The 72,089-nt window shown below is 39.4% G+C and overlaps 1 protein-coding gene and 2 long non-coding RNA genes across 5 annotated transcripts in view; all 3 read right to left on the reverse strand.

Annotated features, from left to right (window-relative positions):
* Nucleotides 1-19,558: 19,558 nt before the first annotated feature.
* Nucleotides 19,559-20,065, reverse strand: LOC110869765. Its single transcript, XM_022118987.1, has one exon. It carries the CDS (start codon nt 20,063-20,065, stop codon nt 19,559-19,561), a length of 507 nt encoding a protein of 168 aa, XP_021974679.1.
* A 1,228-nt stretch (nt 20,066-21,293) lies between these two features.
* Nucleotides 21,294-22,860, reverse strand: LOC110870966. 3 transcript variants are annotated; one of them, XR_004864867.1, is made up of 4 exons: nt 22,463-22,860; nt 21,981-22,367; nt 21,836-21,905; nt 21,294-21,487 (listed from the first exon to the last, which is right to left on the reverse strand). It is a non-coding gene; the product is annotated as an uncharacterized LOC110870966 (long non-coding RNA). The 3 variants fall into 3 exon arrangements; XR_004864866.1 differs by having other exon boundaries at nt 21,294-21,716; XR_002553387.2 differs by lacking the exon at nt 21,294-21,487 and having other exon boundaries at nt 21,886-21,905; nt 21,981-22,088; nt 22,167-22,367.
* Nucleotides 22,861-70,214: 47,354 nt separating this feature from the next.
* The window catches only part of LOC110870967, a 6,756-nt gene continuing 4,881 nt past the window's right edge, over nt 70,215-72,089 (reverse strand). The window contains exons 2-3 of the long non-coding RNA XR_002553388.2: nt 70,820-70,987; nt 70,215-70,694 (exon numbers count right to left, since the gene is read on the reverse strand). This is a non-coding gene — a long non-coding RNA (uncharacterized LOC110870967). The remainder of the gene's footprint in view (nt 70,695-70,819; nt 70,988-72,089) is intronic.

Here is a 72,089-nt window from a genome sequence, read left to right on the forward strand (position 1 = left end):
GTTCAGATTTACAGGAAAATATACTACAACTGATATCTGTATATAAATTAGGGAATATGCGAGGGCTGAGGGATCTCAGATCGATACTTCCGTATGCGCAGAGAGATATCAGCTTCGACTTTACGGTGTGTCTCCTTTAGGAGATCTTTTAGCTACAACAACTGATTATCAATTTTATTGTCTAATCAGCTGAGAGCTTAATGATGTGTTTCAAGCATTTTGCAGCAAGTATTATCCGGGGACTAGGTCAGAACTTCCATTCAGCAGAAGTCCCGGGATAATACCCCAGATATCACAGAGTATACAAACCTAGTATATCAGAAAAAGAAACCTTTCAAACGAGATTTCAGGGGTTACCTATATATTCAAGAATAGTTACCCACGAGTCAAACAAATTTGGTTTAAGTTTATATCTCGTTTCAATTTACTAAATGTGCGAAAATTTACTGACTCATCCGCAGTAAGATTATTTAACACTTTTAAACTTTTCAATTCTTTAGCGTGCCGTGATAATCCACTGATGTACTATCATTTCCTCTTTTTCGCAACAAAACTCATTTTTGGATTTTATCATGTTTTTGGCTTTTTCAAATTTTCAAATGTTTTTGGATTTTCTGAAATAAATTTCCCTACTCCCCCTAAAATGCAAACACATTTTAAAGGAAATTTGAAAACTTCTAAACTCTTGACCCATTAAGAACATGAAAAGTAAAACAAACTGTACAGAAACTTGACAACTGACACTGAATCACATCAAATCACCATTCACTCAGCATAAACAATCAGAACTCCCCCTATCACAAACCATTTTCTCATTTAGATTTCAAAACACTTAAGTTTGTTTTAATCAAAATGATTTTTCAGGAAAATGAATTTGTGTTGATAAAAACCATTTGTAGGTTTATCTTTTAAAAACGGGGATGCGGTTCATCATCTTGTCTATCTTTTGCCATGAATAGTAAATCAAGTACAATTTAATGTCCATGAATTACTATTTTCGGTTCAGAAACACTGTACCACTTGTAAAAAATACAAACACCTCAAAATATAACCACAAATATCACTTGTAAAATCAAGATTACCACTTGTAGGAATGTTACGTCTACATCACCATTTTACCAATCAGAATGCCGATTCCTGCTTCGCACTTACCAACCTGGAAGCTCCGGCGTAGTCCTTCAACCTGCAAACATTAAACACATTTCAAAATCTTACAAACAAACTTTTCAAATAATAGAAAGATGCTGATTCCTGATCCACGATATAAACTTGGGATCTCCGGCATAGTCCTTCGACTACTATGGGAAACAAACTTCCCTCCAAGTCTTCTCAGACTTGAGGGCTTTCAGCTCTTGAGCTGTAGGGTTGTATGTCGCCTTTTTAGTTGCGTAAAAATCTTTTACCCCTTTAGCTCTCCCACTCAACATTTTCCCAAATATCTTCTTAACATTCCCGTTGAATGTTTTCTCGACATCAAATTCTTTTTCTTCATTATAAATTGGTTTGAAATTTCAGTTTTACCAATTTTCTTTTTAACTTCCTCAAACTTCAGTGATGGAAGAACATCATCATTCACTAAAATTTTCTTCACAACTTGTGGCTCTTCTGGCTTTATGGAACCAGAGTCATCGCCGACTTTCATTTCTACCTGTTTTGCAACCCACACTTGGTTGTCTTTTCCTTTCCTTTTGTAAAAATGTTTCTTCGAACATTCCCCAACTTCATTTTTCGAATTTTCAAAAATTTCATATTTTTCAACAACTTTTTCTTTCAACTTCTGAGAAACTCCCTGTTTTGCTTTGATATCTTTCGGACAATCAGATGCAATGTGACCAGTTTCATTGCATTTAAAACAGGTTCCAGTATTTCTCGGATGAAATACTCCAGTTCCATTCCTTCTCCTCTCAGCAAGAAAATCTTTGTTAGACTGTCTCCAAAATGGTTTCTGCTGTTCATCTTCCGAGCTTCCACCTGATACAAATTCAGTGTTTGATTTAGAATTTTTCTCATTTTTATGATTTTCTGGTGGAACAAAACCTAAACCTTTCTTTTTGTAGCTAAGATTTTGTTTGGGTTTCTTTTGAAAACCAGAACCAGAATTGTAACCCTTTTTCTTGTTTAAACGTTGTTGAACTCTAGAAGTATATTTTTTAGGTTTTTCAAAATTTTTCAAAACTTCTAATTCAGGAATATTAACCTCTATTAGTTTAAAAGTTTTGTTGATTAATTCTGTTTTAATACTCATTATCGGAAATTCTTTGTTGTAATATAATTTGTCAGAACCATTCAAAGTATAAACAACTTCGAATGTTTCATCATTCAAATTTGCCTTTGTCAATAAAAATTCTTTACTATAAGATCGTTAATCCGACGAATTTTGACTGTTGACTGACGACTTTGGCTTTCCCGACTCAGACTTTGACTCTGATTCCTCATCAGTATCCAACACCTGATCGACCACCTTTTTGATTAATTCAGACTCATGATCAGTATCGGATGAGGTAAACGTCACATCAATGTTTTCTGGTAAGACGTCAGTTGTGTCGGTTTTAAGCTTTATATTGACTGCTTTTGCAAGTTGCTCCTCATTTGGTTTCCTAGGTGAATACCCATCCCAAATTGGAGGCGGACACTTGTTATAGCTAACAGTTATTTTCTTACCACAGTCTTTCTTTTCTTTCGGCTTCTCATCTTGAAAAGCTTCCATACCTGCAACAGTTGGGTAAACACGATCAATAAGATAATCAGAGGTAGAATAGCTCAACAATAACCTCCTAATTCTCTCATTTTCAATCTTTTCAGTTTCCAACTCTTGCTTCCATTTGGCACTCTCTTCAATATAAAAATTAATTGCTTTTTGTTTTGTCATCAAAGTTGCATTCATCATTGTCAATGCCTGTTCTCTTTCAGTGTTTGTCTTTTGAAGACCAGTTACTGGTTTGTTCAAGACATCGTACGATTCTTTCACGTAGTTGAGATTGAACAATAACTGCTCTTTCTTCTTTTCGTACTCAGCAATAATTTCATCTTTTGCTGCGCATTCCTTACAAGCTTCCAAACATTTCTCGCAAGGTTTGATGACTTCAACGATCTTTTCAACCTCAATTGTTTTCACAACTTCAATCACCTTTTCTACTTCGACCACCTTTTCTTCTTCTTTCACAACCTCGGTAATCTTCTCAGGTACATTTTCAGCATTCTGAACATCACTTTCAGATTCAGATTGTTGTTCTTTAACAGCTTGTTTCTCCTTCAATTTCTTCATTCTTTCTGCAAAATAAAAATGAAAACTTTCAGGAGAAAGATGAGTTTTAGCAATATTAATTTGATTTTCTTCCTCATCATCACTACTACTTTGATTCGGTGATTGATCAAATTGAACAGATTTTTCAGACTCAATATCAGATACACCAGAATCAGATGGCGTTTTGTCAAAAACAACTTCTGTTTCTGGAACATTTTCATTTTGTATATTTTCATCTAAACTCTATATACTTTCATCTGAACCATCCGAAACTTCTCCAGACCTATCTGAAATTTCATCAGTACTGTCTGAACTTTCATCAGATGACACAGACTCTTCATTTTCACTATTCGCATTCTCTCCGATAGATCTCATCCAAGTAGCAAACAAATCTGGCTCTCGGACGATTTTGGAAATGAAAGCTTTGAACTCTCCCTTCTTATCCACAAACATATCCCAACTAAAACCTTCAGGTAGTTTCTCATCATCTTGATCAATAACACGTGTTGCTGTAGCTTCAGATGATATGTAATCACTCTAGATGAAATCTACCAAACATGCTCTTTTCGGATCTTCAATCTTTCTTCCGTGAGCTGTCTGAGGTTCTTGGGATTGACCAACTTGCTGATAGATAGCTTTGCGATAGTAGTCATCTTTCCCGAATGGATTCTGTGCTCCGCTGGCTTCTCTTCCTTTGCATTCCCGTTTGAAATGTCCTTTCTCCCTGCATCGAAAACAAGTAACTATAGATTTATCAAAACCTAAAGTAGAAACATGAGCATCTAGAAAGTCATTTCTCCCGGTAATGGTTTTGAATTTCTCAGCTCGACGAAGAACACTTGCGAGACACCATTTGATATCCATGAGTTCCATTTCCTCGGCGTCTATTTGATCGTAATCCTCTTTGGTGAGCATAGGATTTCCGATACGACCAGCAACAAGACCTTCATAGGATAACAAAACTGAACCCAGAAGTGCCATGTGGTCTTTCGCAATGTCTTCAGAGAAACTTTGGCCTTCTGGAAGGTTAAGAGCTATGTTGCACTGAATCACATATCCGTTTCCGGTTTTTGTACTCTGAGACTGAAAACCAGTATTAGTCTCTTTCGGATTCACACTCGGAAATGATGAAAACCCGCTGCTATTATTGTTTGAACCCTGATCAACTTTCTCAGATGAATCACCAGCACTGAAAGCGGTTTGAATTTTCGGACTTCTTTCAGACTCAGTTGCTGGAATGCTACCCCGATAATACATCTTCACATCCTGTTGACCACTCGGACTATTCATTCTCACGATCTTTTGCTGTTCAAGATCCTGGCTCTCAATTTTCTCAATAAACTGTGAAATAGTTAGCCCATCGTACACACCCGTATTCTTCAAGATCATCAAATACGTTCCCCACTCTTTCTGAGGTAACGCATCAGCTAACTTATCCACCCATTCCTCACGACCTTTTTCAACTCCTAACATTGATAACGATCGCACTAGGTGACAATATCTTTCAATTAGCTTTTTAGTATCCTCTCCTGGCAAACTGCTAACCAGATCGAACTCTTTCTTTAACAAAGCTTTCTTGCTTTTAATCATGTTTTCACTTCCCTCAAACTTTACTTTTAATGCATCCCAAATCGACTTAGCAGTTTTGTCGTGTTGTAACAAAATGAATATATCTTCTTTAATCGCCTGCTGCAACAAACTGATCATCATTTTCTCGGCTCTATACATTGCCCGTTCTTGCTCAGTAAACTCGGATATCTCTTTAATAACTTGCAACTCTGTTCGAGGTAATGTATACTTCTTCAATATGCACTCCCATGATCTGAGATGATTTGCTTGAACCCAGTTTTCAAACCTATCTTTCCACCCATAGTACTCCTCAATGCTCATCAATCTAGGGGGCTTTTGAGTCGTTCCCGTCTCATTTTCTAAATTCATTGCTTGACCTATTGCGGCTGGAGTGGTCGATGTAGCAAAAGCGTTGTAAAACTCGGAATTCATGTTGACTTAACACGTTTTTCAATGCAGATGACACAAGAGCGATCCAACACTAAACAAATCAGCGAACCAGAAGATAAACTAACGAGCGGTCCAAACTGATCCAAAAGAGCGATCCACAAATGAGTCTATGGAGTGATCCAGAAATTGACTTTCGAGCGGTCCAGGAACTGAATTACGAGCGGTCCAGAAACTGAATTATGAGCGGTCCAAAATTGAATTACGAGCGGTTCAGAAATTAATATTTGGAGCGGTTCAGAACTGTAAATTCGAGCGGTCCAGATTCTGTCTTACGGGCGGTCCAAGATTGTACTACGAGCGGTTCAAACTATCAATTTTGAGCGGTGCACAATGACGTCACTTCGAGCGGTTCACATACCGAACATATTTTGACCTGTTTTTAAGCTGCATTTCGGCCTGAAACTTCCAAGGGTTTGTCTAAGTATGATTATGCACAGTCAGTGAGATTTTGAACAAAATTCAACCGTGAAATCTTCCCGAAATGAGAAAAGAAGGTGTAGAAGTGAGAAGAAACAGTGAAAAACAGCTACAATCTGCAGAAAACCTCCTCCCAAGCTCTGATACCACTTGTAGGATCGTTTATTGACCCGAAGGAGTCGTTCAGAGGTTATCTCTTGCGTTTCAGATGCGGAATAATAAGAAATGCAAGTTGATATAGCTTGTTCTTCCTTCTAACTTCTTGTTTTACTGATTTGAAACGATTTACAGATCAATCTTCACACCGGCAGAGCTTCGACATGGAATACAAGGAAGTTCTCGTGAGGATCGCTCAGACAACAACTATATATAGGCTACTGGGTCCGCTCATATGTCACATGTTCATATGAGCGGTCCAGTTATGTCCACATAAGCGGCCCCCATGTGTCAAATAAGCGATCCAAGCACCTCATGACCCTATGAGCGATCCTAGCATATAAAACCTATACAGACTCCCGTTTTCTCATATTTCGTGCCCTATGCTATACAATACAATGTAAGACCTGATCCTAGACACCTAGACGGAATCAACAGATGTAGTGCACCAACATGAACAAGGTCCCGGAAAAATTGACGGATCCGGGCCTTTTTACCATTCCATGCTTGTTTGGGAGTGATACCGAGTGTAGGGCCCTAGCCGATTTAGGAGCGAGTATAAACCTCATGCCATATTCCATGTATGAGAGGTTAGGTCTAGGAGAGTTATCCCCTACACGTATGTCTTTATCCCTAGCTGATAGATCAGTGAAGTATCCACGTGGCATAATCGAAAACCTTCTAGTTAAAGTGGATAAATTCGTTTTTCCCGTTGACTTTGTCGTTCTTGATATGGAAGTCAATGAGAAGGTTCCTATCATTCTAGGAGGCCCATTCTTGTGTATCGCCAAGGCTATCATCGATGTATTCGACGGTAAAATCACACTCCAAGTCGGTGAGGAGAGAGTCACTTTCGAGATAGCACGTTCCATGGAACACCCTAGTGGTTCCGATGATCTTAGTAGTTCTTGTCATTCGGTCTATTTCATAGAGTCTTTCTTATCATGTGTTTACCATTGCTTTGACTATATTAGTGGAGCCGATTTAGTGGAGGGTAAGTTGGATGAGGTAGTTGAGAAAGTAGAGGAAGTTGTGAGTGAGAGTGAGGAAGGAGAAGAGATCGAGTGGGTCCCCGAAGTGCTAGAGTTGAGTGAAGTAAAAAGTGAGATTGAGAGTACACCTATAGAGAAACCCGCCCCATTAGAGCTTAAGGTTCTCCTATCGCACTTAGAGTACGCTTTCTTAGGTTAGGGGTCCGATTTTCCCGTCATTATTTCGTCTAAGTTAGAGGAGGGGGAGAAGGGTAGGTTGTTAGAGGTGTTGAGAAAGAATAGGGAAGCCATTGCATGGCGACTTTCGGATATTAAGGGCATAAGCCCCGCCTATTGCACCCACCGGATACTCATGGAAGATGACTATAAGCCGGTGGTGCAACCTCAACGGCGCCTAAATCCGAACATGCAAGAGGTTGTTAAGAAGGAAGTGCTCAAGTTGTTAGATGCCGGGGTGATATACCCTATTTCCGATTCACCATGGGTTAGCCCGACCCAAGTTGTTCCAAAGAAAGGTGGGATGACGGTGATCATGAACGAAAAGAACGAATTAATCCCTTCTCGTACCGTTACCGGTTGGCGTGTGTGCATAGACTACCGGAAGTTGAATGACACCACCCGGAAAGACCATTTCCCCTTGCCATTCATTGACCAAATGTTGGAGCGTCTAGCGGGTCAACAATTCTATTGTTTTCTCGATGGATTTTCGGGTTATTTTTAGATCCCAATCTCCCCGGAGGATCAAGATAAAACGGCGTTCACATGCCCTTACGGCACTTATGCGTATCGCCGCATGCCTTTCGGGTTATGCAACGCTCCGGCTACTTTCCAAAGATGCATGGTTGCTATATTCCAAGACATGCTTGAGACTTCTATGGAGGTTTTCATGGATGACTTCTCGGTTTATGGTATCACTTTCGATCAATGTCTTCTCAATCTTGATAGGATGCTTAAGAGATGTATAGAGACAAACTTTATGCTAAATTGGGAGAAATGTCACTTTATGGTGACGCATGGGATAGTTTTAGGTCATAAGGTGTCTAGAGAGGGGTAGAGGTGGATAGGGCCAAGATAGATACCATAAGTAGATTGCCTCCACCTACTAGTGTTAAGTCTATTCGTAGCTTCCTAGGTCATGCAGGTTTTTATAGGCGTTTCATTAAGGATTTTTCTAGGATTACGCGCCCCATGACCCAACTTCTAGAGAAAGATGTACCTTTCATCTTTGACGAATAGTGCATCAAGGCTTTTGATTTTTTGAAGGAAAAACTCATTAGCGCCCCTATCCTTGTTTCACCCGATTGGAGTTTGCCTTTCGAGCTCATGTGCGATGCAAGTGATTATGCCGTAGGTGCGGTTTTTGGTCAAAGAGTTGATAAACATTTTCATCCAATCTACTATGCGAGTAAAACTTTAAATGATGCTCAGGAGAACTACACTACCACGGAAAAAGAGCTCTTAGCCGTAGTGTTTGCGTTTGATAAATTTCGCTCATATCTTGTGCTTTCCAAAACCACCGTGTTCACCGACCACGCCGCTTTGCATTTTCTTTTCCAAAAGAAAGACGCAAAGCCACGCCTCATTAGATGGATTCTTTTGCTCTCCGGGTTCTGTATCGAAATTAAGGATAAAAAGGGAGCGGAAAACGTAGCCGCTGACCATTTGTCACGCTTAGAGGATCCTAAGAGAGAGGAGGTTCGTAAGGATTCAGTAGGAGACACTTTTCCTCATGAAACCATAGACTTTGTTAGTGCTGAGGTAGAGGGTTTGCCATGGTTTTCGGATTTGGAAATTATTTAGCGACCAACGATATTGTGAAGGGTATGTCCTACCAACAAAAGAACAAGCTTCTTAGCGATGCTAGGAAGTACATTTGGGATGACCCGTACCTTTTCAGGATAGGTGGTGATAGAGTGCTTAGGAGATGTGTTTCAAAAGAGGATGTGATGGACATCCTTAGACATGTGCACGAGGGTTTAACGGGAGGCCATCACGGGCCAAATGTGACTGCACAAAAGGTTTTTGATAGTGGCTTCTATTGGCAAACGGTAGTTAGAGATGCCATAGAGTTCGTTAGGACATGTGACCGTTGCCAACATACCGGAAACATCTCATCCAAGGATGAAATGCCCCCAAATCCCATCCAAGTTCTTGAAGTCTTTGACGTTTGGGGTACTGATTTCATGGGACCTTTCCCTCATTGAGTGGGAATAGGTACATCCTCGTGGCCATTGACTATGTCTCAAAGTGGGTGGAAGCTCAACTTTGCCTACTAATGATGCCCGAGTGGTGGTGAGATTTCTTAGGAAGTTATTCACACGTTTCAGAGTTCCTAAAGCTATCATAAGTGACCGTGGTACGCACTTTTGCAATTCCGCCATGGAAAAGGCACTTGCGCGCTACGGTGTCACTCACCGTCTTTCTACCGCATACCACCTGCAAACTAGTGGCCAAGTAGAGAATGCAAACCAAGGGGTGAAGAGAATCCTAGAAAAAATGGTAGGAAAAAGTAGAAAGGATTGGTCGGAAAAGCTCGACGACGCATTATGGGCATTCCGCCCCGCTTACAAAACACCGCCAGGAACCACACCCTTCATAATTGTGTATGGAAAAGCGTGCCATCTTCCGGTGGAGTTAGAACATAGAGCTTTGTGGGCATTGAAAACTGTTAACTTCGACTTTACCGAAGCTGCAAGAAGGAGGTTCTTCCAAATCCATGAATTAGAGGCTCTAAAGGATGCCGCCTATGAACGATCTTGGAGTATCAAGGAAAAGACTAAGGCGTTGCATGATAGGAGGTTGCGAAGGTTGAAGGAGTTTAAGGTAGGTGATAAATTGCTCTTATTCAATTCAAGATTGAAATTGATAGCGGGGAAGTTGAAATCGAGATGGACCGGAGCGTATGTGGTAAAGGTTGTGTTTCCATACGGTACCGTCGAGTTAAATAACGAAGTTGATAAAGGTGCGTGGAATGTAAATGGTCATCGATTGAAACACTACTTGGGAGGTCCCATTGATACTACCGAGGAGGAAGAAATTCCTCTAGAGGACACACCCACCTTCACCGAACAATGGGTTGAGAAAAGCTTCATTTGTAGAGTATGTACCGTTTGTACATTTCGTTAATTTTTAGTATATTTCGTGGTTTTTTGTGTGTTTGTTTTGTGTGTTTGAGTAATTTTGCAGGAATCATACCGTTAAGGAGCTGAATTTGCAAGGAAAACGACACTCCAGGTAAGTCTCGACACTTAGAAAAATTTTGGGATGGTTTTGGGAAGGAATGGTAAGACTTAGAAATTTTTCTAAGTCATGAAACTTAAAAAATTGCGCAATCTACTGTCAAAAAAACACCGTCGCGTCGCGCCACCACAAAATATCATCATTGTGGCGCTACGCGACCCCTAGGGTCATGAAACCGTTTGAACCCCCATAACCTGAACCCCCCCCCTTATCTGAACCATGCTGTGGCGTTACGCCACAGCCTACCTCTTTCATCGTGGCGCCGCGCGACGGGCTCAAATCGTTTAAAACCCTTTTTCTTTTCCACCAGCTCTATTCCCAAAACATAACACCCTTATCTCCTTCACCCACCCTCCGATATCCCTTATTCCACCATCTCCATCGCCGGTTTCCACCATAGTTCCATCGATTTCTTCCATTCTCACTGCCAAACACCTTACCATCTCACATATAACAATCTCAAACCCGATTCCAACCATTAAATCCACATACTTCACCCTCACATCGAAGACCACCTGGGGATTACTGTTCAACCGAGATTTTTCCTAGTTTTTCGTGTTTCCTTCAGTTCTCAGGTATGTTTCTCTGGTATTCTTTGTACTTTGAGTCTTATATTCTAGTTTTTAGCTAGATTAATGTTGATTTTAGGGTTAGTTTTTTGTTGAGCTTAAGGTTTGGGTCATATTAGTGATAAAATTAGGTTGTGGTTTGGGTATGATTTGTGTATTTTAGCAGAGAATCAGTTGCGGATGATTCGGTTTGGGGTTTGATTACAATACTCATCATATCGTTGGTTAGGGTTTACTAACATTAAGTGTGGGGATGCGTTTGGGTAATTTTTGAACATAAATTCAGATTTACAACATCCGTTTTGACCCATTTCATTAAGGCGACACTAAAGTTTTCAACTTTCATGTGGTTCACACTCAATTTTGGTATTGGTTTGTGGTTTGGTTTCGGGGTGGATATGTTTGTCGGGTTAGTTATGGAACTTGTTTTGCTTGATGATTGAATGGTTTAGGGATATTGACACATAAAGTTCCAAGCTTGCGCATTGAAACGGAATTTTTGCAAAGATCAAAACCTCCTTTAACTAGGCGGAATTTTTCAATGCTAAATTTGTTTTCAAACTAATAAATCGCTGATTTTTAAGCAAGTTTGGACGTCAATGACAGATTGATAGGCACTCATTTTAATTGCGGACAATTAAAGTGCCGGGGGGGGGGGGGGGGTAGTGTACATTGAGTCCAAGTTAGTGTCTTTATGTCGTGTTAGCCTAGTTTGAGTCGTAGTTAGTTGTGTTTGGGTTTACTTGCACGTATAAGTGATTTAAGCTCGCCCGTACTCAATCTCCATTCGGGTGAGTTTAACTATCACTTAGCAATTGTAAAAGGTAACCCGTTTGTTTCAGAATTAGCCGCGAATGAAATGCTATACGGCTATTCTATTTTTTCGAAAAAAAAATTATAAAAATCCAAAAAAATATAAAATTTCAAAAAAAATTATAAAAATGAAAAATACCAAAAATAGTTTGTTATTACTGATTGTCTGCTTGTTTTGTCTTGATTATATCTGTTTTGTAGACATGGCGAGCAGTTCGCAAAGGTAGGGTGCGAAAGACAGGTGCGGGTCAGTCAGCACCGCAACAGGATCCACCCCAGCAAGACCCGGTCCCACAAGAAACACCGATCATTCAGATAGCTGCCGATGATCCTAAGTTGAGAAAGATCGAGTATCAATCGTCCTGTAATGTTATTCCGGATAGGAAATGTAGTAGAGCCGATCACCCGATACTGAAATTTGAGCCGAGTACACCATAGTGGAACAAATATGATAAATTTAAGACTACTGATCTACTTCAGCATAGGGTGATAGACTGGATCTGGTTAGAGAAGATAGGCTCGAGACAGGAGTGTTGGACTTTTTGGGTCCAAAGTTGACAGATGCGTTGGAGTGTACACAGCCTCAGCATGAGGAGTTAGTGCTAGAGTTTCATAGCACATGGGTGCACAAAGAGGGAAAGTTTGATAAGTGCACAAAGAGGGAAAGTTTGATAACAGCTTAGGTAGGCAGGTTTATGAGACGAATATGGTGTGAGGTTTGCCATAGTGTCGGGGTTTTATACTGAGGAGGAAGTGAAGCGGCCGGAGTTTATTACTAGTTTGAGGGGTGCTTATTCGACTGTGAGGGATTACAGTGTTGGTGCGACTAAGTTGTGGAATTTTTGGAAGACGATTTCCGACCACCCGTTCTTTACTACGAACCTGATCACTTCGGTTCGTAACCCAATTTACAGGTATGCGTTGAAGATTTTGTCTACTACACTGGTGGGTTGGAAATCTGGGGAGAACAAGGCCAATTAGATAGAGCTATTCATTCTCATGTGTCGGGTAGAGAATAGGGAGATGAACTTGGCTACAGTATTAGCAGATTCGTTTAGTAGAGGTCGTAGAGGTGGTCCTCGTGCTGGTTTAGATATGGTCCCTATATTACTCGGATTGCACGAAATTTGGGGGTGTTTACCAAGTATATCCCCGAATTTCTACACGAGGGGCCCAAGACGGTGACATTTGGATTGAGAGAGTTGCAGCAGGCGGGTGTAGTGTCATGGACGGAGCGCTACGGCTGGGAGCCGATCAGGCAGGGCCCACAGGTGCAGCCGCCAGAGGGACATCCGGCTGAGGATGTGATGCTTCAGATTGACCCCACACACCGACAGTGGCCACTACGCAGACACGAGCTATCAGCACACCAATATCCGAGGAGGCAGCCTCCACCTGAGCCTCTAACGTTGCAGTCACTCTCCGGCTATTTCGAGTATAGATTTGACAGGTTGGAGCATTTGATTGAGGCGATTCAGTTGGGTCAGGAGAGGCAGGATTATGCTCTTCATTACATGATGGCTACACACAGTATGAGGATCCCAGACTTCTTTCAGCCAAGGCAGCAGGAGGGCCCGGCTGGTGCTGGTGCGAGGTTTGATCCGGATCCTCCATTCAGTGTGTTTGGTGAGAGCAATGCTGGTGCAGCTGTGCAGGAGGAGGACAGTGACGAGGACTAGTGTGGGGATAGCGAGGATGCAGAAGCAGCACCTGACTATATCTTTTGTTTGATTTTTTACTTTTATGTTGTTTTTGATCCTCGTTAGTTGGTCTGTACTAATATTGATACACTTTAAACAAGTTGGTTGGGAAGGTTGGGTTGGTATGTGGTTGAACTGCTGATATTTTGATGATATATATATATATGATATGTTTTGCTAGTTTGTGATGTTGATTGATAGGTTGATGTTTAGCCGCTTTCGTTCGCGTGTCTAAGGTTAGGAGTTGTTTGCTGAGCGCGTTTCGAATTGGAGGGCTTATGTGGAAATGACTGGCACTTTGACAGTCTCACATATCAGCTAAGTCGTTTCCCTTGTATTCTTTTGTATTTTATTTATTTATTTCGTCTTTAGTTATCGTTTTTAGTGTTTAGGTAGTTTTGAGTCGTATTTCCGCTCTTGCATTAGGGACAATGCAATCCTTAAGTATGGGGATGGGATACATGTAAATAATCGAGTCATTAAATATGAAAAATACAAAAAAAAAAAAAACTAAAATTGAAAAAATCCAAAAAAAATGAAAAATCAGAAAAATGTCCTTTGAAATGAGAAGTCTGCATATTAAAACGGAAAATGATAGAAAAGTTGAATTTTTGCTTGGGCTCGAATAATAATAATAATATGAGTTAAAATAAATCGATCTTGCGTCTAGTTAGGGGTATGTGGATAGGCCCGGGTTTGGTTTTAAGTTCCTTTGAGTTAATACACCTTAATTGTCGGTCTATTAGTAGGTTTTCGCCTGGGAGATATGGGATATTGAAACTGCTGATAATAGTATAAGGGACACCTTTATAAGTTACAACCGTTAGAGTTTGTGATCATGCAAAAATAGAAAAAATAATGAGCTAGAAACTGAATGAAAGTAGCGCATTTCTATGTAGTCTGGGTTAGGGATAGTGACTTTACAACCGGATTACCGCTAGGATGTGTGAAATCGACCTTGCAAAGAAAAGTAAAAAGTACTGAAGCCTAAGTAATCCAAGTTGGGGATAGCGACTCTACAGCCGGATTGCCTCTTGGTTAGGGAAAGCAATGTCTACGCTCATTGAAAGAAAGAAAAAAAAAAGAAGAAAGAAAAGCGAAAAAATGGAAAAAGAAAAAAATTTTGATTGTAAATTCTCTTGGTTTTGATATAAGACGGTTGGGAATTGGTCAAGTGATTGTTCCTGTAACACCCCATGTTTTCCAAATATCAAAGTCAAAGTCAAATGTTGACTGTTATTGGAATTATTCTATTTTAATTTTTGTATTATGTGGAGTAAGTGTTGTATAATCAAAATGAATCGAATGTTAAGCGAATGCGAATCGATAATCGACTTTGAATAATAGGAAGTAACAATGCGATAAAGTTAATCAATCAATAATCAAGCTAATCATCCAATCCGCAAACTCAAATCTCGAGTTATGCAAATTTTGGTACTTTTATATGTGTGTGTGTGTGCCTTATGTGTTACTTGTGCATGTTTACCCTACGTTGTTATGTGTGGTGAATCAGTCGAATCAAATCAAAAGTCGAAGGGTAATCGAACTCAATCGAAATCGAACCAAAATGGGAAGTAAGGATGCTTATGTGTTAGATATAGTAGTTGGGATTAAAAGTAATTTGATTAGGAACTCTATCATACTCAAATCATCGCTCGTCGAAATCGAAATATCAAAAATCGTCGCAAAACCCTCAAAAAGAGGCTTCCTGATCGAACAGGATCACTGATCGAACAGGCTAGCCGATTGAACATGCCGTTCGATCGAGCAGCCCATTCGACCAGGAGCCTGGCCGATCGGTTGCACCTTTCCTCTTTTGGAAAGCCTATAAATAGGGCTGTCCTTGTCTTCATTTCCACTTTTGAAAAGTTCTGACCGACCAACTCCTATTCTTCATCTTTTCTCAGATTTCTCCCCAATCCAGTAAGTTTTCACTCTAAATCTTGTACGATCTTGTTCATTTAATGATTCTACACCTTTCTATCTTTCAAAACTTGGATTCTAACCGTGAAATCACCAAGATCTAGGTGTTCTTGGGTGATGTCATCATGGTGTTCTTCAAGAACATCATGTTTTGGCATCATTCAACCATGATTAGCTTAGATCTAGCCGATTTCCACATAAACGAACTAAAATCTATCAAAGATCTTAACATTTCACGGTGGAAAAGATTGAAAGACGGATTTTCCAACCATCTTTCAACTCTTTTACACTCAACACTCCAGAACCGGTAGAAACGGAGCTTGAACCAACTCACAAATCATTCTAAACTATCACATGGTTCAAGGTACGGATTCTAACTACGAGGTTCACCGATTTCGGGTCAAACGTTGAACTACCGTTCCGAACAGTTTACTGACCGGACTTGGGTGATTCCTGCCCGAACCAGTAAAACAAGTAAGAACCTAAGTTTTATGGTTTAACTCGTTGTCAAAAATACCTCAAAATCATACCAAAAGTAATCAAAACAGCCAAGTGTTAGATGATAGGCCAACCAGGTCAGGAACGCTGGCCGAACGGTTAGGCTGTTCGAACGAACAGCCCAACCGAACGGACTTCCCAGCCGACCGACCGGGTCAACCGATCGGCTGACACATGGCCCACAACTACTCACATATTCATGGATTATGGTATTGACGAGGTGATGTTCGATCGAACCTACCACTCGATTTGTAACATTACTCTTCGGATCATGAGATACTATGCTTCAACACTTAACCATTTTCAAAGCATTGGAGTGCCACTCGATCGAGCATGCCACCCGATCGAGTGACACCTTGCCAAGGGACTATATTGAGTGACTAACCGATCGGTTGGGCTAACCGATCGAACGGACCGTTCGATCGACCGACTTGAAAGGTAAGGATACTTCAATGTGTCCTGATAATGCTGCAAAAACTTCAAAAGTTCAAACCATCATACACAAACACATCCTTTCCTAAAGGAAGAAACAATCCACTCGAAAGGACCAGCCGATCGAGCCTACCGGCCGATCGAACTGGACTGTTCAAACGGACTTTCAAACCGAACGAACGGCCCGTCCGATCGAACCTGTTGTCCGATCGACCGGACCAATCGATCCAATATCACTTGTTTTGTACTTCCGAGTTACTCATCGTTATGCTATCGAACTATTCAGGCTAACCTACTCTTAGCGCTCCCTTCAATCCATAACCAAATCACTGTGAGTATACTCGATCCCTTTTTGCTTTTAGCACTTTTGGGGTGTTACATACGTTATCTATCAAATCACACTCAAACACAAACTATTTGAACGCTAACTGAATTGCATGTGCTACTTGACTATATGATTGTTGTTTATTATGTTTACACGTGGAGTGCTATCTACCTGCCTTAGCAACATAGTACTATACTTTGGACTCAGCACCCGTTCACACGGGGTTGTTAAGGACAATCTACTTGCATGGATTACAGTGGTAATCATGTATTGCGAACTGTCTCGGACAGTCAACCCGCAGTCGTTGGTACCGATGGTCCCATGCCGATAATTAACATGCATCGTTTTCCTCTGTGTACGTGCTTGGTTATGCGAAAACTATTCCAAGTGTATATGCTATTATCAAACTTGTGTGCTCACCTTTACATTTTATGTATTGACTTTATTTTAACGTATGTGACAGGTGTTTAAGGTGTTAGCTTGCTAGGAAAGCGAGGCAATAATAAAGCTTTAGAGCCCATCTAGCAGTTGTAGGTCGTAGCCTACCTAGGGGTCTCTAGAAGCGAATAAACTATAGCCATGGAGCCGTTGGAGTTGTCTGATCAAGCATCTATGGCATTAGTTGTCTGTAGATCTTGTCCAGATGAGTCTTAATGACTCTGGGCAGTACTTTTAAACATTTGGTTTGTAATAAATTGAATCTGAGTTGTCGGAACAGTGTTATTTGTTTAGTTGTATCTATGATAACTTGTTTATTTATTCGGGATACGGTATGGGACGTATCATATAACTGGGTTTGTAATAATAGTTGTTGTGGAAACTTCTGAACAATCTGTTTCGCTCAGTGCCGCGCCCCGATGATTCCGCTATCGGTTGTGTTGTGACAGTTCCTTTAGTTCTATAAGCTTGAGGTGGGAGTAGGTGGACTGTAGATTCTAGCGTGAGACCCTAGGTAGACTGACGACACTTAAATTAAATTCACATGATAAGGGCTTGAGATTGGATTCGGGTTTAAAGGGACAAGTATATTCGCAATTGCGGCTAACGCAAGTTTTAGTTTTACAAAAATATACATATGCTTTTGACCCTAGTGATTATTCATCTATGATTCCGTTGCATAATTCTTTTTCGAGGACGAAAAAAAGTAAGTGTGGGGATATTTGATGTATTGCAAAATACATCCTTTATTCGTGTATAGTTTGTACAATTTCCCGTTAATTTTAGTTCCGTTTTAGTTAGAATGTGCGTACTATTCATAAATTTGAGTTTTGCAGGTCTTGGTACTTAATATTGCTGGAAATTGAGCAAAAACGAGCTACAATGCTGAAACACCAAGTCTCGAAGCAAGTTTTAAAAGAGTTAGAATTATTTTGGAGAATTTGGAGAGCTGAAGCTGGAGAAAAACACAAAAGTCTGTGAATTTTTTGCCGTCGCGTCGCGCCACCAAGAATCCATACACCCATGGCGTAGCGCCACCACTTAAATAACAATTTCTGGATTTTGTATTGTCGCGGCACGCCACAGCAAAGACTTTTACCCGTCGCGCGACACGACGTGGTGTTTGTTCGAGTTTTATTTGTTAATTGCTAGGGTTAAGTATAAAATCCCAAGAAACTTAATCATTAACCCTAGTTACGAACTCAAGAACCCATAGGCGATTTTCAGAGCAGATTTCGAGGTTTCCGGAGTACTTTGGCTTGCAAGAATCATCCGGTCGAAGCTCGGAGCATAGGAAAGAAGATTGTTCGGGTCTTATCTCCCGGTTTTCATTATTTTCTTGTTTCGATACTTTAATGATGAATTCTTGTTTTGAACTTATTTTGTTGATTTTAGATATCATGTTTTCAGGCTTAAACCTTTGTTACTACCTAGGTTAGATGATAGTTTAATAAAGTTTGGATTTTTAACGATTTTCTATTGTTTGGTTATGGATTGATCTTTGAAAGTAAATGATTCTAGAACCTTTAATTTGGTGCGTATGCGTATTTAGATTTGATTGTTGATTATTTGCTGTTTCACATAAATTTTGGTGGATGTCTTTCACATAATGAATTTGTGTTGATTATTCGTATCTTTGCGGGTTCGGGTGATCTTTGGGTAAATCGGCCGATAGCCTTAGAAACAGTAATTAAAATACAATTAGACCTAAGTATTCTGCTTAACTTGTCGCTTAGAGGCTCGAGTTAGTTAGTAGGTCTTGGTGCGATATAAAGCTAAGATAGGTTTTGAGAGAAGTCGGTCTTAGTTCCCTAATCGTACATGTGTCTATTAAACCAAGTTAGAATCTAGGATTGTCTTAGACTTTCGAGCTGAGAGGTAGATTGTCATATTAGGGCACCTCTAGAGACATTAGAGGACTGAGAGGAAGTCTAACAACCGGTGTTCATGACAACCTTGTAGGGTTTCCTAGGTTTCTTCCTGAGAAGGGTCGGGAGGTCTTAGCATGAGATACCATAGGGTTTTGTACTTTACGATCCCGGTCCCATACCACAATAGTCCCGTTAGAATTCCATTCCTAGTTAAACTGGATTCAAGCCTATGTAGTCGTTAATCTCTAGTGAATTAAACCTTAGTTCTTGTTCGTGTCACAGTCTAGTTTTATTTTAATTTAAATTCTAGGTTTTTAGTAACCCCCCCCCCCTCAAAACACAAAAATAGTTAAGTTGTGTCAGTGTCAGTCTAAATAAAGTCGTTAACGCAGTTAATTAGAGTCTTTGTGGGTTTGACATCCGGACTTGCTTTTCTTTACTAGAGTCGATCGGTTCACTTGCCGGTGAGTAGTTTAGTCAAGTTAGAGAGTCTAGATTATTATTAGTTGAGTCTAAATTTAGGTTTATTTTAGTTTATTTGTTTAAACTACTTCAAGCACATCGACCAGACCCCTGATATACAGCTCGATTCTTCGAATCACCGTGCTCAACTGCTTCTCCATGCTTTGGTTCCTTCAAAACACCTTTGTCTCGCCGATTTGTATCACGCTGATTAGGCGCATAAGCTTTTAGGTCAATGGTTTTAGGTCCCGATCTTTTTTTTTTTTTGCAGAGATCATTCTTTGGCGCTCATCTTCGGCCACGAGTTGATAGGCGGCGACCAGGTTCGGTGTAGGTTTTAGGGCAAGGATTTGAGTTTTGATGACTGAAAACTCACTATCCAAACCCATTAGGAAGTGGTATAATTTTTCCTTTTCAATGTGTACACTTAATTTCTTTCCCTCTTCACACGTACACCCGCTACAGGTGCATGGGGGTTCGCAACACGGAATGAATTTCATCCCACAGGCTGCGTAGTCGTGTGTAATACAAAGAAATAGAGGAACCGTCTTTCCTCATAGTGGCAAGGGATTGTTTTAATCCATTGGCCCTAGGGGCGCTTTGCTTACAAAATCTTTTGAGAAGATCATTCCAGATACTGGTGCTAACATATTTAACACTACTTCTGTTGTCCTTTTCCATTGCGGTAATTAACCAACCTTTCACCATGGCATCTGCATGCATCCATGCCATGAAATCAATGGCAGTCTTGTAGGGTTTCTTGAGGGTTCCATCAATTAGCCCAACTTTGTTCTTTGCAAACAGAAAGTTAAGTATCTCCTGTGACCAATCAACATAGCTGCTATCTGTAAGATTATCATTGACGTGAAGTTGTTTCGGGTAGTCAGACGGATGGATGTAGAGTGGTGAACTCGCATCCAAAACGCCTTCAGTTTTCGTGTTGATTTCATTCTTGTCGCCGGCCATGTTCGAAGAACAGTGGACACTGGTAGCGTTTGGTTTTCTGGTTATGACCGCTCGTATACCATCATAAAATCTCGTATACCATCATAAAATCGATGATATCAAGCATGCTCAGTTTTGTGTGTTTTCTCTATGGTTTACAATACCAAGGAAAAAACATAAATAGGCAAAAATTAGAACCTATACAAGGGAGTTCTAAATCTATGGTGTAAACATAAGGGGTAAATTGAGAGGAGAATCAGGGATGAATATGGAGAATATGATGCACAAAATATTTCTTTTCCAGTAAGATCATTACTCATTAGGGTTGGGTAAATTAAAATCCTAATTTATTTCCAAACAAAAAACTGTGTGAGCTCACCCAAGGCTAGGGACACTTGCCCTTCCTTGGTGGAGCCTCCACGCCAAATCGCCTAACAAATTTTAGTAAGTAGTCTTGAAATGTACAACATTATGTGGAAGTCAAAAGCTAAGAAAAGTTCAAGTAATCGTGTACATCATAGTAATGTTGAATACATCATTTATTTTATGCAGTCATGCAGTCAGGTGGATTAGTACAAAACAGCACAAGTATTAGTCAAAAAAATTGTAAATTTAAAACTATACAGTTAAGTTGTAGTTTTCGAGTTGAGTTTTAGCTCAACCTGGATCTCTTGTATCCCTCGTGTCTCCAGCAAGACATGCATACAACAATAATGATATGGCTTATTGTCACATAAACACAACGATAACGTACAGGCACTACTAGAAAAAACACCTTTCTTGACATGCATTGCGTGTCATAAAAAGGTCTTTATGACACGCAAATGCGAGTCGTTGATTGAGGAGTCATAAAATTAACATGACATGCATTTGTGTGTCATGTTTTTATGACACACATTTAATGACACACATTTAATGACACGCATTCTTGACACACATTTAATGACATGCAATAATGACACACATTCATGACACACATTCATGGCACTCATTTTATGACACTCATTTTATCACACATTTTAATGACACTCATTTTATGACACTTTTTAATGACACACATTCATGACAAGCATTTATGACACATACGTATGACATTCATTTACGCGTGTCATGCTTTTAATTGTATAATTTTTTTATAAAATTACTAATTTGCCCTGGATACATGTATAATAACAAAAAACAATAAATCTTTTTCATAAAACAAATACACACACACACACACATATATATATATATATATACCAAAACAATCCTTTACATAATCATTTGTCAAGTATACTACAAATATTTTAAGGTTAACAAAAAAAGAATTGTTTATCAATACATTATCAACACCTAAAATACGATTTATAACTTAAAAATAGAGTTAACCGCATAAGTCGACCAATCTACACGAATGTCATCCATATCCGCAGCCGAGTATTCCTCTACTCCTTTCCCAACCTGAGACAACAATTAAATAAAATAAATCTTAAAAATCAGATTTTAATCATAATATATGAATTTAAGCATTTGTTTGGATATATAAGTACATATTTCTCTAATATACAGACTAAAATATGCCTAAACTTATATTATCATTGTCAAGTATTTCAACTCCTTCGTAAGCTATCTCCTTCATTAACTTCATCACATAGTAGCCGCATTCAGTACCTCCTAGCTGACGTGGACACTACCACAATTAAAAATATCAAGAAATGTGAAACCATTGCGATTTAAGTTCAAACTAAACGGTGTCAATGTTTACAATATCATTACAATCACAATTTACATAAGGGATTAAGTGCTTACCCTAGTGTTAATCCATACGAGTTTAACCCTTATGTTGATACCACTTTCTAAAGCATAGACGGCCATTGCCCTATAAAAAATCAAAATTATATCAAAGTATATTCCAACTCTTTAATCGTCCATTATGATAATTTGTATTACTTACGTATCAATAATTTGCCTCAACTGCTCATCGACACTTCTAGGCCGTAAGGAATCAAGATAATAGCAGGTAGTTGTTTTCAGGTTTAGTACTTCCAACACCCAATGGTTTCTTCAAAATCCAAAATTCAATCAAAATAAATTAAGATAATAGGTCTTTACGAATATTTATTTAAAAGGAAAATCAAACCAAGGATTGTAGATTTGTAGGGCAATAGGATGATGTCATTGCCCTTTCTTTTATACAATCGATCTGCAACCGCTCTACTTGCATCCTCGATGTGTTTGGGTTTGCGTTGATCAGCCCGCGAAATTGCAGACGGGTTCATAAAACATATTCCACGATCCGTGTACACAATCTAACCTCCATCCATCATACCTAGTCTGTTTCCTTCAAAAATATAAAAAAAATAAATTTTAAAATGCATAAAACAAAACAAGTACGAGTAAGGTAATATGACTAACTTGAGCCAGCATAAACATTACCAAATATCTTCTCTGATGAACTCTTGTGAATGATCATTATTTGGGGCAACATGGAAATTATCTCCACTATTTTTATTTCCCCGGCCCTACAATGAAAAAAAAAGAAACTTCAAGAATATTTTGCAACACCATCATCTTAAAAAATGAAAGCTTTCTAAAATCAACACCTGGAAATACGGACCGTCCCCAACAGCTACGCTATCATCCCAGTTTAACTATAATGAGTTTCAAAACAGAATAAGAATGAAAAAGGCAGACCAGTGAGAAAAAATAACCAACCACATCAACTTCACTAAGGTGGGTTCTAGCCAGCACGGTGTGGCTGTAAGTCGAGTATCAAGGAACTTCAGCAGTGATCTGTAAAAGACAACTTATCATTTTTATATGCATGTCTACCCATCTTAACCTTTCATTTTTCAAATAAATAATTAAGATGAAAATGTAGGTAAAAAGAGGAGCACTGGTGTGTGTGTGTGTGGGTGGGTGTGTGTGTGTGGGGGGGGGGGGCTTGGGTTGGGGGTATTGCTCGATACGTGGCGGGTATGGGCTACACCAGACCACCCCAAAAAAGTAGGGTGTGGAAGCAGTGTGGCCATATATTTTTTTTATATATTTTTATATAGTGGCCATATGCCACCGGCCAATCCAAGCTAGCCACCCACCTCAAACACCCCCCCCCCCTCGGCCCACGCCAAGCTTCAAATCTACGCTAGAGGGGCAACGCCATAGCCAATGCTTGGCAAGGTGTGGGTTAGCCAGCGTTGCTTGGCATCCCCGCCCCAACCAAAGCCCCACACCCACTAGTCTAATGTATCTTTGGAAAATCCAATTTTTTGACATTTTCCTCTTCACATGCGCCTCACATGCATATTCCACCCCTATTTTTTAAAACGTTCATAACTTTTTTATACGGCATTATTTTTTTTTATAAAAAATTCGCTATAAAATCGAATGTCTTTTTTTTTTTTAATTTAAGTACCATATTGCTGTATAAAATATGACAAATAAAAAAACCCACAAAAATGTGTTGCACTTCTATGGGGGGTGTTTGGTGTTGCGTTTTCAAAATAGATTATACATTTTCAAAATAGATTTGGCGTTTCCAAAACTGTATTTGAAAAAACATGTATGTACATGCTTATCCAAAACTGCGTTTTGAAGGCAGGTAATCACTTTTTCATTCAAACATTTTTTAGATTATTTGTGTTTAAAAACGCAATAATCAAATAATTATTTCAAAAAGTAATCCTAAACACCCTCTATATAGCATTTTTGTGCTGATTTTTGTACTACATTTTTGTGTTGAAATTTTGTACTACATTTTTTTGCTTAATTTTTTTTGTCTTAATTTTTTTACTGAACTTTTTGTGTTAAATTTTTTTGTATTATACTTTTCTGAATTCGATTTTTTTCTATATTTTTTGTACTGAATTTTTTGTATTAGATTTTATTTTATTTTTAAGAAAACAAAATGGGTGTCACATGTCATTTTTACACCCTTACTTGTAAGCACCAAAATGTTTTAGCATCAAAATAACCATAATCACAATCCTTCCAAGATCTAGTTACCCAAAACCCATCTTAGAGGATCTTCCCCTCTCTTAAAGCCACCTGGGCGGTGGCATATTTGTCTGTGATGAACATTTTCAACGCGTGGAAGAGTGGAACAAACCACCGCCACCCCATAAGTTTAACGCGTGGACATTAAATCGCGTTAACATTTTGACGCGTGATGATTTGAGTGTTGTGAGGGAAATTGTTGGTTGGGGGGAAATTGTTGGGTGTGGTGGTGAATGATGAGAATTTCACTAAAAAATGTGGTAAGTGATGGAGTAATGGTTGATGACATGACAGAACTTGATTGGATGTTTGTAAGTGAATAAGTGATAAATGGGTGATGAGTGATAACCGTCCCTACCCCTAAATATCTATTAGTGATTTGTCTTTGCTAGGAGTTTATTAATTATTTTTCTTTGCTTGGAGTTTGTTGGTTAAAGCCTTGTTAATAGGGTGGCTTCACGACCCATTCCTTGGGCTTCAAGTGCGAGTGAACGAGTATAATTCGAGGCATTTGTTTTCTTAGCAGCCTTCATCGTGATTCACCAGCCTCCAATCCATCGCTCTTTAATCAATCGGTGCATGGATGATCATTCTTCGATTTTTGAAAGATTTTTCCATTCTTTGATTTTGTATGTTTGACTAATTGTGGTTCTCCATCTCTTCACTCATTAAACTTTTTAATTTTGTTTTCGAATTTGGTTCTTCATTCTTATATTCTGATTGGTGTAGTTTGCATTGAACTGTAACACTGTGTTCCCGAGTTAAAAATCCCTCCCCTTCCCTCCCCTCCCCTCCCCTCCCCTCCATGTCTTTCCAAATTGGAAAGACTATTTTCAGGCAAAAAAAACCCCATTTTCCCTCCCCTCCCCCTGTTAAGTGGATCTCTGGAACACCATTTTCCCTCCCCTCCCCTCCCCTCCCCCTGTTAAGTAGATCTCTGGAACACAGCGTAAAGCTAGTTTCAGTATTCTTAATTTGAGATATAGCTGTATATCATGGGTTGCTTTTGCTTGAAACGACTTTTGGTTAACCAACCAAACAAGTCACCAAGGCGTGAAATTGGTGACAATGGTGCTGCTGCTGTTGTACTGCTGAGAGCCCTTGAGAGGTTTGAAGCGAAGCCCAAATCTGAACAGGAGGACATATTGATATATCTGTCCATTAGCTGGAAGGATCTCCAACGAGACTCTTCGGTCATTGAAGCACTAAAGGAGACCGGTTTCGTGACAAGTGCTGACGGAGACCTGTATAAACCCAAAGACCTGTTTGATCCTGGCGATGCCCTATTAACATCACTTTTCTCTGGCCAGCCTCATAAGTTTCCTGGTGAGAGGTTTGTTTCAGATGCATGGCTTAGTATACTAAGGAATACAGGTCTCCGGAACACGCACGAGGCTGATACTGTGCTCCACTGTGCCAGAAGAATAGAGTTTCTTGGAGCCGAAAGTATGATGAAGCATGTAGGGGAAAACTTTCCAAACCAAGTATCTTTGGAAATTTGGTCCATGGCTGAAACTCTTATCGAAACTGTACTTGAAAATTCTGCTCTTCTGCATGACCACAACTTCTGCGGTGTGTTTGCCAAGATTGCATGCGTTCCTGCAGAAAAAGGCTTCCCTTTAGAAACTGGAAAGAGAGGAGTTACAAGAGTTCTTTGTTCATACAGCGACGCTATTTTGTTGAAAGATTGGCCACTTGCATGGACCGTTGCTCCCATCCTTTTCAAAGTTCCACCAGACTACTCTTGGGGAGCTCTTCAACTCAGGAGCCCTCCTCCTTTTACTATGGTGCTAAAGCACCTTCAGGTAATGTATGAACTATATATACACACACACTATATACACAGTGTATGCGATCTTTCTTCGGTATATGCTTATCATGCCAATGCACATTTCAGGCTGGGACGTGCTTTACTGGGTCGAGCGTATACACCATTGAGACAGTTTCTTTTGAGGTACTCAAGTATCTCGACAAAATTTGGGAAACATTATCTTCCACAGGTAATTTCTAATTTTTGTTGGTATCAAAACGTGAGTGTATTCACAGATAAAATACGTATAAGAATGAATTTGAGAATAAGATAGACAAACAAGATGATTTATATACAAATCACAGGGAATGTGATTCCTACATTCTTTACACACACGCGCGCTAATCCTATTTATACACAAGCACTCAGTGTGTTCATACACTAACCGGTGTAATAACTGCTAACTACCATAACCGCTTAGACGCCATCCAAAACCAACTGTTTAACACATGCTTAATGTACCGACTACTTTAACTTCCACATATGTGACCCTTACATTCATGTTTGTGTGTGTGTGTGTATATATTAGTTCGTTAAATGAAATTAGGCACAATCTGTGCTTCCATGTTTTCGAACTTCCACAGGTTCAGAAATAAAATGTGAAAACATTATATTTGTTTTACCTTTGGCAGTTATTATGTTCTTTTTTCCCTTCATGTCAGATATATTGGAGTTGCAACAATTGGCCTTCATTGTAGCTGATAATGGAACACGGATAGCTGCTCCCGGTTCTCTTTTTGCCCGTCTGAGCATAAACCTGTCTCCACTTGCATCCGAACTTCCTTCACACTACCTGCCTTTTGTGAAGATTTTAAAAGAACTTGGGGTTGAGGACATGCTATCTATTTCTTGTGCAACGAATATTCTTTCAAATCTTCATAAATCTTGTGGTTGCCATCGCCTTAATCCAAATGAACTCCACGCAGTAATTGAACTTCTGCAGTTTCTCTGTGATGAGACCATAGAGCCGCAAACATCAGAAAGACACGGTTGGGAATCAGAATTGGTTGTCCCTGATGATGGTTGCAGGCTTGTTCGGCCAAATACCTGTGTATATATAGATCCCCATGGCTCCCAATATGTGAATTATATTGATTCTTTAAAGCTAAGGTTTGTTCATCGTGATGTTTCAGAGAGATTATGTTTGGCCTTTGGCATAAGAAAGCTTTCTAATGTTGTTGTGGAGGTACTAAACCTAATCAAACCATGCATAATCACTCTCTCTATATTTTTTGTTGTGCTTGAAGTCTTATTCTATGTAATAAGCAATTGAAAAAAACTACTCTTCTTTAGTTTATTTATTTTCTCAAAGCCTAAATTCTTTTCCAGGAGCTTGATTATGTTGAACACCTTGAGACTCTTGAAGAGGCTGGGTCTGTTTCATTGGCAGCCATCAGATTGAAGTTGTTAAGTAGGTCATTTCAGGTTGCTGTATCAAGTGTTGTCAACAATTTCTCTAGATTTACGTCTGGATTTCAAAATCCAGATTTCCTGACACTACAAAGATCACTTAAATCCGTTGCTAAAAGACTAAAGTTTGTGAAGCGCATCTATACCCGGTTTAGGCTTCTCCCAAAGTTTGTAGACATCACTTGTTCATCAAACGAGTCCTTTATCCCAGAATCGAAAAGTGGGTCTAGTCATCGAACCCTCTACTATGTTGACCGGTCATATACTTGTATGTTAATTGCTAAACAACCAAATTACACATCAGTTGTTGATCTTGTTGCAATTGTTGTGAGCCATGTTTTGGGTTCCCCAATCCCATTACCCATTGGTTCACTATTTCTCTGCCCACAAGACTCTGAAACTGCACTTGTTAATATCCTCAAACTTTCTTCTGATGAAAGAGTGATAGAAGGTGTGGGTCATGGTACTGGTTTTCTTGGAGGACACTTACTTCCTAGAGATGAAAAGAAAGTGCATTGTAATCGAGCACGATTTTGTAAAGGAGAGATAGTGGCCTGGCAAAGTCAAGATGGAGAGAAACTGAAGTATGGTAGAATTCCTGAGGATGTAAGACTAAAACTATCAGGGCGATCGTCCTATAGACTTAAAGTTGAAATTTTTCCAGGGATGACTAATAGTCTTATTAATTCACGTGTTTTTCACTTTGGATATCTCACAATTAAAGAAGATTCTTCCACACTTGGCATGCCGGTAGAGAGTGATAACATACTTAGCGGTATCCAGCAACCAGAAGCATCTGTAGGAGTGAATTTGAGAAATCAGGTTTTCATGCTTGCTTATTTTATCTTTATGTACAACCTCCTTCCAATACCACCATTTAATTCAGTCAAGCACCGCATTTCATGTTCTTAGTATGCATTTCCAACCCATGCGGCCTATGATGCTTTTTATAGATTCGTACCTCTAAAGAAGTTAAAAGTTCTTAATATCCTTTTTTTTTCTAATGATTTTAGATTTTAGAACTAAATGAATATTAGAAGAAGATGAACGACTTTGGCCCCTATTAATTTCACTTGGTATTTTGGTAATATTTGAAGCCTGATAAGGCATTATTCTCTTTTGGCAGATACATGCAATTACAGAACATAAACTTGGTCATGTACCAGCTGATGTATTTGATCAATCAGTTGAAGAGATGTGCTCCGTTTCTGGAATCAATATGGACCCAGAGAAGCAGTGCCTCCTCCAAACAACTCTGTCACTGCACCAATGGTTAAATACTCAGGCAGCACTTGTGCTCCAGCAGGTCTACATTTTTATTACTAATTAATATACTCGAGTCTGCGTCAGCATAAGTACCCAGTATGACCTTTTCATACATCTTCATGAGTTAACTTGTTTAAATCTTGTTAATAGACTGCAGTCATACCAAGTGCTGCTCAAGTACTTGAACTACCGTATGTGTTGCAAGATGATATAATTTTCAATCGCTATTGATTATACATACATATATGTATATATATACACATACACACACGTATCATATACATATATAAAGTTGTTTCATATAGAGAAGCCCAGAGGTTTAAGATATTTAAGTGCTGATTTGTTCATATCTTGTGGCATATTTCTAGGAAAAGTCAGAGATGGCAACAAAAGAAGCTAACACAACTAAAAGAGCATTGCAATGCCGGATCTGTTTGAGCAGTGAAATAGATATTACGTTAGTTCCATGTGGTCATGTGCTATGCCGTGCATGCACATCTGATATCACCTGCTGTCCAATCTGTGGAGTTGAGCTTTCCAAACCAATGAGATCTATGTTTGTCGGGGACAAATGATTAGAACTACCGTTTCTTTTATTAAAGTTGATTCATTTCCTAAGATAAACTGGAATGTTTGATTGCTGTGTAGCAATGTACTTCCCTAATTTTGTAATCATGTTTCTCTAGAATAAAGATCTATTACCACATGAAGTTTTCATAAATCCCTAGTAGAAGACACATCTGGATTGATTGCACGCTAGTAAATACATGTCATACAAATAACTCAAAACGGTTCCTTCTTACATATACTTTAAATTCTTTGTATGCTAGTAAAATACAATCATAGTCATTATCATGCATCTAAATATGTAAGATCTAATTAATTTAAGTGGAATGAAATGAAACCGATTAATCTCTTAACACCATGGTTAGTTAGATAGATAGTTTAGAAATAATATTAGATATGGCGGTTATGAAGTTGAAGGACCAAACTTGACAAAGTGAAAGATGGAAACTACCTAATAACCGAAAAGGTGTGTCTCCTCCACACACACCCATTCGGAATCGACACCAAGGAAAGGAACAAGGGACGCGACTGTTGATCATGCGGACGAGAATCAACACACCTTTTCAAGATTAAATCTCAACCACATATCCAAGAGACATGACTTTTCACGAAGAGACGCGTCTATTCACTCGTACCCGTAGGAAACTATAAATAGGGATAGTTAGATTCATTTGTACTTGTTCATTACATTCGAAATCAATTGTATATATTTTCAATTCGATATTGTATACATTCGGTTATTATCAAGTTATTCAAGTTATTGTTATTCTAGTTATTCACGCTCATTAGAGATCAAGATCCAAGTTCGGGCCAACAAATTGGTATCAGAGCATCAGGCTCTAGGCATGGGAATCACAAGGCATCGCAGGGTATTCGCGATCAGGTTTCAATTTCGTTTAAATTCGCAAAAGTTTCATTTCAGAATTTTTTTATTTTCGGTTCTAGGAAAGTCGGTCGAACCGAACGGTTAGGAATCTAGGGTTCGTTTGTTTTGATTCCGGGGTTATAGTGCGAATTAGATTGATTTGGTTGTTTTGGTTATTACACGATTCGGGTAATCGGGGCTGTTAAGTTTTATTGAAACCAAGGAAAGTTTATTAGAAGTGAAGATTATACGGCAGGAAGAAATGTCAGGAGCAACCGGACAAAGTCCGATAAATGGAAATTCTCTTTCCCAGTTTCAGTGTCCGATTCTGAAACCAACAAACTATACGGTTTGGGCTATTCGTATCAAGACGATTCTTGAAGCGAATGGTTTGTGGGAAACGATTGAACCGGCAGAAAATGCAACGGTAGACGCTAAGAAAGATAAGTCTACAATTGCATATCTGTTTCAAGCAATACCAGAAGACGTTGTATTGCAAGTTGCAAGTTGTAAAACTGCAAAGGAGATTTGGGATAATCTAAAGATTAGACATGTTGGCGTAGATCGGGTACAAAAGGCGCGTATGCACACGCTAATGTCAGAATTTGAAATGTTGCAAATGAGGGATGACGACACTATTGATTCGTTTACCGCAAAGATCAATAGTATCGTTACCCGAGCAACAGAAGTAGGAACGACCATGAGTCAACCGACTCTAGTACGCAAACTCTTAAATGGCGTACCGGATAGGTTTACTCAAATCGTTGCCTCTATGGAACAATACTCCGATATAGAAACCATGACGCTACAAGAAGCAGTCGGAAGACTAAAGACGTATGAAGAACGTCTCAAGATAAAGAAAGGAAATCAAGGAGAAAGCCAAGATAGGCTTATGTTCACACATCAGGATAACAATAGAGGAAGGCAATTTGGAAATCGCGGTCGTGGTAGGTTTAACCAGACGCGTGGAAGTTGGCGAAACAACGGAAATAGACAAAGTTCCAGAAACGAAGGATCTACATCAAGGCCCAGGAATGGAAACTCTAGAAATTGGAGGAAGTTTGCAAGAACCGACCTAAGTAAAATCCAATGTTTTAAGTGTCAGAAGTTTGGACACTACAAGAAGGACTGTTCTGAGAAAGACGATGTGCAAGAACATTCAAACCTCGTCGAGGAAGACGAAGCACCCGTATTGCTGATGACAATACAAGAAGAAAATGTTCAAGAGAAGGCTCTGCTAAACGAGGAACATATAAAACCGACAAGTTACGCCTCAGGAGATGAAAATCTATGGTACTTAGACAACGGGGCAAGCAACCACATGACAGGAGTGCGAAGTCACTTCAAGGAATTAGATGAAACGGTGACAGGACAAGTACGATTTGGTGATGGGTCACACGTAGAAATTAAAGGCAAAGGTTCAATACTACTGGAATGTCTGAATCAAGAACAAAAGATTGTTTCACAAGTATACTACATTCCAAGTCTGAAAACCAATATATTGAGCCTCGGACAACTTACAGAAATTGGTTGCAAAGTGGTTATGGACGGAGATTTACTTACTATCCGAGATCGAAATAGAAAGCTACTAATGCGAGTCAAGAGAATGAAGAACAGGCTGTACAAGGTCAAACTGAAGACGGGAAAACCAATCTGCTTACTATCAAAGACCGAAGACACAACATGGTTATGGCACGCGAGGTTAGGCCATTTACACTTTGATGCTATCAAGGAAATGACTCGTAAGAACTTGGTACATGGAGTTCCCAAAATAAATCATGCTAGTCAAGTCTGTGACGCATGCTTATTAGGAAAGCATAGTAGGGCACCATTTCCAAATCAGGCAAAGTTCAGATCTTTAAAACCTCTGGACTTAGTCTATGGAGATTTGTGTGGTCCTATAACTCCACCAACACACGCTGGGAAGAAGTATATATTCTTACTTGTAGACGATTGTACACGCTACATGTGGGCATATTTAGTAACTTCCAAGGATCAAGCATTCGAAACATTTAAGGAGTTCAAAGAAAAGGTGGAAAAGGAAACGCAGACCAAGTTAAAAATGCTAAGGACGGATAGAGGAGGAGAATTCACATCGGCTGAATTCAACAAGTATTGCAAGACCAACGGCATAGCAAGACAGCTTACAGCACCATATTCCCCACAGCAAAATGGAGTAGTTGAAAGGCGAAACAGGACGATGTTATCCACTACTCGTAGTATGCTAAAGGCAATGAACATGCCACAGAACTTTTGGGGTGAAGCAATACGACACGCGATATACGTACTAAACAGGGTTCCAACAAAAGCCCTGGTGAACAAGACACCATATGAAGCACTAAAAGAAAGGAAGCCAAATTTAGAACACTTGAAGGTCTTTGGCTGCACTGCTTATGCTAAGGTACTACCACTTCAACAAAAGAAGTTAGATGACAGAAGTGCACCTATGGTTTACCTTGGAATAGAAGAAGGATCAAAGGCGTACAGATTATATGATCCAGCAAAGAACAAGATATGTGTCAGTAGAAATGTAAAGTTCATGGAAGGTCAACCATGGAACTGGAATAGTTATATGGAAACGGTAGATTCAGGGAATCCCGAATGGACAAACTTTGTCATCCAAGAAGATCACATACCACCAGAATTAGAAGAAAATGAGCCAAGTAGTCCAGGCAGCAGCGGGCCACATCATGACGATTCAGGAGTAGATCAGACAGAAGAACAAGACTCCTATGTAACCCCGCCAGCATATTCATACAATCAGAACTCAGCAGGAAATTCAAGCAATTTATCAAGTGGAAGTCCATCCACCTCTGAAAGTACAACAGGAAATATTAGCAACACTCCAGTAAGATTAAAAAGTCTCGAAGAATTGTATGAAGAAACAGAAGAAATTCAGTTGGATCCACATGAATTATTACTCGCTGAAGAAGAACCAAGGAATTACAAAAAGCATCTAGTGACAAGAAATGGATTGAAGCAATGAAGGCTGAGTTAGATTCAATAAACAAGAATAAAACTTGGAGTTTGACGGAATTGCCAAGAGATCACAAGGCAATAGGCTTAAAGTGGGTATTCAAAACTAAGAAAGATGCAAACGGAAATATTGTCAGACACAAAGCAAGGCTAGTTGCGAAAGGATATGTTCAGCAGCACGGAATAGACTTTGACGAAGTCTTTGCACCAGTAGCACGTATGGAAACAGCACGACTAATGTTGGCTTTAGCAGCATATCAAGGTTGGGAGGTACATCATTTAGATGTGAAATCTGCATTCTTACACGGAGACCTCAAGGAGGAAGTCTATGTATCACAACCAGAAGGATTTATAAAGCCAGGAAATGAAGGAAAGGTTTACAGACTATCAAAAGCACTGTATGGATTAAGACAAGCACCAAGAGCTTGGAATACGAAGTTAGATCAAACCCTAAAGTCACTTAACTTCAAGAAGTGCACTTTAGAGAACGCAATCTATACAAGGACGAGTGAAGCCTCTACACTAATAGTTGGAGTCTACGTTGATGACTTGATAGTCACTGGAACATCAAAGAAGGAAATAGACATCTTTAAATCTCAGATGAAAAACAAATTTGATATGAGCGATCTAGGATTGCTAGCATACTATCTGGGAATAGAAGTAATTCAAACAAAGGGTGAGATAGGCATCAAGCAGACAGGATACATCAACAAAATACTCAAAGATGCTGATATGTTATCCTGCAACGACACAAAGACACCCATGACTCCAGGAACTCAATTAACAAAGACTAAAGAAGGAGATCTAGTAGATGCAACACACTACAGAAGCCTGATAGGATCTCTCAGGTACTTATTGCATACAAGACCAGATCTATGTTACCCAGTCAGTCTACTTAGTAGATTCATGCAAGAACCAAAGGAGCAACACCTGAAAGCTGTAAAGCAGATACTACGTTACATCAAAGGAACTAAAGAGCATGGAATCATCTACAAAAGACAAGGAGGATGTAAGATCACAGGTTATAGCGACAGTAGTTTTGGAGTTAATACAGACAAAGGAAAAGGAACAACTGGTCTGGTATTCTACTTTGGAGAATCACCTATAACCTGGTGTACACAGAAGCAACAAACAGTGGCATTATCATCATGCGAATCAGAATTCATGGCAGCCACTGCAGCAGCATGTCAAGCACTATGGCTTAAAAGATTGTTAAGTGAAATCACAGGCTGGAAGGAAGAGAAGATAACACTCAGAGTAGATAACGTTTCAGCAATAGCACTCATGAGAAATCCAGTCTTTCACGGAAGAAGCAAGCACATTGACACACGCTATCACTTCATAAGAGAATGCGTGGAAAACGAAGATATCACTGTGGAGCACATAAGTGGAGAACTACAACGAGCAGATATACTAACAAAAGCACTAGCAAGGATCAAGTTTGCTACAATGAGGGAATTGCTCGGAATTCAAGATTTAAAGCAACTCATGGATGTTCGAGATTAAGGGGGTGAATGAAACCGATTAATCTCTTAACACCATGGTTAGTTAGATAGATAGTTTAGAAATAATATTAGATATGGCGGTTATGAAGTTGAAGGACCAAACTTGACAAAGTGAAAGATGGAAACTACCTAATAACCGAAAAGGTGTGTCTCCTCCACACACACCCATTCGGAATCGACACCAAGGAAAGGAACAAGGGACGCGACTGTTGATCATGCGGACGAGAATCAACACACCTTTTCAAGATTAAATCTCAACCACATATCCAAGAGACATGACTTTTCACGAAGAGACGCGTCTATTCACTCGTACCCGTAGGAAACTATAAATAGGGATAGTTAGATTCATTTGTACTTGTTCATTACATTCGAAATCAATTGTATATATTTTCAATTCGATATTGTATACATTCGGTTATTATCAAGTTATTCAAGTTATTGTTATTCAAGTTATTCACGCTCATTAGAGATCAAGATCCAAGTTCGGGCCAACATGAAATAACCAAATGCAAAAACACGTGACGGAATCACTATGCTCAAGGATAGCCCCCACTACAGACGTTTATGGGTTAGATGGATGGCTAAGACTATCCCAGATTCCCACGACCTCCTCAAGTCTAGATAATGAAGGCAACAAACGAACAAAACTCTAGCATGAACAAGCCTCTCATTGTGATTTTAGGAAGAAGAATGGAACAAGATGTGTAAAAATGAATGCCAGGAAGAGTTGGAATGATGGTACATAAATTTGGAGAAAAAACTAACAAACTGTCATAACAACAAAGCTGTTAGAAACCATAAAATTATGATTCAAACTGTAAGTTAGGGTTGCGTTTACAAAACTTATTGTTACTTCCGGAAAAATCCTCAACTTGTGAAGATGTGAACCGAAAAATTATGGTTCCGGGTACAATGTGTGTCTTGTAAATTGGGACCTTGGCTTTGTGAGAAATGTATCTTAGGATAATCTCTCGAGTGGATAAAAGAGTGTTTTACCATTATCCCCCTCCAGTATTAATGTCTTTTTATAACTATAGTAACCTTTAGTTCATTATGAAATTAACTCACTACGAGTGAAAAATCGTGGGGTTGGGGCACCCTTGGGCCTCCACTAACCTCCACCCATGAATATTAGTAAACATCCTATTGTGTTAAACTTATAAGTTGGTTAATTTGTAAGAAAAATTCTGATCATGCGCTTCAAAAGATCTGAAATTTTCATCGTCACATATGCATAGCTTATGTGCTTATTTTCTTCTAATTGTGTTAACTTTCTTGATTGGTTAAATTATGTATTTTGTTGTAAAAGTTACTAGTATAGACTTGTGTTAATACTTACAAAATATAACGTGATCAAGACAAGACGATGGCAAAAGACGGATGATTTTCCAAAAAGAATTCCACATGATCAAGTTATGACCTAAAAAGTTTTTTTTTTGCGAAAGTGAAAACAAAAATTTCAGTTGTTGATATATAATACTAAAAATTTCAATTGTTGATATATGATAGTCAAAATTTCAAGTGTTAATTAATATATATATATATATAATAAAATAATAAAAAGAGTTAATTACTGTTTTCGTCTCTGAGGTTTGTCAAAAATAACGGTTTCAGTCCATTAGTTTAAAAATTGCGATTTCAGTCCATTAGTTTCATTTTCGTAACCATTTCAGTCCACTAACTTAACTCCATCCATTTATTTTGTTAACTTTGAGTTAACTAACTAATTTAGGGACGGTTTGCGTAAGTTTTAGAAACACAGGGACTTAAGTGTAAACTCTAAAACATTAAAACAAAAAAAATAGTAAATTCCAAAAAATCAAAAAATTTCAAAAAAACCAAACAAATTCCAAAAAATTCTAAAAAATAATAAAAATTCTAAAAAATCATAAAAGTTCTAAAAAATTCTAAAAAATCCAAAAAATCCGTTTCGGCGCGAACTGTTTCGAACCCGAACCGTTTCGAGCTTAACCGTTTCGACCCGTACCGTTTCGACCGGAACCGTTTCGAGCTGAACCGTCCGTACTGTTTCGACCGGAACCGTTTCGACGCGAACCGTTTCGACCCGTACCGTTTCGTGCCGAACCGTTTCGACCCGTACCGTTTCGAAGCCGAACCGTTTCGAGCTGAACTGTTTCGAACCGAACCGTTTCGACCCGTACCGTTTCGAAGCCGAACCGTTTCGAACCGTGCCGTTTCGAACCGAACCGTTTCGAGCTGAACCGTTTCGAACCGAACCGTGCCGTATCGAATCGAACCGAACCGAACTGTTTCAAGCTGTACCGTTTCGACGCGAACCGTGCCATATCGAACCGAAACGGTTCGGCTTCGAAACGGTACGACTTCGAAACGGTTCGGGTCGAAACGGTACGGTTCGATACGGCACGGTTCGGTTCGAAACGGTTCAGCTCGAAATGGTTCGGTTCGAAACGGCACGGTTCGGTTCGAAACGGTACGGCTTGAAACGGTTCGGCTTCGAAACGGTACGGGTAGAAACGGTTCGGTTCGAAACGGTTCAGCTCGAAACGGTTTGGCTTCGAAACGGTACGGGTCGAAACGGTTCGCGTCGAAACGGTTCAGCTCGAAACGGTTCGGGTCGAAACGGTACGGACGGTTCAGCTCGAAACGGTTCGGGTTCGAAACAGTTCGCGACGAAACAGATTTTTTGGATTTCTTAGAATTTTTTATAATTTTTATGATTTTTTAGAATTTTTTGGAATTTGTTTGGTTTTTTGGAATTTTTTTGATTTTTTGGAATTTACTATTTTTTTGTTTTAATGTTTTAGAGTTTACACTTAAGTCCCTGTGTTTCTAAAACTGACGCAAACGGTCCCTGAATTAGTTAGTTAACTCAAAGTTAACAAAATAAATGGATGGAGTTAAGTTAGTGGACTGAAATGGTTACGAAAATGAAACTAATGGACTGAAATCGCAATTTTTAAACTAATGGACTGAAACCGTTATTTTTGACAAACCTCAGGGACGAAAACAGTAATTAACTCTAATAAAAAAGAAAACCCTTGTTATTCGCATTGCTTCACGACCCATTCTTTAGCCTTCAATGAAGTTTCTTGTTGTAAAAAAGGAAATTCAAAATAATTAAAAAGAAAAGCCTTGTTATTCGCATGGCTTCACGACCCATTCTTTAGCCTTCAATGAAGTTTTTTCTTGTTGGAAAAAAAAAAAAAATCTAGATTACAAAATTACCCACTCCTCAGCTTCCAAAGATTTTCCTACATAGTGACTCAGCAGCCACTAAATCTTCATCGTGATTCAACAGCCTCCAATGATCCATCGATCTTCATTCTTTTTTCAATCAATCGGATTTTCGGTGTGGTTGGTTCTTTATTGAATTTTGAAAGATTTTTCCATTCTTTGATTTTGTTTGTTCGTTTCTTGTGGTTCATCTGTTCTTCAAGTTTCTGCATTTCTTCATTCTTTATATCATCATCATGGGTTGCTTTTGCTTGAAACGACTTTTGGTTAAACAGCCAACAAGGCGTAACGATGGTGATGCTGCTGTTGCGCTGCTGAGAGCCCTTGATAAGGAAACAGCAGTCCGGTTTGAAGCGAAGCCCAAATCTGAACAGGAGGACATATTGATATATCTTTCCATGAACTGGAAGGATCTCCAACAAGATTCTTCCGTCATTGAAGCACTAAAGGAGACCAGTTTCGTGACAAGTGCTGACGGAGACCTACATAAACCCAAAGACCTGTTTGATCCGGGTGATTCGCTGTTAACATCACTTTTCTCTGACCAGCCGCATAAGTTTCCTGGGAAGAGGTTTGTTTCAGATAGATGGCTTGGTATACTAAGGAATACAGGCCTTCAGAACATGCACGACCCTGATATTGTGCTCCAATGTGCCAGAAGAATAGAGTTTCTTGGAGCCGAAAGTATGACGGAGAATGTAGGGGCAGACTTTCTAAACCAAGTTTCTTTAGAAATTTGGTCGTTGGCTGAAACTCTTATCAAAACTGTACTTGAAAATTCCGCTCTTTTGCATGACCACAGCTTCTGCAGTGTGTTTGGCAAGATTGCATGTGTTCCCGCAGAAAAAGGCTTCCCTTTTAAAACCAGAAAGAGAGGAGTTACAAGAGTTCTCTGTTCATACAGCGATGCCATTTTGTTGAAAGACTGGCCACTTGCATGGAGCGTCGCTCCCATCCTTTCCAAAGTTCCACCAGAGTACTCTTGGGGAGCTTTTCTACTCAGAAGCCCTCCTCCTTTTACTATGGTGTTAGAGCACCTGCAGGTTATGTATATTTCTTTTCTTGCATGCCATGTTCTCAACATGGGTATTAACAGGTTAATGATCATTGCAGCAACAGCTCAAGACATCGTTTTCTCCGTCATGTTTTGGCACCCTCGAGGAAGGTTCTTTTGAGGTACTCAAGTATCTCGACACCCATTTGCATACATTATCTTCCTCGGGTAATTTCTCTCTATGTTTCCTCTTATCTTTACTATAAACTTATTTATTGACTTTATTATTATCGTAGAATTTGCCATCCAAGTATCGTCACATGTGTGAATATGTGTTTTGCATGGGAATGGCAGCAATAACATTCTACTTGAGTAATTGACCAATTACTCTATTCTCTTTTCTTCTTGACAGACGTATCAAAGCTGTCCAAATTGCAATTCATTCTCACTGCTAATTGGAGACACATGGTGTCTCCCAAATCTCTCGTAACCCATTTGAAGATAAATCTGTGGCCAATCGCAGAGGAACTTCCTTTACGGTACCTGCCATTTGTTAAGGTTCTCAAAGAATTGGGGCTTCATGACACACTTTCTATTTCTAATGCAATGATTTTTCTATCAAGACGTCGTCGTAATTTGCTTAATCCAAATGAACTCCGTGTGGTGATTGAACTTCTAAATTTTATCTGTGATGAAATCGAGCAGCATAAGTTAGATAGATCGACTTGGGAATCAGAGTTGGTTGTCCCTGACAATGATTGCAGACTCGTACATCCAAATATGTGTTTATACATTGACCCCTTTGGCTCTCAGTATGTGAAGTATATTGATTCTTCGAAGCTGAGGCTTGTTCACCATGACGTTTCCGAGAGAATGTGTTTGGCCTTTGGCATAAGAAAGATTTCTGATGCTGTTGTGGAGGTACTACATCGATACGAACTATACTCCCTTTCTCATCTATATTGTTTGTAACCACTTTATAATCTGTCTCATTGCATCATTTGTGTTCCAGGAACTTGATAGTGTTGGAGACCTTGAGACTCTAGAAGAAATTGGCTCGGTTTCGTTGCCTGCAATCAGACTGAAGTTGTTAAGCAAGTCATTTCAGGTTGCTGTGTCAAGTGTTGTCAGTAGTTTCTCTAGCATTACTTCAGGGTTCAAAAATCCAGATTTCCCGAAACTAGAAAGAACACTCGATGCCGTTGCTGAAAGATTGCAGTTTGTGAAGTCCGTCTACACCCGATTTTGGTTACTACCAAAATCTTTAGACGTCACTCGTGCATCCATGGATTCCATTATTCCGGAATGGGAGCCCGATTCCAGACATCGAGCCCTCTACTATGTTGACCGTTCAAATACTTGTATGCTTATTGCTGAACCCCCAAGTTACGTGTCTGTTTTCGATCTTGTTGCAATTGTCGTGAGCCATGTTTTGGGCTCCCCAGTACCATTACCCATTGCTTCATTGTTCCTCTGTCCACAAGACTCTGAAACTGAACTTGTTAATGTCCTCAAACTTTCTTCTGGAGAAAGAGAGATGGATAGTGGCACTGTTTCTCCTGGCAGAGAGATACTTCCCCAAGATGCCATGCAAGTGCAACTAAAGCCTTTAAGACCATTTTACAAAGGGGAAATAGTGGCCTGGCAAAGTGAAAATGGAGAGAAGTTGAAGTATGGTAGAATTACCGAGGATGTAAGACCAACCACAGGGCAAGCACACTACAGACTCTGTCTTGAAACTTCTCCACAGAAGACTGAAACTATTATCTCTTCGCACGTTTTCTGGTTTGGGAATTTCTCCATGGCCTGCAACTCAACCACATATGTTAGCGATTCCTTGCAACTTATTATTTCACTTTTTCTGAAGCACCAAACATAACAATGATAAGAAAACTTAACTTTGTATCTATATAAATTAACACGTTGCTTGTTGCTTTTCATGGCTCTCAAATTGACACATGGCATATATGTGATGGTACAAAATTTATTCTGTTTTCAGAGACACACAATCAAAGAACTTGAGCATGGCCGTGTACCAGACAACGAGTTTGTTGAAGCAGTTGACGGGAGGCTGTCCATTGCTGGAATCAACATGGACACGGATAATCAGCGTCTGCATCAAAAGACTCTATCCCTGCAAGAACGTTTAGATGAATCTCAGGCAGCACTTGTGCTTGAGCAGGTATGCATCTTTAATTTAACTACCAACCATCATAACCCTCTAAACTGGCGGGAATAACTGTAATTTAACTGCCTACACTTGCTAATCTTTGACCCGTAAGACTAGACTTAATGCTGTGACCAAGATGTACACAATTACTTAAATAAAATGTAGGTCCAGGTTTCGGGACCGAAACCGTGATTTTCATGATAATGTTCAAAGATGGAAGAGATAAGAGAGATGATAACAAACAAACTTTGTATTAATCCGGTAGTAAACATTACAAGTCGGCCCGGTTACATGACAACCGAACTAATACCAAAGAAGTATACATCCGGGGAGAAACCAAGTGGTGATTTCTCCCGGTGAGGTCTCAGACCTCCATTCTCTCTCTAGCACACACTTGTGCTCTCACTCTTATGTTGCAAATGACAAAGTGTTGGTATTTATACCAAAACAAACACTGCAGGTCGAAGGATCAGACTGACTGGTCGAAACATCATCCTTCGATCAGACAGTCTTCGAAAGATACTCACATACCTCGAATGATATCCTTCGATATCCTTCGAGGTCCATCCTTCGATGGGTATCTTTCGAGCTCATCGAAGGATATTCATAATCCTTCGATGCCTTATCCTTCGACACCAATGACAACACAGCAACTTTGTCTAGCAACACACACACACAGTCAAACCAACAACCCTCTCGTTTGACCACTTCAAACGAGCGGGTCTATACACGTTCGCTTGACCGTTTCACTAACTATTACAAATTCAGCATAAAATAAAACTAATCTATTCGACAAGCATCGGACACAAAATCTGCATCAACAAATTCCCCCTTGTCCGTTGCTGTCGAATGCTGAAAATGCAATTGCAATCAATCTTCAGCCAAGTATTCATCTTCTCTGTGTAGACAAATTCCCCCTTGACCGATGATCCAGGTAAGTAGCATCCTGATGCTCATTGTATAAGATTTCCCCCTCAAAGTACGCGTATCCGTGTTGAGTGTTGTGCAATTTCCTCAAAAGGATCAATTGACCGATCTTCCGCTGATCTTCCAAAACTCCAACCGGCATATGATAAAGGTTCCATTCTTAAACAACTGCATCAAGTCTTGATCTTCAAGTGTCTGTGCAAAACATTCCACGCTGAACCGTTTGAATCACCAGAAGATCATAAACTCTACCACCTGAGATTGCGTTTAGAATTTTACCGAAGAAATTCAACAAATGAAAAAAATTTTTATCCCCCCATTTCTTTAGCAAAATCTCTAAACCTTAACAGATTCTTTCCACTTCAAAGAAACTGTCGTCAAATATTCACCAATTCCCTCCACCAAGCGGAACTGTTGTGTTTGGCCCATAATAGTCACGTTACCATGTTTGTCATTGCATCGGTAACCGTGACTACCCCACATTTTCAAACATCAAGTCTTCATCATCTCTTGTGTTCATCATGCTGCATCACCCCGCGTGTTCCCAAATCCCGTACGAATTTTGATGTTGAAACTTTGAAGCCCGGTATGAATAATCCTTGCGAACACCCGACCCGACTCCAAGTGAATTAAATGATTAACCCCAACACACTGTCTGAGTTCATAAAATTCCACAACACCTGGATCCTTCGAAACATCTGCATCAAACGAAAGATAAACACCAAGACAGCTTCGAAAGATGATCTTTCGAAGTCTTTCGAGCACATGTCACATATCTTTCGAGCATCTTTCGAGCACATGTCACAGATCTTTCGAACACCTTTCGAAGTTGGACATGGCTGATCCTTCGTACACCTCAGACTTGATCCTTCGAAGTCTTTTTGATCCTTCGAAGAACCTTTTGATCCTTCGAAGAACTGATGATCTTTCGAGCACTCCTGTTCATCTTTCGAATCTCCTTGATCGAAGGATGATCTTTCGAGGTCGAAAGTTATCCTTCGATGGTCCTGACACAAGGACAGAAAGTACGACAGGTGTCAGAAAAGTTGATGTGGTAGGTGACCAACTTTCGCAAATTTCGAAGCATGAAAATTTGAAATTTGAATTTTGTTTTATCCTTCGAAATCTGTTCAATCTTTCGATGGACAAAACAGCATCTTTCGAAAATTTGAAGCTGTCAAGAACATCAAGAACACGGTGACGGTGAGATCTGCAGATTTGACGAAAATGCTTGTACACGTTGTTTTGATGAAGAAAACTTGAGTATTTTAGAGAAAAACATAAAACCCAACACCCGGTTTAGCACAGATCTGGATATCCGGGTCCAGATCTGGGTTTTTCTCATTTTCACCTTTTTACATCTTGAACAAAAACCCACAAAAATCACAGATCTAGAGCACATGTGACTTAGTAAACGGTTAGTTTTACTAAATCGGGCACCATGGCTCTGATACCAATTGTAGGTCCAGGTTTCGGGACCGAAACCGTGATTTTCATGATAATGTTCAAAGATGGAAGAGATAAGAGAGATGATAACAAACAAACTTTGTATTAATCCGGTAGTAAACATTACAAGTCGGCCCGGTTACATGACAACCGAACTAATACCAAAGAAGTATACATCCGGGGAGAAACCAAGTGGTGATTTCTCCCGGTGAGGTCTCAGACCTCCATTCTCTCTCTAGCACACACTTGTGCTCTCACTCTTATGTTGCAAATGACAAAGTGTTGGTATTTATACCAAAACAAACACTGCAGGTCGAAGGATCAGACTGACTGGTCGAAACATCATCCTTCGATCAGACAGTCTTCGAAAGATACTCACATACCTCGAATGATATCCTTCGATATCCTTCGAGGTCCATCCTTCGATGGGTATCTTTCGAGCTCATCGAAGGATATTCATAATCCTTCGATGCCTTATCCTTCGACACCAATGACAACACAGCAACTTTGTCTAGCAACACACACACACAGTCAAACCAACAACCCTCTCGTTTGACCACTTCAAACGAGCGGGTCTATACACGTTCGCTTGACCGTTTCACTAACTATTACAAATTCAGCATAAAATAAAACTAATCTATTCGACAAGCATCGGACACAAAATCTGCATCAACATAAAACCATTGTTTAACATCTGATGTCATAATTATACTTCCAACAAAATTTTCATTATCACATACATATGGTTTATGTGTTTATGTTTATATATTGTATTAGGAGTAATTAACCCTTGTGCTGCTCAAGTGCTCAAGTACTTGAATGTCACGAGATTATATGGTTTTTGATTACTAGTCTTCATTTGTATATTATGCTTCATTCATATATGAGAAGGCTAACTACTATACCTTGTGGCATATCACCAGGAAAAGTCAGAGATGGCAAGAAAAGAAGATGACACAGCTGAAGTAGGCTTGATATGCCGAATATGCTTGACCAATAAAATAGATAGTACGGTTGTTCCCTGTGGCCATGTGCTATGTCATCAATGCTTGTCACTTGTCTCCCGTTGTCCATTTTGTCGAGTCCAATTCGCAACAACTATCAGAATACACCAGTCTTGATGACTTCAAGTGCCAAACATGCTTCTTAGCAAAACAAGTCCCCTACAAGTAACTTGGGTTATTGCTGATTATGCAAACTACTTTAAGCTTATGATGAGACTACATATTTACTATTATCATTACATTTTACGTTTTTATCTATTTTCAATTATGGTTTGGGTTTGTTTACTTAATTGTAAGGGTACTAGCGGCACCCTTCAGGTTGCTCGAGTAGTGTGGCTACATTGTCGCAAGGCGTGTGGGTAGTGTGATGTAGTTGTTGGTTTTGTGGGTTTTCAAATGCAAGGGTCTTGATGTCTGATAAAATGATTAATAGCTACATCAACATATCTTATATTGATTGGACTTAATTTGGAGTGGGAATTTGTGGTGTTTTGTGTTGATTATTGAACCATTGGTTAGTCGTATTCTCGGTTAAGGTTCAATTAAATGGTTTATATGCTCACTCCTAACGCGACATGCCTAACAAATTAGATAAAATCCATCAACATACACTTGTAGTGACAATATAAAAAACTAAACAACCCAAAAGCGATATGACAAACAAAATAGATGAATTCCACCAACCTAAATCTTTTAGTGACAAATTTAAAAAGAGAATGGCCCAAAAGTTGTGACAAACGGTAAAATATCTGGTAATTCCCTACAACTTAATCACTAAATTAATATACAATTACATGCATTAGATTTAATTTTATTCTGATTGAGTCTCATAAGTCCAGCAATTCCCAGGAAATGCATTACATTTGCATATCACATGATCGTATTTATCGCGTCGCGATGCGATACAAAGTATTACAAAGACCGTTGGTAGATTGTACGGTTAGACTAGTCGTGTCACGACGGTTCCGGTACTCCCCTAAACGTCAAGTATAAGACTCATAATCATGTCCAATATGATATATACACAAAACCCAACTTAGGGAAAACAAGTATACATGATATAACCTTCTGGAAAATATAAAAGCATTTAATTTGTCCAATCTGAGCCATAAACTAGCAAATTTCAATAAACCGGCTAACAGTTTCATAATTGATTGAAACATATATGACCAATGGATGATATCATGAATGATATCAAAGGCATTTTATATGCCATAAAGTTACTTAAACATAAACCATCCAACATTGCTTCATAAGTGATCATTAATCGAACCGTAAGCGCAAAATTTGTCCGTTTAACATCCAATACCCATCAAAATGCAAACTAGTGAACAAATTAACATTGTTTAACATCCTAATACTAGTTGAATTAACTAAACACCCTAAAAATCCTAAATCATGATAATTAACACTAACAACCTAAATATCTAACTTATAAAATCAAGACATGCTTAAATAATTAAACTAATAAAAAATAAGCCAAGACCCCCCCCCCCTCTTGAAACTGTCCACACAAGGGGCCCACATGCCCCATGTGTGTTGATGTTGGAGAATGGGAGACATGAAGGTGTTGGACTAGAGGGTTTTGCGTGGGCGAAAAGATCATAAGGGACTAAAGGGCACAAGACCTTATCCTATTCATCTCATTTCCAAAAATGAAAACACCACTCCCCTCACTCCCTCTCTCCATTTACGGCTTCACCTCTCCTCCTCCTCTTCTTCATTTTCAAATTTCAAACAATAAAATTTATGGGTTCCAAGATGTACAACAAGAAGATCTAAGGTGGTTACAAAACTTGAAGATCATCAAGGAGGTTATCTTGCACTTGTTGGGGCTTTCATCTTCTTTTTTTTCTTCAAGATTTATTCCCTAGTCTTGAGCTAGTTGTAAGTGTTAACCACTCTTTATCTTGCTTCTTATTACATGTAGATTCAAGATGTACAAGTTGATCATTCAAAAAACCTTGTTAAAAGTATATGAAAACCCTAAAATAACACAACATAATATACATAATATAAGTGGTCTTGTGTTGTTTTTGTGTTAGTCTTGTTGATGTTCATGAAAGTATAACTCATAAACATGTTAAATGATGGTTAAAAAGTAGATCTAACAAGATGTATGTGTAGATCTAGCAAGTTACATAAACAAGGTGTCATGAACTTGTTAAATAATGGTCTTTAAATGGTTTTTAAGTGTTTGTAAGTTTCATAAACATCATGTTCATGATGTTGGGTTTTAGAGTTCATAAAAGTTGTTTAATATAAACTTGTTTAAAAAGTAGATGAACATGAAAAGTTGTTTTTTTAGAAGATCTAGTATTGTATAAAAAGTTCATATTCTTTGATTTATTAAAATGATGTATAATCATGTTCTTGATGTTTATATGTGTTTATGGTGAGTTTTGAAACTTAATTTTGAAGATGTTGTTAAACATGGAAAACATGATATTTTAGAGGAAACTATGGCAAAATTTTCTAAAAATTTAAGTATGATTAAAGTGTGATTAACAAAGGATTTACAAGGTTAAAAAGGGTTAAGTCACTAATCATGTTTATATAAAGTTTTGGTGGAAAAATGTAAGTAAAGTAACTAGTTTTTTTTATAATGCTAAAGTGTGTGTGTGTATATATATATATATTTAGCAAACCATGCATTTATGTATATCATGTGTAGTATATGTATCTAGTAGAAAGATATAGGAAATTGTATCTAACTAAATACCAATTAAAAATGCACCTACAAGAAGATATAAAGAAATATTACAAAGAATATATACACATAGATACACATATCCACAAGGATACATGGACAAAAAGACAAGAAATGTGTATATATATATATATATATATTGAGAAAGTATAATGTACTTCAAGGCTTAACCTACATTAACATACATGACAAAAAATATAACGTGCGTTATTATCATAGAACGTGCGTGATTATAGTCCAATGCGTGATTATGTGGTCCCATGCGTGATTATACCCCTGATCCAACGGTTGCCATTGTCTCCTACGTGATGTATGATAAGGTTTTTTGTATGTTAACCTTACTCTATATATATTAACAAGGCCGGGTAAAAATATACAAATTCAGACTTGTCACAGCAAATATATATTTATCAACCAATTTTAAAATATATTGTGAAAACCCATACTTTCCGAGGTTAGCACTGTTCACTTTCGCGAGTATTATTTACGTTCGCTACGTTTTTTTGTCACGCGTACGAGTTAGTCGAATTCACTTAAACGTATATATTTATTTATGATCGCCTAACTCGAAATAATATATACATACATACATACATATATATATACATGTGATTTACTCGAAACTTAAACTCGTCTTTACGACCCGACCAAATTTTGTAACCATGCTCGGCCCAACCCAAACCCATTTAACGTGAAACCCGAACACTCTCTATCGTGGCAACCCAATCCAAACACCCCAAACCTGAACCCTTCAACTTGCGGCCCAAAAAGGGGTTGCGGCCCAAGATACCTAAACCACCCACCCCATGCCTCCTAGCTTGCGGCCCAAGCTAACTTTTGGCCCAACTCCACCCAAACCCAAACCGCCCCACACCTTTCGCTTATATGTGTGTATGTATGCATGTAGACCGCCGAAAACATTAAACCTAATTACGATCTCCAACTCCTGCTCTCTCTCTGTTCCTCCTTAATTGACGAAAACAAGGCACAAGATCTCCAAGTTCATTCGGTTCAAGCCTCTAGTGGTTCACATCCCTTCTTTGATTCGGTAATCTATATGGTTTAGTTTTGGTTCTTGTTAATTGCTTAGATCGTGGCTGCGTTTGGAGTTCTTGGAAGTTCTTGATAACTTATAATGATACAAGTGGGCTAGGGTTACTAGAAATCATGTTGGGTACGTGGATGACATGATTGAGTATGTGCTTGGTTTAGTAACTAGAGTTTTGATTATTGCATGATCTTGGTTTGAATCTTGTTAGTTCTTGATGAATTAGTTGAGGTATAACCTGATTTATAATGATTATATGTTGTAGATGATGCATATAGGTCGTTTTGTTTGCTAAGTAATCGTTTTAGGTAGTCGGGTAACGAAACCGATTCTGTCCAGAAAGTTACATTCGACTTATGTAGACTGTAACCAGGTCAAAATTGAACAAAAATAAGTGTTTTTTGAGTCTATAAAGTATTTCCAGGAAATACCTTTCAATCCCCACTAGAATTATATTTTTTGACGTGATATGATATTTTAAATGAATTTTTCCTTAACAAAGGTACATGCTGTGTTTTCTGGCAGAATTTGCAGTCTATTACGAATGTCATAACTTGGAATAGATATTGTGTTATTACCTGAAAATTTTACTGTAGACAGCTCTAGGTGATGGTGAAATTTTTCCACTGGAATTTCGTTAAAAGAGTTAATGAGAATTTTTAAATGAATTTTTTCGTAAACTGTTACCAGAATGTGACGAATCAGACCTAGGTTCGCAACCGAAAGTCGCAAAAGTAGACTTTTGCTTTGACTTTTAGTTCTGACCCGATTATCTTAGTTTAGATATGCCTTAGGGTTCCTTTGGGACCACATTGCATGTTAGCATAACCCTCTGAGATTATACTACATGGTTCCTTAGAAATCTAATTCATTTGCATGTTCCCGTTAAATGCTTAAAATGGACCATTATGCCCTTTTACCATTAAAACGAGATTTTAAAAAAATGTGAGAGGGCAAAAAACTTTATTACTGATCTTTAAGTTTGTCCTAAAAATTTGATATCAGTTTATGGTCTGAAATAAGAGTTATGCACGATATCGTAAAACGAAAGCTTTTTATTAATTAAATGGCATTTTTGACATAAACACTATTTAAACCCAATTTTTGCCACCAAACTTTCTACCCACTGTTATAATATAATATTTTGGGATTTTTAGAAATTTTTGTCAAATTTTATACTGACCGTAACATAGAGTTCTAGCATAAATTCGGCAATTGACGATAAAGCCCTTTTTGTTAATAAAATGAGTTTTACATATCATTTTGATACCAAACCTTTTTCTACTGATTTTATACATTAAATAAATTATTCTAAATAGTTGAGACTGATCAAAATCTCAGATTTCCTTAAACAACCGAATATCGTCAAATACCGACTTTTATGCGATTTAGGCGCATAGTATGGTTTAAAACCATATTTAGCACCTAAGAATTGTTACCTACTGATGTTATAAGTAAATTTTTATACTTTAACAGTAAGTGTAAGTCTTGAACTCAGATTTCCAAATTTGACCCTTAAAGCATATGTGAAATAACCAAAATGCCCCTACGGTGCATAGTTTGGCCATAAATGATAAAATTCTCATATATATGATATCTTACTGACATAACTTGTTAAAATAAATATTTTTACTGATTTTTTTAGACCAGAACCTCAGATTACTATTTAACCTCTTTTATAAACTTTAAAATGACCAAAATACCCTTTCGGGACTTAAATTAGTTTTAAATTCGTTTTGGGCATAATGGAAGATATCCTACTAATATCATATCATATTTAAAGCATATTAACTTATGAAACTTGTACATGACTCATTTGGTTACCCGTTATTCGTATACGCGTTCGGTAAGGTTTATGTAACTAGTTTGCATAAATTAACCGAAACGGGTCAAACCTTATCATTTTCACTTCAAAATCTAGAATGTATTTAGTTTACCTATTTTATACAAGTCTTCATACTTGTTGGGTTTAAATCACATTCTAATCCGGTCTTCGCTTAATCGTGCGTTTTGAACCGTATACCTTTCTTTAAAACTAACCGGTCTAAGTTATAACTTAAGTAAGACCTGTTAGGAATCTAATAGGTTATTAAAACATTTGTTCCAGATTAGGAGCCCAGTAAAAGTTACTTGTACTTCCTGATTTGATATACGACTGGGAATAAAATTATATTTTAGCTCAGGTAAATACTTTTAACTTATTTTCCCTTATACGGGCTTGGGATACGGTATTATAATAATACCGCTTGGTCGGGTATGAAATCATTTAATCAGAATGTGATTAATAAATAGCATAACCCGTTTTAATCTATTTTGTTTGATGCAATGCCTTTGGGGGGTTAATGACCATGTCCTGGATATCCTCGACTCATTCATTAGAAATGACCACGGCTTAAGCACGGGGTGTAGGCATACACCTGACAGTTGCGTATGTATAAACGGTATCTCACTCTCTTGTGGGCCTATACTTGTGGCGTGTCTATTAATCTTGTCCGGCTCTTCTAACCGGCCCTGAATGGACGACAAACATATAAATCTGTATACAAGATTATTTTTAAATAATTGTCCCAAGTTATAAAAGATTTTATGCCTTGTGCATCCAAAAAGAGTCAGTTAATTGTATTTACCAGTGTAAACTGACGTATTTTCCAAAAAGGTTAAGTGCAGGTACTAAGCGTAATGGGCTGGAAACTCCGAGTATTAAATAAAGAGTCTTGCAAGCTTTTGATACTTTAAGTCTGTTGAACAATATTTTATTTTATGTTTTAGATCCGCCTGTGGATCCACCTACATTCCATTGTGTAATATTTTATTATACTTTCAAATCGGTTTATAATATTTTACTTTAGACTTCCGCTATGCATTAACTGTGATTAATTGTCTATGATGATATCAATTACGTCACGATACTCCCCACTGGGCCCACCGGTAATACGTGGAAATATCAGGGTGTGACAGCATCCCTCTGTGACTTGTAACTTGTACATCTGGACTTGTTCTTTTAGATCCCTATCTTCGAATTCAAGCACATTCTTGGAATTTAGCAAGCATGTGATAACTTGGCTAGCACGATTACACAATGGAGGATCATGCCATTCGAAGAATTTTCCCCTAGACCTCTCAATGCAAATGTAAAAATTAGGGCTTGAATAACCACTTGTTAAAATTAGGGCTACAAATACATACCAGCTGAGGGCATGTGTAAAACTGTCGTCCAGGATTACTTTGACTCCACGAAGTTTTCATTATTGCTTTCCTTCCACATTTGCACAGAACCATACTTTTTTTATGAAGGCCGTAATGTTGAAGGTGATGAACCAGGTGTGAAAATAAAGGGGTCAAGGGTTTTATAAGGGTTTTTTCAAACAAAAATGGAAAAGGACGAAAATACCCTCACGTTTCCTGCACGTGAGAGTCTTGGCCGTTAGTTAATGACAGTGTTAAGGCTTAAAGCCTAAGATTGTTACAAATTAAAATGTTAATACCTGATTGTGAAACAAAAATTTATTAGTACCCAACATTGAAATTTTGCAGAAACCACAACAACTAACGCTGTAATTTTTTCTAAAAAATAAAGACATATTCACACGTTTTAATGTCAGATCTCACGATTCCCTTAGGTTTGTCGGGGCCCATAACCTAATCATATATAAAAGTGAAACATGCAAATACAATATAGCAAAACTGGCAAGAAAGGGCAATTAACTTAACGATCACCATAACTTTATCAAGACCAACAAACGAATGAAATCAAATCACAACCGAATACAGGAAAAAAGTTCGATGAAAGGAAGAAATTTTTTGTCTAAATTGACCTTGTTATTCTAAAGAGACGATGAACACCACTATATAGTAATAATATAACACCTTGGAAGTCATGTTTTAGTCCACATCCAAAAAGTAAATGGTGTTTTGAGTTGTATTATGATGTCAGGTTTGTACTTATGGTGTAAAAATCAAACCGACATTGGCAAGGCTACAAAATAAACAAACATCAAAGAAGAAGTGGTTTTCTTATCCAACCATAGTCATGTTATTATAGTAATGCAACTACAAATCCAATAAGGTTCAACATATATCAAAACTTCACCAAAAAAACCCAAGTCCAATAAGGTCAAAATATTTGTCGGCTAGTATAAAGTAAAAGAAGCTAGCATTGACTTGATCTCCAAATCACTTATCAAGCAAATCTTCACTCCTATGCAGTATACACTCTTCGCTTTCCGACATGGCCGGGTAACCCAATTATCTGCTGTGGAGACAACTAACCAGAATGAATATCAAATATGTTCAATGAAAGATCTAACAAAATAAGCATGCAAACAAAATATATCGAACTGCCCAGTTAGCTCAAACATATGTATACCGCATCATCTATATACTTAGACAAAAAATATCAAACAACGAAATCATATAGGTAATTAGACAGATACAAATGTACCAAAAAATGTGAGGGTGTCGACACCACAAAACCAATCAACCATTCATAGTATCCAAATCAAATAATCCTAGGGCTGACCTATAAGCCTCCTATTAGATGAGATATCAAATTGGCTGTGGCACACAAAAGGAGACATTGTAGATTGATCACCCTGCCACGGATAGTGTCACGTCGTCATTGTTGCAATGACGTGCCTATGCACCCCCATAGGTGGTTAATAATTTGGGCTAAAAAATGTATCAAAGCATACATAATAACATAAAAAAAGCTTCTGCGTGAGAAAATTGCTTGCTTGCAACTTTTTTACCATGTGAATGGAATGAATTATTATTGTGTATTGTTCGGTAGGCAAGAAAAGCGGAGTAATAAAATTAGCGGTGAGTGGTGTTGGTGGTCGGTGGTAGTGATTGTGGGTGATTATAGGTGGCGGTGGTGGTTGTCGGCGGCGGCGATGGGTGGTGGTGATGGTGGCGAGTGGCAGTGCGGCGGTGACGAGGAGTGGTGGTGGCGACAAGGTGGTCGTTGGTGGTGGGTGGCAGCAAAGGTGGCAGTTGGTGGCGGAGGCGGCGGTTGATGGTGGCGGTGGTGGTGGCGTCGACGATGGTGGTGAGCGGCGGCGGCGGCGAGTGGCATTGGCGGTTGGTCGCAGCTGTGGGTGATAACGGTGGCGAGTGGGTGGCGACAGCGGTGGTGGCGGCGGCGCTGGTGGCTGTCGGGGTGAGGTGGTGGCGGGTGGCGGCGATGGCGTCGGTGGTAGGTGGTGGTGGTGGTGGGTTGTGGCGAAGGTCGTGGGTTGTGGTGGTGTTGATGAATGGTGCAAGAGGGGATGGAATGGAAAAAAATATAGGGGGTGGAAGGAATGATTTTGAGGGAATGGAATGCCTTTTGGAATGGGTGATTCCATTCCATTGACCAACCAAACACTCTTTTCTTCATTCCCTCGTAATCACTCATTCCATTCCACCTCTCATTCCTGCATACCAAACGCTACCTAAAAGAGACTGCAACCTTTCACATTGTATTTCTTTATCTTTCTTTGTATTTTATATTATATAGGAGTGAATTTCAAATTTTGTCCTTTATCTATATAGCACATTTCAAGCGGTGTCCTTTATATTTAAAAGTGATGAATTTTGTACTTTATGTTTCAAAAACTTGCATGTTACGTCCTTTAACCCTAACCCAGTTAATTTTTAACGTTAGATTATAATCACCCAAGGGTATTTTAGTATTTTTACCTATAAAGGACCATATTTGTAATAAAACAAATATATAACACCCTTTTCTCACCTCCCCCTCTCTCTAACCCTTCTCTTTCTCTACCTGTCATCCTCCACCTAAGGCCACCACTGCCACCGGCCGCCGACTGCCTTTTCTCCTCTAACTATTCTCCTCATATTCCTTACTCAAACCTAATGCCTATTTGGTCTTACTGTATACCCACTTACCCAGATCCCCAAATGTTGGAAAACCATCCACCATTACCATCAGGATAAACATGTTTAAATAGTATAAATCAAAACTTAAAAAGTCAAACAAAACTGATCTAAACAAACAAAAAACACAGAAACGATACGTATATTGTATACAGCAAACAACGACTTCGTAAAATCACAAAACGAATCAATTTATCAATAACGCTAGTACAACAAATTGTTCAACACAACTATGACAAAAATGGATAATAAACTTGTAATAATCAAATCTACGTAGTTGATTTGAATCCAATAACAGATAAACACGTTGAAAAAGTATATCAGAACATAAACGAATTCAAACGAAACAGATCTAAACAAACATTAAAGCAAAAACGATAATATATACACTGAAACCCTTGTATTTGACCAGCACTAGATCATTTTCTGACCAAGGATTAAGTGTAAAGACGGTTTGGTTTTGCGATGTTGCTTCAGATCTGGTTGGTGATATTTTGATTATGAACGGTGATGTGGTTCTGATTTTGGTGTTTAAGGTTTGGTCGGTAATACCCTAAGAGACCAACCTTTTTTTTTTGGCAACACTTTCTTCTCCGAGCAGATCTGGCTCAAATCTTGGATGGCTCAAATCGGACTTGTGAGCAGGTGTGGTGGGGCTGTGGTAGCGGTTCAGATGGTGGGGGTGGTTCTGATCACCGGAGAAGGTGGGGGGGGGTGCGGTGGTAGGGGTTCAGACGGTAGGAGTGGCCATGGCAATTGGTGTTTCTGTGGTGGTGGTTCACCGGAAAAAACACCAGTGTTTGGAGAGAGGGGGCAAAGAAAGTTGAGAGAGATAATGTTTAGAGAGAGAAAGGTTTTAGGATTTTAATATATCGTATATTATTTTTATCTTTATTTATATTTATTTAAGATACATATTTAAAATAAAAGGGGCTAAATGACCAAATTGTCCTCATGTGCCTTGCACCTGACCTAAGTTAACGTTAAAAATTAACTGGGTTAGGGTTAAAGGACGTAACATTCAAGTTTTTGAAACATAAAGTACAAAACTCATCACTTTTAAAGATAAAGGACACCGCCTGAAATGTGGTATATAGATAAAGGACAAAATTTGAAATTCACTCTATTATATAGAGTTAACTGCCATTTTCGTCTTATTGGTTTGGTCACTTTGGCCATTTCAGTCCATTTTTCAAAAATGCGTCATTTTCGTCCCCCACGTTCTGGAAATGTGTCATTTCAGTCCAAAAATCATAACCCAGTTAAGTCAGTTAGTAAATAAGGACTGATTGTGTAAATTTGTAACATAAAGGACCATTTAAGTAAATATTAAACACCACCACCACTAGCCCTGCCACCACCACCACTCCGCTGCCACCACCACCGCCACCACAGCCCTGCCACCACCACCACTCCGCTGCCACCACCACCACCACCGCCACCACAGCCCTGCCACCACCACCACAACCCTGCCACCACCGCCACCACAGCCGGTTCATCATCATATCAGACGAGAGAGGGAGAAAGTCGGAGAGAGAGAGAGAAAGATAGCGAGGCGGGAGAGAGAACCGGCGACGGTGGGGCTGCCTTCCCCAGATGATGACGATGATGACGTTGATGGTGGTGGTTCCGGCGGCGGCGGTGGTGACCATGCTACTGTTCATCGTCTTCCCCAAAACGGTCAACAGAAGTCAAACGGCCTAATTCTCGATCAATACCGGATAATATTCAAATTAAACTTGCAGAAACATTGTACAAGTATATACATACCGATTGGGTGATTAAAACCGATCCGGTATCGCGTGCAACGGCGTGGCGACAGTCTCCGGCGACGGGTATTCCGGCGAGACTTGCAGACGATGAACAGAGGGTATTTTCGAAGGGGTAAAGGATTTTGAAGGGCGTGAGAGTTTCGTATGGGTTCAGGGACTCTAAATAACACAACAATTTGACACTTAATCGACAAACTTCTGTGGATTAATTCCACTTTGAATTTTTTATAAAAACTCCGATTTCACGTGGTGTCGGGCATGCTTATTGAACAATTACAAAGCGTGGGGAGTTGTTTACGATCTGTGAGAGTGGTGGTGGCAGCGGAGTGGTGGTGGTGGCAGGGCTGTGGTGGCGGTGGTGGCAGGGCTGTGGTGGTGGTGGCAGGGCTGTGGTGGCAGCGCTGTGGTGGTGGTGGCAGGGCTGTGGTGGCGGTGGTGGTGGTGGCAGCGGAGTGGTGGTGGTGGCAGGGCTGTGGTGGCGGTGGTGGTGGTGGTGGCAGCGGAGTGGTGGTGGTGGCAGCGCTGTGGTGGCGGTGGTGGCGGTGGTGGTGGTGGTGGCAGCGGAGTGGTGGTGGTGGCAGGGCTAGTGGTGGTGGTGTTTAATATTTACTTAAATGGTCCTTTATGTTACAAATTTACACAATCAGTCCTTATTTACTAACTGACTTAACTGGGTTATGATTTTTGGACTGAAATGGCACCTTTCCAGAACGTGGGGGACGAAAATGGCGCATTTTTGAAAAATGGACTGAAATGGCCAAAGTGACCAAACCACAGGGATGAAAATGACAGTTAACTCTATTATATATTTGTTCTTATTTCTTAAGTATATTTTCTTATATTTAAGGAGCACACAAAAAGCTTACCTATTGCTGATAGTGATAAGATTTACAGCTGGATTTTGCATTGAGGAGGTGAATTGGTATAAAACCAAACCTGAAAATTTGTATGTAACAATCCAAAGTATTATCACATGATTAATTCAAACCATATGAACCCGGAATTAGTAATTCATTTAGGTAATTGAGATTTACTTAATACCAAAGGGAAAATTGAAACAACTTTGAAAGAAGTGCACACTCATTTAAGAGTCAAGACTAATATGATTTTTAGATTCAACAACATAGGGGGTCAAGGGGGCAGGCTCTGGCAGGGGTCTCGTTGTCTGGTCAGTGAGCAGCACCTCTGGCGAGCCAAAATCAATTATCAGAGGGCTAGAGCTGGTTTTGATCTACGCGGCTCTTGTGATCACTTTCCCTCCTGCTTTCATTAGATCCCGCTTTCAAATACTGTAGTTGTTTTGCAGTGATCCCACCAAGCCCAATGCACGTGAAAAAGTTGATTGAAACCGGGTGTTTTGGGGGTTATCTCTTGGGAAAAGTGATTCAAAATCATCTTGCATCCTAGGGTCAGTAAGGCGCTTGTACAATATGCGAATGGCGAGATGTCGTGACAACTCCTGGAAGAGAATCTTGTTGAATATTCTAGAGTGTCCTCCTCGGTCAACCGAATATAAGCCAAAACATGCCAAGGCAAAGCATCAGCCGCAAGCAGATGTGCGAAAAACTTGGCCACTTTACGCAGTCTGTTGGTCTCAAGCCTATGGATCATTGAGTAATGCTGAACAAAACACATCTCAAAGTTTTCTTGGTGGACTTTGTTGATCATACACAACCTCTGGCCCAAAAGCCCATAGTTACCAAGGTAAGGCCATCCGTAGTCATAAAGCCTTTTGTGGGGCATTATGCACGTCACACAGGGGCTTTATGGGGCGTTATATCACTAGAGACCGTAGTCGTAAAGCCCCTACCCATCAATACCTAATTATTAATTTTCGTTTTTATTAATTAATTATAAAAACACTAACTAATTTTTGATTGGTCCAAACTTTGAAATCTCCCCCCCATACCGGCGCCATGCATATAGCGCCACTCCCATTTTTTTGTCTCATAAAGCCCCTCGTAGTGGTGTTTGGGGCTTTATAGGGGCTTTATGTGGGCATATAACGCCCACTACACACACTCTAACTGCTCTCATGACTACAACACTCTTTTGTTTTACGTTTCGGTTTAAATTTTCAAGATAACACGCCTCAACATGTATATGTGGTTCAACGTTTTTGCCTTTGGTTTTTCCCATTTAATGGCCGCATTGTGTTTTACGTGTCGGTCTAATTTTTGCGCATTAACACGCGCAATGAGCGTGATGGTTTAACGTTTTTACGTCTAATTTTCGCTCAGTTTTATTTTTTCGTTTTTTATCCATTTTGTTTTACGAATTTTTTCGGTGTTGGTGGTCGCAGACGACACTCACATTGATGCTACTTGGCGCGGTTTATGCCCACCACAATGTGGGGGCTTAATAAGATCGATAAATTTAAAAACTGTTGGATCCAGTAAAAATCAAAAAATAAAAATAAATTAGAAAACCATAGGTAATCCGTCGTTGCTTACTACCAACGGATTCGAAAACCCAGGGACAACCGACATTCACTAACGGATAACTTTTCAGTCGCTTGTTGGTGGTCCGTGACGGGCTAGCCATCGGTAATTAATTCTCGTCAATAATAATGTCTGTAAATAACAGCACAAGCTTGATGATAAATTAAATGTTGGTCTTAAAAAATTAAACATGTTGGATCAATATTTCAACTGGTATGTGGGAAAACTTTTCCAAGGGATATATCAGTACAAAATATATCCCTTTTCACAGTTTACTCTTTTTGACAGTTTACTCCTAAAAAGTGTATAAAAACATACCCCACGCAATAGGAAAAAGATACAAAAATTTTGTGTTATAATTTCTCTCATTTTAAGAAAATATAAATAACGAGAGAAAAATTTCACTACGCAAGAATGTCCGTTAATGAATCATTACATCCAAATATTATCTTATATAATATTACCTTTTTAATTTGATATTTTACCTAATATTTGTTGATTTATATACATACATTCTAAAGCTGAACAAAAATACATGTATAAAATCTGAACAAAACTAGGTACCAAATACCTAAGGTACGGTACGGGTATCGGTACCGATATTCGGGTACGATATCTGCTTTGGTACCACTTTATTTTTTAATCTTCTGAGCACTTGTATGGGTATTAAATAAGTAAAATTGGTACGAGTAACAATAAAATACGGGTACGAAACAAGGTAAAATCGGTACAAGTAATAATACAATATGGATAGCAAATAGGTAAAGTTATCAGGAGTACCATAATTCCATAATACAAAAGTAAAGCATAATATCAAATTCATTTGTAATCAAATTTGGTACCAGTGTCATTTTTTACCTTTACTGAAAGTACCGAATACCGAACCAATAAAACCGGGTACTGATAGATGTATTGAATAACCAAAATCGGTACGGGTACCATTATGGTTATTGTATGAGTATGGTTTATTTGGGAAAGAAAAGGGTATTAACGATGAGTAATATTGTTTAACCCAATTTCGTTCTCATCTATATGTATATATATCTATCGGTACTATATAATAAAAGAAAATCACGGGGGTCACGTGTTATTTATTAGAGTCATCTATTTTTTTCCGCATCTCTCTATTACTTAGTTATAAATACTTATTTTCTTTAATTAAAGATAGTTATTGTATCATTAACCATATCAATGTAATATGAAATTCATTATTAGTGTTTTAAATAAACTTTTATTTTTTACTAAAAAGTTTCACCAAATTCAAAATTATGTTGGTTGAAATATTAAAAAAATTTAATGATGATAATCACTTTTATGGGTGATTTCTAAAAAACAAATATTTAATGTGGTTGGATTGTAAAAATGGAAGAAATACAATATGTTAAATAATAACAAAATAGGGTTAAAAATCAAAGTTAATACCTAGTATTTAGAAATAATGTTTTAGCAATTAACTTAACAAAAGTTATAACTGTCACGTCAATGACTATATACGTTAACAAATTACATTAATTCAACCGTGCAATGTATATGTTTTTTTAAAAAGAAAAATGTCCGGATAGTCCTTGTGGTTTGCTTCATTTTCACCTATAGTCCATAACTTTCTAAAATTAAAACTATAATCCAAAAACATTTGCCCTCCCTTTTCTCAAATAGTCTCTGCGTGGATGAAGGTTAGTTTTTGATTTTAAATGTACGTGAAATGACAAAAATGCTCTCACAATTAACAATAAAACATAAAAATATAATAATCATTTAAAACCTACCCCACCCACCCCCTTTCTCTCTCATTCGTCTACGCTATATAGAACAATCACCACTACCATTTCATTTTTCTAACCTCATCCACCACCTAAACAAAATTAACACACCATCTCCAACCATCCACCACCATCTTCAACCACCCACCACCATCTTCAACCTCAACCACTTGAAATAGACGTCATCGGTGAACCTGTAACTTACGCCGGACATCAAACGAACATCATCGGCAACAACCGTCTCTCCTCCATCCCTCTCTCCCTCTCTCTCTCTCTCTCTCTCTCTCTCTATCTCTCTATCTCTCTATCTCTCTATCGCTTTCTTTTCTATCTCACAAGATGAATTGAAACAAACTAGATAGATTACAAAATTGAAACTGTATAAACAAGATTTCAGGTTTTTCCGTGTCGAGATAGATTACAAAATCACAAAATTCGTTTTTAGCAATAGATCGGAAACCTGCAATTGAGAGAGATGGTGGCGTTTCAGGTTTTTCCATTTCTAGATTTCGTGTTTCAGATCTGATTTGGTGGGTGGAGGTGGTAACCGGTGGTGGTAAGTGGTGGTTGTTTGAAAGAGGGTGGCGGAGTTGAAAGATGCTGTCACACCCCCAAAATCCACACGCGGAGTATCACCGCTTAGAGGCGTGACTGACAAGGATCAAGCCACCAATCATATTGAACATTGTAAGTAATAAATGAAATTCAATTCAACAATACGAAAGGTGTTCAAAACAAAACATAGTTAAGTGTTTAGCGAAAGAATAAATGTGAAAACCCAATCATAAGTATTAAGTTCGAAATGTTATAATATTTCTAGCATGGCATCCACCGTCCATGTCCCACAACGACCGCGCCTCCCTGTGCAAGCTCCATGAGTACCTAACGACCTGCAAGGCATGTAACAGAGAGTCAACAACAAAGTTGAGCGAGTTCACAGTTGATTGTTCAGTTAATGAGTTCGTTTCAGAAATTGTAAGCTCGTTTCATAACCATGCGTTACCCAGCACCCTTGTTCTCAAACCTTTACAATAATGAGTGGGGGCTTCCCATGTTGTATGTACTAGACTAGTCATGTCTATAGGTGTCCTTCCCAATCCGAGGACAGTGGTAAGTTTGAGTTTACGTAGGTTTTACGTAAGTGCCCTTCCCTAACCGAGGACAGTAGTACGTAGCGAGTACGTAGGTTTAGCGCTGGTATCCTTCCCAAACCGAGGACAATAGTACGTAGGTTTTACGTAGGTTCTAACACTGGTGTCCTTCCCAAACCGAGGACAATAGTACGTCGGTTTTACGTAGGTTCTAACACTGGTGTCCTTCCCAAACCGAGGACAATAGTACGTAGGTTTACGTAGGTTCTAACACTGGTGTCCTTCCCAAACCGAGGATGGTGATAAGTAGTCTAGTAGTGATGAAAGTACGGGTAGTCATACAAATCCCATTCCCAACCCACCGGGAATCCCATGCCTTGGTAAGAGTGTGAACTCACCTTGGTTTGCTCGGTTTGATTAACTACTTGGTTCCAATTAATCAGTCAAAGCCTATGGTATGCACGTATACAAAATCAGTTGACATTCACATGTTCGACTAATAGCAAGATCATCACATACATGCAAGTAATCACATAGCATTTATCAGTTATATAAGTTCATGCAAAATCATGCTTATCCTTTAACAACAGTTAGCTAACCCAGTTAACCCCTAACAGACTTAACTGAGTTCACTATGCAGTTTACCCATTTGACGAAACACACTTGTTTCGTCGTGCAACCCTTCGACGAAACCCATCCCTTTCGCCGTGATCATCATCGGCGAAACACCCTCCGTTTCGTCGTATTTACTCTCGGCGAAACACCCCCTGTTTTGCCGTGATTTGCGTTTCGTCTACAAGGTCAGTTACGTCGTGTAACTAACGATTACCCAGAAACCCTAACCATACGGCAAATCATACAGTCATACAGCAATCATCGATACCGTTTATTATACCGATCATAACATAATCATGTGTTAACGTTAGACAATCTAGCATATATGTTGGCCATTACATGAGAGCACATTCACAGATTCATCAATATCAACATCCTATTCTGATCATCAACAAAAGCAATCCGATCTCGACACACGAAACTGTAACCGATAAACTAGATCCTATTATAGACAATTCATCATCTATACATGAACATAAACATTACTTAGCATCAATCCCTAATGATTTCGATTAACAGTGAATGATTTCAAGCAAACAATCATGCAAGGGTTTAAACACTAACCGCGATGAACAGAAAGAATGATTTGATTGATTATAGATGGCTCCGAGAGCACACAGTCGCCGTCAATAGGGAGAGAGAGTTCTAGGGTTTCTAAACTGCCAACAGTGTGACGAATGAAGCAGCATACCCAATAAGTATCCGCGTAACGTACTGGGTCCTTAATGGGCTTCGGCGAAATAATGGGCCGGCGAAACACCGCGTTTCGTCGAGGTGTGTGTGACGAAACACACCTGCTCGTCATCTGTTTTGTCGTCGTGGTTTATGGCGAAACACTTTGTTTCGTCGGGTATAGTTCTAATCTCAACAGTATACAAGTTCATGTTCATGTAACCCAACACTTTAATCACATTAAACAGATAACAAATCAAACAACCATCTAACTTATAGTCCAGTGTACAGTTACAAGGCAACCAAGTCGCGTAAGCAAACAACTAAACAATTAACGTGCAATTAATGCGAAGATGGAATCTTGGAAACTCGAGTTGTCACATTATCCCCAACTTGAAAGAATTTTCGTCCCGAAATTTAGCATGCGTTTACTGAGGAGGCTAGTTGTGTTGTTTAGTTTACTGGTTTTCTTGGGGTGTCACATTATTCCCCCATTGATTTGGAATTTTGTCCTGAAATTCTATAGTAGCTTCAGCCTTAGTAGTGGTTGCATTGGTCTTGAACAACTGGGGATATTTGAGTTTAATTTGATCGTCTTGTTCCCAGGTGAACTCTGGGCCACGACGGGAGTTCCAACGAACTCGAACAAGAGGTATTCTGGTGTGCTTGAGGACCTTAACATCTTGGTCTGTGATTTCAACTAGTTCCTCAACGAATCGCAACTGATCGTCGATAGTGAGCTCCTTCAAAGGAACTATGAGGGTCTCATCTGACAGAGACTTCTTCAGATTTGACACGTGAAATACATTGTGAACTCCACTGAGTTCTGTTGGTAGGTTCAATTTGTTGGCCACCTTGCCTATTTTCTCTATGATTTCGAACGGTCTGACATATCGCGGATTGAGCTTGCCTCGTTTGCCAAAACGAACTACACCTTTCCAAGGTGAGACTTTAAGTAGCACTCGATCCCCAACCTGGAACTCGAGTGGTTTCCTGCGCTTATCAGCGTAGCTTTTCTGACGGTCACGAGCTGCCGCCATTCGTTGTCGTATCAGAGCAATTCTTTCTGTTGCGTCTACTACAAGTTCTGGACCAGTGATCTGACTATCACCCACCTCTGCCCAACAAAGAGGTGATCGGCATTTACGCCCGTACAATGCCTTAAATGGAGCGACTTGAATGCTGGTGTGGTAACTGTTGTTGTACGAAAACTCCACTAACGGGAGATTTTTTCCCAGCCGTTGCCGAAATCGATTACACATGCCCGGAGCATGTCTTCTAGGGTTTGAATAGTGCGCTCAGACTGCCCATCCGTCTGAGGGTGATAAACTGTGCTCATGTCTAATCGTGAGCCAAAAGATTTGTGCATCGCTTGCCATAGTTTAGAAGTAAAACGCGCATCACGATTGGAAATAATGGAGGTTGGCACCCCGTGCCTCGTAACTACTTCTTTTAGGTAAATGTCTGCTAAAGTAGAGAACTTGTCTGTTTCTTTGATAGCCAAGAACTGTGCAGACTTTGTGAGTCGATCCACGATCACCCAGATAGTATCATTTCCATGTTGAGATCTAGGCAGGCCAGTAACAAAATCCATGGAAATTTCTTCCCATTTCCATTGTGGTATCTTTGGTTGCTGGAGTAGGCCCGATGGTTTCTGATATTCCGATTTGACTCTCGCACAAGTCAAACATTTGCTGACGTAAGTTGCTATATGGGCTTTCATGCTAGGCCACCAATACGTAGTTCTGAGATCGTGGTACATCTTATCCGAACCTGGATGTACTGAGTAGCGAGACTTATGTGCTTCATCCATCACTAGCTCGCGTAAGTTTCCATAATGTGGGACCCAAATGCGTTCTGTTACATAGTAGGCGTCGTCTTCCTTTTGTTCTAACCGTTAGCCGCGTAAGGCTTCAGCCCTGACGTTTTCTGGTTTCAACGCTTCTACCTGAGCATCTCGTATCTGTGCAGGAAGACTAGACTGAATGGTGAGTTGTAATGCTCGCACGCGCCTAGGTGTAGTATCCTTTCGACTGAGGGCGTCGGCCACAACATTAGCCTTGCCCGGATGGTACTTGATCGCGCATTCGTAGTCGTTTAAAAGCTTGACCCGTCGACGTTGACGCATGTTTAATTCCTTCTGTTTGAAGATATGCTCGAGACTCCTGTGATCGGTGTAAATGGTGCATTTGGTACCGTACAGGTAATGTCTCCATATCTTTAGCGCGAAGACAACAGCTCCCAGCTCCAGATCATGTGTAGTGTAGTTCCTTTCATGAACTTTAAGTTGGCGTGAGGCGTACGCAATGACTTTATCCCGTTGCATCAATACACAACCAAGACCCTGAATTGATGCGTCGCAGTAAACCACAAAGTCAACTGTGCCCTCTGGCAATGAAAGAATAGGTGCGCTGCAAAGTCTATCCTTTAAGTGCTGAAATGCTGATTCCTGTGCATTACCCCAACGATAAGTGACGCCCTTCTGCGTTAGTGAGGTGAGAGGTTGCACAATCTTAGAGAAATCCTTGATGAACCTTCTGTAGTAGCCCGCCAAACCCAAGAATTGGCGAATTTCTGTTGGTGTACGAGGTGCAGGCCAGTTCTTGATCGAGTCTACCTTGGATGGATCAACGTGAATCCCATCCATGTTTACCACATGACCTAGAAAGTGGACTTCACGAAGCCAGAAGTCGCATTTCGAAAACTTGGCATATAACTGTTCTGTTCGAAGAAGTTCCAAAATAAGTCGTAAATGCTGCTCGTGTTCCTCCTGACTCTTAGAGTAGATCAGAACGTCATCGATGAATACAATAACAAACTTATCCAAGTAAGGCTTGCACACTCTGTTCATAAGATCCATGAAGACTGCAGGCGCGTTTGTCAGCCCGAATGGCATGACCAGAAACTCGTAGTGGCCGTAGCGAGTTCTGAATGCTGTTTGGAGACGTCCTCGTCCCGGACTCTCAGTTGATGGTAGCCTGACCTCAGATCAATCTTTGAGTAGTAGCTCGACCCTTGCAGCTGGTCGAACAAGTCATCAATGCATGGAAGAGGATATTGATTCTTCACGGTCACCTTATTAAGTTCGCGGTAATCTATGCACATACGGAAGGTACCGTCTTTCTTCTTCACAAATAACACTGGAGCTCCCCAAGGCGAAGAGCTAGGACGTATGAACCCTTATCCAAGAGTTCTTGTAGTTGTGTAGATAGTTCTTCCAGTTCCGATGGAGCTAAGCGATAAGGTGCTCGAGCTATGGGTGCTGCTCCAGGAGCTAGCTCGATCTGGAATTCGACCTGGCGATGAGGCGGTAGTCCAGGTAAATCTTCAGGAAACACTTGAGGAAAATCACGTACTACTGGAATATCCTCTATTCTCTTCTCTTTCGTTGATGCGTCAGTAACTAGTGCTAAAATAGCGGTGTGGCCCTTTCGCAGACACTTCTGGGCCTTAAGAAAGGAGATGATGCCCACCACGGCACCACTCTTGTCGCCTTGAACTTCGAGAGGTTCTTGACCAGAACGGGGAATACGAACAATCTTCTCTTTGCATAGGATCTCTGCTTGTTGTTGGGACAACCAATCCATCCCGATGACGATGTCGAAACTACCCAGAACTATAGGAATGAGATCGATAGAGAAGGTCTGACCAGCGAGGACAAGATTACAACCCTGAACTATGTGTGTGGCCTCTAGACTTTTACCATTTGCTAACTCTACGACATGCTTGGTGTTCAAAAGTGTTGGTGTGCGCTTGAGCATTTGAGTAACTTTTAGAGACAAATAACTGGTATCGGCACCCGAATCAAATAAAACAGTAACATAAAAGTCCTCGAGAAGGAACTTACCCATCACCACGTTAGGATCATTCCTTGCTTCGCCCTGACCCAGCACAAAGGCACGACCCCTAACACCATTGTTATCATTGTTTCCCCCATTGTTGTTCCCGTTATTGTTCCCGTTTCCTTGGTTGTGGTTCTGATTCTGATTCTGATTTAGCTGTGGGCAGTGTCTCTTGAAGTGACCTTCAGCGCCACAATGAAAGCATCCCTTGTTGCCCTGTTGCCGTTGCTGATTATGCGGTGCTTGCTGTTGCTGCTGGCGATTCTGATTTGCAGGCCGTGAGCTCCTGCAATCCTTGGCTTCATGACCCATCTTGAGACACCTCTGACAACGTCCCCTGTTGCACTGACTACTGTGGTGTCTATTGCATCTATTGCATTTTGGGTGATTTCCTCGATATCCACCCTGCCCCTGACTACCAGAAGATTGCTGACCAGGACTCTGGTAGTCTTCATTCTTTCGTTGCTGTGCCTGGGACTGAAATGTAGTCGAACCCTTGTTGGAATCTCCATCCCATTTTCGCTTGTTGTCACTAGGAATGGCAGAAGTAGTAGTAGTGGTAGCAGCACTGATACGTTTAGGCAGCTTGTTCTTTTCCACTGCCTAGTCTGCGAGACGATGAGCAAGACGAGTAACATCCTGGATGGTAGCAAGGTTAGCGGAGGTCACATGGCTTTGAATCTCTGGTACTAAGCCTTTAAGGTACAACTCAATGCGCTTGATAGGAGGGTCCACCATAGTTGGACACAAGATGTCCAGCTCGTTTGACCTTTTCATATACGCCTCTATCTCTGACCCCGTCATCTTCAGGTTAAAGAACTCCACTTCTAACTTGTGGATGTCGTCATTAGTGCAGTATTCTCGCTTTATCAATTCCTTGAAGTCGTTCCATGGGGTGGCATTAGCAGCCGCCAACCCCAGCGCATCTGAACTTGCACATTCCACGAAGTCAGCGCAATGCCTTCGAGAGTACCAGTGGCATACTTCACCCTACGAGCCTCAGGGCATTCACACATCTCGAAGACCGATTCGAGCTTCTCGAACTAGTGGAGGAGTCCAGCTGCCCCTTTAGTGCCACTGAAAGTACTAGGACGACAATCCATAAACGTCTTGAATGTGCAAACAGGTGGCTGAGCGTTCTGACCTGTTGTGTATAAGGACAGGACAAGGTTAAACACAAGAGTTGGTTTATGAGGGTAGGATCTAAAGATCCTAGAGTGAGTTGCGACTGCAGCATATACCTCCTGCTTGAGCGGCTGCAAGTGCCACAGCAACTTGTTGGTTAATCAAAGCCGTCAACTGGGCTTGAGTTATGTTGACACGTCCACTCATGATCTTCATAACATAAGGGAAACATGAGTGAGAGAGGTTCGCAAAAATGCGATGACAGAAGAGAGTAAGCACACATGTGTTTCAAACGATAGTTGCTACATTTATCTATGCATACCATGAGCAAAGTTCTATGTAACTAGCAAGTAGGCAATAAAACATAAACCATATCACCTAGAAATGTGAGTCTTGCACGTGGAGCGAAGCGTCGTTGTGGATTGTTGAGCACTGTACAGGTTATAGTCTGGTTTTAATAAAAACTTTTCCCTTATTAAAACCAAGTTCACTATAACCAATGGCTCTGATACCAATCTGTCACACCCCCAAAATCCACACGCGGAGTATCACCGCTTGGAGGTGTGACTGACCAGGATCAAGCCACCAATCATATTGAACATTGTAAGTAATAAATGAAATTCAATTCAACAATACGAAAGGTATTCAAAACAAAACATAGTTAAGTGTTTAGCGGAAGCATAAATGTGAAAACCCAAACATAAGTATTAAGTTTGAAATGTTATAATATTTCTAGCATGGCATCCACCGTCCATGTCCCACAACGACCGCGCCTCCCTGTGCAAGCTCCATGAGTACCTAACGACCTGCAAGGCATGTAACAGAGAGTCAACAACAAAGTTGAGCGAGTTCACAGTTGATTGTTCAGTTAATGAGTTCGTTTCAGAAATTGTAAGCTCGTTTCATAACCATGCGTTACCCAGCACCCTTGTTCCCAAACCTTTACAATAATGAGTGGAGGCTTCCCATGTTGTATGTACTAGACTAGTCGTGTCTATAGGTGTCCTTCCCAATCCGAGGACAGTGGTAAGTTTGAGTTTACGTAGGTTTTACATAAGTGCCCTTCCCTAACCGAGGACAGTAGTACGTAGCGAGTACGTAGGTTTAGCGCTGGTATCCTTCCCAAACCGAGGACAATAGTACGTAGGTTTTACGTAGGTTCTAACATTGGTGTCCTTCCCAAACCGAGGACAATAGTACGTAGGTTTTACGTAGGTTCTAACACTGGTGTCCTTCCCAAACCGAGGACAATAGTACGTAGGTTTACGTAGGTTCTAACACTGGTGTCCTTCCCAAACCGAGGACGGTGATAAGTAGTCTAGTAGTGATGAAAGTACGGCTAGTCATACAAATCCCATTCCCAACCCACCGGGAATCCCATGCCTTGGTAAGAGTGTGAACTCACCTTGGTTTGCTTGGTTTGATTAACTACTTGGTTCCAATTAATCAGTCAAAGCCTATGGTATGCACGTATACAAAATCAGTTGACATTCACATGTTCGACTAATAGGCAAGATCATCACATACATGCAAGTAATCACATAGCATTTATCAGTTATATAAGTTCATGCAAAATCATGCTTATCCTTTAACAACAGTTAGCTAACCCAGTTAACCCCTAACAGACTTAAATGAGTTCATTATGCAGTTTACCCATTTGACGAAACACACTTGTTTCGTCGTGCAACCCTTCGACGAAACCCATCCCTTTCATCGTGATCATCATCGGCGAAACACCCTCCGTTTCGTCATATTTACTCTCGGCGAAACACCCCCTATTTCGCCGTGATTTGCGTTTCGTCTACAAGGTCATCATCATACGGGAAATCATACACTCATACAGCAATCATCGATACCGTTTATTATACCAATCATAACATAATCATGTGTTAACCTTAGACAATCTAGCATATATGCTGGCCATTACATGAGAGTACATTCACAGATTCATCAATATCAACATCCTATTCTGATCATCAACAACAAGCAATCCGATCTCGACAAACGAAACTGTAACCGATAAACTAGATCCTAATATAGACAATTCATCATCTATACATGAACATAAACATTACTTAGCATCAATCCCTAACGATTTCGATTAATAGTTAATGATTTCAAGCAAACAATCATGCAAGGGTTTAAACACTAACCGCGATGAACAGAAAGAATGATTTGATTGATTATAGATGGCTCCGAGAGCACACAATCGCCGTCAATAGGGAGAGAGAGTTCTAGGGTTTCTAAACTGCTAACAGTGTGACGAATGAAGCAGCATACCCAATAAGTATCCGCGTAACGTACTGGGCCCTTAATGGGCTTCGGCGAAATAATGGGCCGGCGAAACACCCGTTTCGTCGAGGTGTGTGTGACGAAACACACCTGTTTCGTCATCTGTTTCGTCGTCGTGGTTTATGGCGAAACACTTTGTTTCGTCGGGTATAGTTCTAATCTCAACAGTATACAAGTTCATGTTCATGTAACCCAACACTTTAATCACATTAAACAGATAACAAATCAAACAACCATCTAACTTATAGTCCAGTGTACACTTACAAGGCAAACAAGTCACGTAAGCAAACAACTAAACAATTAACGTGCAATTAATGTGAAGATGGAATCTTGGAAACTCGAGTTGTCACAGATGCGATGGAGGGTGGTCGCTTTTTCCGGTTGTTCAATGGTGGTGAAAGGCGGTGGTATAGACGGGTTGTAGAGGATGATATTTAAATGGTGCATGGAGGTGTCGCGTTTTTCCTCTTTTTTCTTTGGTTTACCTACTCTGACGACTTAACCGGTAAGGCAACTACAACGACCATTGGCGGATCTTGAACGAAAAATCGCCAGGGAAAGGGGCATCCCAAAATCCAATGTTTTACATTACAAAACTCAGAGGAAGACCCCCTAGCCCTATGGAAGTACCGTGAACTTAACCAAGACCAAAATGATTACGATCTGGTATGTTTGTTGAAGGGTAGAATCTTGTGGTATGAATTTAATGTAGTACTTTACCACTTGTGATATGTTCAACATAAATCATATGATTAACCACTTACAAAAATAAAAAGAATAGTAAACAAATATGAAATAAAAAATTCGTATATTTGTCAAATAAAAATCTCTTTAACACAATATAATCACATACCGTGACATATATTACAACGCAAGATAATATGAATTTTAGTGGTGACATGTCTACTTTTGCAGGAGATTTAGCTTGAGCGCCAGTTGGACGTCATCACCAAATATTATATATCCCACGGACGCAACGCCGACATACAAAGTTGTGCTTATCAATATTCTATTCCGTGACATACAAATCAAGGAAAAAGTTAAAAACTAGATGATTAAAAGACTTGCCAAAGAAGATACAGAAATGTCTAAATAGAGCTCTTGCATCACAAAGACGATTATTCCATAGTGTTTTTGTCTCACGCATATGCAGGTAAAAGAATGGCATCATTCCATATCCACAAAAGTATACATAAAACCCAAAGGTAATATGTATACTGAAGCATTGAATATCTCGGTACTTGTATCCTCTTTGTAGGGTATCCCGATCACTATCAATAAGATCACCAAAATGATCATCAGTATCACAGCCACACATGGATAGAAAATCATAAGAAAAAACTTAGAATTTCATAAATTGGCAAGGTAGTAACATATACTACAACATAAGACTAACCTGGAATCCACGGGTTCTCATCTTCAATGGTATATAAGCATAGCAAAATTAAGAAGATAACCAACAGAATCAGTGTGATAACAAACCCTACGCCGGTAAGGTTATTTTCACCACTAAGCTTTTGCGGAAACAAATACTCCAAGTTATCCTTTTGAAGTCTAATTGTACCTATGCAAGTTGCATGCAATAACATTATAAACAGAGGTCACGACCCATTCTTCATAACATGAAAAAAGTATATAACACGAATCTATTTTGGACGGGCACTGTTTTGATGTGAAGATTAAAGTCAAGAAGTGTGTTTGTATTTTTATGGTTAAGAATGAAAAATGGGAGGTCATGCGTGATAAAAAAAAAGATTAGAACAAAGGGTCAAACACATTTTTAAAATCATGGATTTTATAACAACTGAATAGACGAACTGAGTTTGTTATGTAACTATATACATATATTTACTAGATTGATGTTATGTTGGGTTATCTTTTGTAATTATACTATAACTAAGTTTGTGTATAAGATCTCACTTGGCAGATGCACATTTGTCGTTTGAAATAAAGAAGTAGATTTGTCTTCTTTGACCAATCATAATATGGTCTTGATCTACTCGGTTAGCGAAAACTACACCCTTCTATGCAAATCCAAATTCTAGTATAACATGTGTTGTTAAATCATTCATTGTTGTAGTTATCTTATGTTGCACCCAGTGATGAATCTAGAAAATTTCATGAGGAGCAAAAACAGATGGAAACAAAATATTATAGACAAAAGATAACATATAATTTCAAACATGACTTATGTGTTCACAAAACAAATTATAACAAATTGTTTAAAATCAAGTTCGAGTTGATACTAAGCAATGATACCCTTACAAGTTCATGTTCAATGAAGAAGAAACTCGACTAGCATGCGTAATTAGAAAGTCTCCATGCATGTAGTTAAAGGACAAATGAACAAAGTCCATTTGTAATCGAGATATATATGTGGTCTCAATGCCAAAGGTGTTCCCTACTAAATGCTGCTTAGTCGATGGATCCTTCATACATGCATAGACCCAATATACGTGGTCATTATTCGGATGTCTATCATTAGTCCCTAGCTTTTCCGTGATGCTCACGTCCAAACTTTTCCACATGAATTGACTAGTTCCAATCTCCCTGATGCCTAGGCCTAGCATAACAGGTCGAATACAATATGATACGATAGGACATGTCATGCTAAGACACGATGATCTGAGGTGCTAGATATGAACACGACACGATAGCTAATCGTG

The sequence above is a fragment of the Helianthus annuus genome, chromosome 8 (genome assembly GCF_002127325.2).
Source record: "Helianthus annuus cultivar XRQ/B chromosome 8, HanXRQr2.0-SUNRISE, whole genome shotgun sequence".
Classification (NCBI taxonomy): domain Eukaryota; kingdom Viridiplantae; phylum Streptophyta; class Magnoliopsida; order Asterales; family Asteraceae; genus Helianthus; species Helianthus annuus.

Bases quoted from the DNA above. Each gene is read 5' to 3' on its own strand.
- LOC110869765 (XM_022118987.1), bottom strand. From the start codon at position 20,065: ATGGCCGGCGACAAGAATGAAATCAACACGAAAACTGAAGGCGTTTTG.